General features: G+C 39.4%; 3 protein-coding genes across 3 annotated transcripts; all 3 read left to right on the top strand.

Moving 5' to 3' along the window:
* The first annotated feature begins 25,222 nt into the window (after positions 1-25,222).
* Positions 25,223-37,280, top strand: LOC134045112 (serpin A3-4-like). The gene is made up of 4 exons (XM_062494716.1): positions 25,223-25,856; positions 32,033-32,303; positions 34,931-35,078; positions 36,261-37,280. Exons 1-4 carry the CDS (start codon positions 25,223-25,225, stop codon positions 36,447-36,449), a joined length of 1,242 nt encoding a protein of 413 aa, XP_062350700.1. The 3' UTR covers positions 36,450-37,280.
* A 13,855-nt stretch (positions 37,281-51,135) lies between these two features.
* LOC134045242 (serine protease inhibitor 2.1-like) lies at positions 51,136-54,659 on the top strand. The gene is made up of 4 exons (XM_062494916.1): positions 51,136-51,781; positions 52,594-52,864; positions 53,508-53,655; positions 54,465-54,659. The coding sequence occupies exons 1-4, from the start codon at positions 51,136-51,138 to the stop codon at positions 54,657-54,659; spliced, it is 1,260 nt and encodes a 419-aa protein (XP_062350900.1).
* A 12,051-nt stretch (positions 54,660-66,710) lies between these two features.
* Positions 66,711-69,927, top strand: LOC134044969 (alpha-1-antitrypsin-like). The gene is made up of 4 exons (XM_062494509.1): positions 66,711-67,422; positions 67,865-68,135; positions 68,848-68,995; positions 69,721-69,927. Exons 1-4 carry the CDS (start codon positions 66,714-66,716, stop codon positions 69,925-69,927), a joined length of 1,335 nt encoding a protein of 444 aa, XP_062350493.1. The 5' UTR covers positions 66,711-66,713.
* Positions 69,928-71,943: the final 2,016 nt, after the last annotated feature.

Here is a 71,943-nt window from a genome sequence, read left to right as displayed (position 1 = left end):
TCTTACTGCTTGCTTATTTATCTTTCTGCCCTCCTATTTCCCAAAGTCTTGTTTCTAAGCTTTTTCACCTCATCACAGAGTAGTTAGGATTGGAAAGGACCTCTGGAGATCACCTAGTCCAACAGTACCCCGTATCAACCTTTGGTACAGGTTACTGCTTTTTCATTGCCTGTATTTGGCACAAGGACGGTCCCAGGTGCTATTGCAGTGCTAGTACAGTAGTAATTGGATTGTACAATTATTTGGAGCTAGTATCTATATTTCCTTTCAACACTGATTAGAAATCAGACAGACACTATTAATTCTAGCCATATTTTATGGAAGTGGATGCCTGTAATGTATCCATGTAAGTTACTGCTCTGGAGAGCATTAGTAAAGACATGCCTGTTCTCATGCTGACCTCTGTATTTTTGAGAAAAAAATACAATGTTTGTTAAGGGGGTAGATTACACCATTATTGTTACCTATCTTTTTGTTTGGTAAAGCCAATGAAGAATTTCTAACACAGAAAAGGGGGAAAAGTTGTTAATGAGTAAAAAGGCAGTATGATGTTCTTCTGATTAGTTTTATTAAGGGTTGTGATGGAGGTTCATAGTAAACATTTTGTTACCTTTTTACTGCCTAGCATCAAGAGAAGTTGGTAATTTGAGGTCAGATCACTATTTGCATATGAAATTCTCATGGTTTGTGAAGAATTCACAGTACTTCAAAAAGGTGATAATTTGACAGCATCCTAGTTCACCAAATTTCTTTAAGAAGGATTTAGATAGACACAAAGATAGGGAGAAAGATGGATGATATAAGAGGGAACAAGAAAGGACAGAGAGAGAGAGAGAGAAGGAGCAGGTCAAGAGAGGTTACCCTTCCCTTCTACTCAGCACTGGTGATGTCACACCTGGAGAAAAGCTGTGGGTTCCCTAGAACATGGGAGACCTAGAGCTATTGAGCAGTGTCCAGCAAAGGGCCAGGAAGATGACTGAGGGAGAAGACAATCTCTCCTGTAAGGAAAGGCTAAGGGGGATGGGATTGCTCAGCCTACAGAAGAAATGACTCAGAGAGGGATCTCATCAAGTGTATAAATAGCTGAAGGGTACTTGTAAGGAAGATATTGGAGATAATTTGTACAAAAGCCATCAGGACATCATCCCAGTCAAGCTTCTCTAGATGACCCTACTTGAGAAGGAGTTTGGACATGATGACTTCAAAAAGGTCCTTTCCAACCTCAACCATTCTGATGAGTAGAGAAAAAGTGCAGGAGGGTGGAAAAAGGGTTTGTTGAACTAGTCTGAGTCAAGGAGGACATTATACATAGAGCAAGCTAACAGGCAGTCCTGGAGGGGAGGAATATGCCAAGTCAGAAGTGCAGGAAGTTGTCATGATATTTTTTGATTGTCTTAGCCTCTCAGTACCACCAACCTCCATGCCTGTGGTGCCTATCAGGTGGACAGTTTCGCTATCTCACGAGCTGGTCCCTCCCCAGAAACATCCTTCCCCCAATGAATATAGCCAGGGAGCAATGCATTGGTTCCAAGTGCTCCTAATGCGGTGAAGTAAGGTCACACAGTGCTTGACTTTCTGGTTGGAATGGTTGAGCAGCGGGACACCAAGGAGCCAGCACTTGCAGGTATGTAAGTCACCTGCAGATGAGCAATGCCAGAGTTTAGGAACCACAGTGATAAAGTCTTGTAGATAATCAGAGATGAGACTACGCCTAAAGGAGGAGAGAAAACAGGACGTACTGCTGGCAGCAGTGGTGCTCCACCCGAAGGTTCTTGTTGAACAGGAAATCCTCAAGTCCCATCTGTGCTGCATGCAACCAGAGTTTGAAAAAGGGAGTAAGAAGGGGAACATCACAAAATTTCTCAGCAAAACTCATAGGAAATGCAGTAGGAAGTATATACGTGTGTGTGTGTATACAGATATGCACACATACCTCCATTCTGCACAGCAAATTCCCAGAGATCTTAAGCAAAACTGATCAACAGTGGGCAATATGGGTTTGCATGTATGTAATCATTTGTTGTAAGATGCAGGAAAACGGAGTTTCCAAAACACAATTTTAACAGTGAGCACTATATGGGAAGATAATGCATTGATAAGAGTGCATAGATGCTCTGTGTGTACCCTCTCTTCTGGACGTCAAAACAGTAGAAGTGCAGCAATCTGACAATGATACCACATATTACTAATCACCAGTAGGTTGTTAGCAGAAAACTGAGGGATATATTGGTGACAACAGGATTCCACATGTACAGTCCAGCTTTTATTAGTTCATTCATACTGTGGTTACCCGAATGGCAGTCAAACTACATGTGTGTGATCAGCATCTTCACTATTGTCTCTGCATTTGTGTTGTGGTCTAATCTCTCTTGCCAGATCAGATACTGGTTTCACAAAAGGCTGTGTATCACATATAGAATGAGTGGTGAGAGACGAGTGAACTTCTTATCCTCCAGCATATTTTTAAAAGCCTACTTTCTGCTGGGAATGCTGGTGATTTTCTTTGTTCAGACCAGCTCATTCACTAAGCCACTGCTGTACTTCTTTACCACTTGTAATTTCACGTTCTTGAACCAAATGCCTATAGAAAATCTCTTTTTAGCTAATGAAGACTGTGGTAGTTCTGTTCTGGAGCCAAGTATTGTCCTTTCACCTGATAGTGGCAGAATGTAGTTGCATCTCCTTTCGTCCTCTGGGAAGCAAAAGGGACCTTCAGAAATGCTAAGATGTTGGGAAAGTGGCCAAACACCTTCTCCTTCTGAAGGAAAGGACTGAGTACAAGGAAAAAAGGAAATTGCCTTACAGATCATCTTTCTTCCTGCTGTTTCCCAGTGAAGCTCTCCACACAGGCAGCAATATAAGTTTCTGCTATCCTTACATCTAGAGAAGATGTGAAACATTATGATAAATAGGATAAAGTAGCACACAAAGAATACTTTACAAACTGCAAATTTATTAATTTTTAATTTTTCTCATGCAAAAATGAACCTCTTGTGAATAGAGTTTATATTCAATCAGTTCATTTTCTTTGGTAGACAAGGGATATTCAGTAGATTATTTATTTTTCAGTAGGCGCATGCAAAATATACAGCTTTATTTTGTGCATGGTGGTTAGCTCTGAAGGTCCATTTGCTTAAATGATTTTGGTGTGTCCAAGAGAAACATCATTTGATGATGACAGTGATTTGGTGCTTTGATAACTGCAGCGCTTCACTAGTGACAGGCATAGCTCTTATCACCAGACTTGATTTGTTTCATGGCTTTTGATGATAGTATCAGCAATGGAGATGCTGAGAATTGCAAGCTTTTCAAGAGGTGCTGCTGGATGCATTTTATGCAAGATTTCAACCTATGTTAAAATAAGACTCTTTAACAACATTTATTGGCGTTTTTACCCCATATCATGACACGCTCTGCAGTCAATTGTTGCAGCACTAATTAGAAAAGGTTAAAATTTTGGAAGCTAGTCACAGCAAGACTTTGATTTTTTTCTTAAATCTCTGAATGCTTACATTATTTGAAAGACGAGAACAAAAGATCAAATTACAGAGCTACAGGTAATATGTATGGATCATGAAAAATGGCACCCCTGGGGATAATTCTTATTATTAAGAGCAGCCTGGACAAGGTGCGCATTGCTTTCTTGAAGCTTCCAGTTTGCTGTTCTCTGATAGGGCAGAGGCAGGTGAGACATGTGGTAGGCAAATTTTCTGAGGTTGTGGCAGATGAGAAAACCCTCCTAGTCATCCTAGAGGATCACTCTGGCTGCATGAGATAATCAGAATTTATTTCAATGGCTTTAGGTAATTTTTTACCTTAAACTTCAACAAGCTCCTGATGTGTGCCACGTCAAGGTTTTTGAGCAAAGTCATTCAAAATGGGAGTCTTGCATATAGCAGACAGTCCCAAGTCAGTTTGTTTGTGACACTGAGAAAAGCTCCCTGTGGAGGAAACCTTTCTTTTGTCAGTAGCATAGTAGCCTGACCTTCTTTGTCACCTGTGTAATCATACATGCATCAAACAAGAGGAGGGTGTGCATGAAGTGATGACAGCACAAGTGGCAGTATTACTCCCTAATGCAGACCATATAATTTGTATTGGTGAGAAATTCAGAACTGAATAATTCCCATTCTCTCTAAACTTTTGCAGTATTCCTTATTTGTAGTTGCTACATCCTACATAAGATTGGCATAGACCCACTTCAGGGGGCAGCACAGTGACAATACAACACTGTTGCAGTGGAGCATAGTGCTTACAGAGCAGAGTGAAGCTCCAAGTAGATTAATTTGATTTGAATTAGCTATAGAGCAATTAGCTATATATAGATGATTTGATGCAATCAGCTCCACAAGTAAAGAGCCTGGTTTCTTAAAAGTGATAAGACTCATTAGCTTGTTGGTTGTTTGGTGTCTTATCTGCCTAAGAGAAAAAGTATTTGAAAAATAAAGGACTTCTCTGGCATAGATGGTCAGTGGTAGGTTATGGTTAACAAAACAGGAATGTGAATCTGTTCTCTGCAAGTTTCGAAGCACATGATAGGATCAATGTGCATCCTTAACAATTGCAACTCTGTACCTATATGATGTGCACAGCACACAATAGTTAGTCTGTAGACCTTTGTGTGTTGTCCCTCTGTTTATGAAAGGCTAAAACAACTGAACCTTGCCCTGTTGTTCAGACACAGTTTCTATACCTCACATGTACTGGTTGCCAGCTGCTAAGTGAAGATGCAAGCTCCCTCTGTTAATTTCCTGTGTTCCTTTCAATTCTGGATGGAGTCAGTGCTGTGATAAGACCAATCATTTTGTGCATAAACAACATTTTCTTTCTGTCCAGTGAAGCAGAAATGGGTGCTTTCTTCAAACCATAAATGCCTTCACTTTCTGGGTAGCCCCATCACCATTAAGAGCATCCCGGGCTTGGCTAATAATGGCATTGTCATTCAGCCACAAGTAATTAACAAATGTGTTTGCAGTCTGGGGTGGGGGGAAAGTACTGCATGAATTTAACTGTTACTATTCTGAGGGATGAGCTCCTGAGCACCATTTAATTTGCATTTATTAGTATTATAGTGGTAATTGCTGCTTATCATTTACCTAGAATATGCACAAAGTACTTGTCAAAAGAGGTGTAAAATATCCTACCTAGCAAATTTGTAACCTAATTTTAGGCAGGTTGTCAAATGAGTTAGAAAAACAAGAATTGAAAGGAATATAAACATGAAGCTCATTATAATAAGACCGTGTATTGAACAAGCTTTGTCTTAAGTAGACAGAAAGTGTAGGAAAGTTCTGAGAAAATAGTGCAGTGTAGGACAAGGATGCCATAACATCCCATCTGCGTGCACATGGAAAACAGTAGAAACACATTATACCAAAGAAAAAAAGTATTTAGTAAACCACAGAGGAGGAAAAAGTGCACAGAAGTCAGGGTTCATTTGGAGGTCCATTGCAGCAGTGCAAGAACTTCTCACATTCATGTTTTCTTTGATTGTCCTTCACTCTCTCTCAAGCCTTAGTGAGGACGGAATTCTTACTGGTGTGTGGCAGAGGTGATAATCACAATAGTGGCCTGTAATATTCTTTATCAACAAGCAGGTAGGAATGAATCACAAAGACACTTGCTCATCTGGATGTTGTTACTGCTTTCGAGTGCTTAAGGATGCCATCTTGCAATATTGGTATCAGCAGTTTCCCTTTCTATCTTCAGTGAAATCAGGCATGGTTCTTGTGCCATATGTATTTAACATACTAGCTCAAAATAGCTGCTCTCTGGGCCTTGCATCTTCTACTGGGTAGTGGTATCTCATCACTATTTGGTTTTGACATCACTAATCACCAATACAAACAAAGACCTATGCCTAGGAACTCTTGGTTTATTAAGAGAAAAGAAGAAAGATTAATGTAGGCAGGTTGATGAGCAGCAGTGGCAGCAATGAGACTCTGCTGGCCAGGGTGAGTGGCACTGTTCTCATGGAGTGAGCATCACAAACATATGAACAGCATAATCTCTCTTCTCCACCATGGAAGCATCATAACAAAGGAAAATATGAGGAAGATTTTAAAAAGAATAATTAAATAATAGAATTATTTAGGTTGAGAAACATCCTCAGGATCATGTCCAACCATTAAACTAACACTTCCAAGTCTACACTAACCCATATCTCCAGGAGCCACATCCGCATGTCTTTTAAATACCTCCAGGGATGGTGACTCTCACTTGCATGGGCTGCATTTTCCAATGCTTGAAAACCCTTCCAGTGAATTTTTTCTAATATCCAATGTAACCCTCCTCTAGTGCAACTTGAGGCCATTTCCTTTTGACATATCTCTTGTTATCTGGGAGAAAAGGATGACCCCCACCTGGCTACAGCCCCTTTCTGGTGACTGTAGAGAGTGATAAACTCCTCTCTGAGCCTCCTTTTCCCCAGGATAAACATCCCCAGCTCCCTCAGCCCCTACTTACAGGACCTGTGCTGCAGATCCTTCACCTGCTTCACTGCCCTTCTCTGGAGTTGCTCCAGCATCTCAAGGTCTGTCTAGTCATGAGGGGCCCAACACTGAACACAGGATTTGATGTATGGCCACACCAGCGCCGTGTATTGCTACCACTTCTCTGGGATTTGTTTAGTGAAAGACCAAGCATTTGTGACCTCAGCTATCAGTTTGGTGAGTAGCCCAAGAGGAGTTGTTCAACTAGACCTAGTTACAAGATGCTGTGTTTGAGGAATGTATTGAAGGAAAAATTAAGGAGATTAGAAAAAAAAGAGATCAAGTCCTAGAAATCCAAGGAGAACAAAACTGTCCTTTTCCTTCAAGCCCTGAGATGCCCTGTCCCTTATGTTTTGCTTAGCTTGTAATTATTTAGGGCTAAGTTCCTGCAGCTATGCAGAACACATCACTCTTGCCCAAGCTTCCTGTTCATTACTAATGTCAATCTATCCAGCCTCTGAATATGATTTCCTTCCTTGAAGGCCTGGTTTCCTTTGTCCTGCTCTGCATTTCATGCAGAGTTGTTATTCACATGGTTTCTTTTGACTTCATCCAACTAATTGTGCCAGAGGTCTTTGAAAAGGTTATCATTAAAGTTGTAACAACTCATTGTTGTGCTTTGTCTGGGAGAGATTTGATGCAGCCTTTGTAAACAAATGGTGAATTCCCCATATAATAAGGTCTTCCATGATTCAAGAGTTTTTTAACAACTATACAACATCAACCTGAATGTATATCTTGTACACAGACCTCCTCCCTTCTTTCCCATATATCACAGGTTATGATGTGCCTCTTGGCTACAGAAGAATTATAAGATATTCTGGTAAAAACATCTCCATCTGTAAAGAGAAAGAATCACACGAGCAGAGAAGCCCCAGGTAGAAACCATAAAGGTTGTGTTCAAAGAGCTGCAAGTTGGAGTGAAGATGGAGTGATACTGATGGAACAAGTTGGCTCAAGTGAGATGTTTTTATAATGGGAGTGGTCAAAGCAAGCTCTAGTGAGGGGATAATCCAAGGGAGAGTGTGAAGTTACGCATGGGAAAAAGCAAGTGATGAGGAAGTACATGATGGAGATCTGGACAGACTGGGCTATAAAAGTAGCTAGAGTTTGGAGCGCACAAGAAGAGGAAACACTGCTTTCCAGGCTGTCCAGGTAGGAATCAGTCTCCACCTGAGTCCAATAGGTCTGGAGTTATCCCTGGAATTATCAGGGAGAATCGTGCAGTGCTGTGTTCCTTTGTAGGCACATGACATACTTCTGAGGTTGCCATAATGCCAACAAGCAAGTTTGGGGCATTTGCTACATCAGATGATATCTTTGGGCCTGGTGTTGTTTGTGCCTTACATTGCTTTAACTCCTTTGAAGTCGGCATTGGCACATATTTTAGCCATTTGTTTCTGTTGTAGACTTTATCTTGTGGCTTGACCTCTTTTCATGCTCTCTGGGCTGTGCCTTCCCCCATGACAAGGGTGTGGGCAGGCCTGTTAACTTGTGCTATAAACACATTCCTTCAGGGTGGTACTGAGGATGAAGCAAGAGGTTAATAGGAACTTCTTCAAATAGTTACAGAGTTTTGTATGGCGGGATGTACACTGTGCTCTTGTATCCTATCCTGCCATACTGGCCCTGCACGTCTCACTTAAGTAAATCTCTCTCCAGTCATTGATGTGGGTGTGTCTGTCACCCCAGCGCTGGGAGGGAGTTAAAGCCAAGCCCTATATGTAGGGATTGTCTAACTGTAGACCTAGAACTGGCTCTGTGCTTGTTGCTCTATGTCCTTGTATTGACACAGAGCAGATGATTGTAGCTTTGTTAAGGTCATGGAAGGTGTTGTTCTCTTTGGCCTTCCATACTATAGATCTCTGTGTAGTTCAAAGGGGTTATTTTGCATTGCATTGCTGCATCATGGTGTTTCCTGAATGACTAGATATTTGTTTGCTTTTCAAGCCACAAAATTCCAAAACAAAATGAGAAAGTTCTTGGAGTGTAACAAACTAATCTGCACAGGAAAAAATTCAAGTTAACAAGTGAAGGTAGAGGTAGCGATGTAGTTAGTCAGCCAGTTAAAGACTGTGTGGGCTGGAAGATTCAGGCATTCAAATAAACACTCTTTTACTTTTCTGCTAATCCCTCTCTGCTCCCTCTTACTGTTCAATTTTTTTTTCCCTGATTTCCTCCTCCTGTGAGCTACTAATTTGTATCATACTCGACAGGGCATGTCTTTGATCTGAGATATATATCTTAAGTAAGAAGAAAGCTAAAAACGTGGCGACACACCAATCCAAAAGCATTTTGAGTGGTTTCTTTCTGTGATTCCACTCTATTTTCTACCTAACAATATCCTTTAAAATTTAAGATGATTCCTGCAACACTTACTCAGATTAGGTAATTGCTGTTCCAAGGGTAAAAGCTGTCTAAAGAATCATACTGCCAAAAGGCTGGCCACTGGCTTTTGATCTTTAAATTCTGATGTGCTCTTGTAACCAAATATCAACTAAATGTAACCTGAGCTGCATCTATCAAAAAAACTTACCTGCATGGCTGCAGGTAAGTGCAACTGAAACTGAGTTTAGCCCACGGATGTAATGACACCTATGCTGATAAACATGCTAATTTTGTTCATGGCAATATTAATTTGGTAATATTTCATTTACAAATACAACTATGTTTAGAAAACAGAGCCTTTTTCAGAGCCATGAGATTTAATACAAAAACATAACCCTCAAAACCCAAGCAAACAAAAAGTACTCTCTCTAACTTATTTATACTGACTCATTTGTATGATAAATATATGTACAAGTCATAAGAAAAATAAAATATAGTTTGCCTAGGTAACAGAGTTACAATATTATAAACTTGGTTTACTACAGAAGGTAGTGCTTGGTCATTCAGGATATAACTTTGTGTCATTTTAAGGGAGGGAGCATCATTGGCCTCATACGTATCAGTTCCCTTTTATGCTAGGGACTCCTGAGTCCACAACCGTTTCAAAATCTAACATTTACTTTTGAAAATCAGAATATGGATTTCTATTAGAAGATATTAAAATCGGTTTTCAATTTTACAAGAATGGAAGATAGTAGATTGTTATAGGTTAGTTATAAGTAGTTGTCTGCCTAAAGCTAAATTTTCACTTATGGCTTCTAACTTTTCACTTATTAGTAAGTGAAGTGTCTTGCACTTTCTATAAACATTTCATTTTGCCATTCATCAGGTACGATTTCCTTGTTTTCTTTGAAGAGGGAAAGAGCATCCATCTCCAGGCAACCCAAAGGATACCTTAATGGACAAATTACCATGAGGCAAGCGAGGGTGTGGATTTACAGCATGTTACCTACTCCACCCCATGGCTTCTCTTTATGGTACATGTAAGGTCTGTGCCTCCCATCCACTGAGGTGCAAACTGCAGAATCCTCAGTGGGGCTGGGATTACATGGGCATCCAAGAGGAGTTGCTGCTGTGTACTGTAATTTCACAATCTGTGTTATCTCTTAGCAACTTGTTTGTGTGGTACACACTTGCCATAGCAAAAGGTTGCACTCAAAGAGAAAGGGAGCTTAAAGGATATTACTTGCAACCCAGCATTCAGTGTCGTCTTAGTAAGAGGCAGAGCATATTTGCATTTGCATGTAGTGTGGCATATTTGTTATTGTGAAACTCCCTTGTGTGGTGAAATGTCCACAAGGAGAATTTTAGGAAGAGATTTTAGCCAAATAGCATTTTATATTGACTTTTCACTGAAATATTTTTCTGTATGGATTAGAGACATTGAGCTATTCAGTCATTGTAAGTAGATGATAAATGTATTTAATATTATACTTCATTAATTAATGAGAGATTTGGAGGAACTTCTGCACCTTAAACCGAGATTGATTTTTTTTATCTCCTTCTACAAAATTCTTCATTAGATTTTAAGAAAGCAAATAACAGTACTATGAACAGTTTTAATTTATTTTGTATAAATATAAAACTGACTGTATGTAGTGGCTTACATGTTTAGCTTAATTTTCAAAAGACCCTTGTTTTCTCTGTTTCTCCCTTACTTATTTTATTTTATCTTTTTTGTTATTCACTCTAACTCATTGTCACACAGCTTTTCAATGGTTTCACTTTGTTTCCCCTTTACATATGTTTATAACACTTGCCCAATATTTTTTAGTTTGTCAAAGAGAAAAGCAGAAATTAAATAATATAATAATAGAAATGAAATCAAATCTGTATCTATAGTTGCTAGTGCTGAAATATCTGTAGCTATGGTTTAATTATTAAACCCTATGATCAGTGGGTATCTAATTACATAACTGTATGTGTAACTTCAGATTTCCTTTCTCTTTTTTCTCCTTTACTTCTGAAAAATAAAAATCTCAAAATATTTTCATATTTGTGGCCCCATTTTTTTAAGCATTGAAACTGCAGTTTTCAGGGAATGGGGTTTTGAAAATGTTTATGCATATAAAAATAACTGTCCTTTGCTTCTAATGGGCTCAAATTTTTTACAAGCCTGCATATATCCTATTGAAAACTTAAATTTCTTTTTATACTAAATACCTTTGAAAATCTGGCATTTAAAATTTCATTCACATTTGAAAATGGGACATAGGCTCTGAAAACATTATTACAGTTTTGCAGGATTCCTTCCCATCAACATTTATCATGTTGAGCCAAACTGCAGAGACTCCTGACAATGGTTGCTTTATCCAGAGAATGTGTACTTTGGCAAGCCCAGGTTCTTTACGAAAAATGCAATAATTGGAAGAGTATTTTTAGAAGTGTATTTTTAGAGGAAGTACAAAAGGAATCCACTTAAACTTCCAAATCCATTGGATTAAAACTGGCAGAGGACAAGAACAAAATGTGTTTTTTAGTATTTGGAGTTATTTAGCAATATATGTTAATCATGACATGATGTGAAGAATAGCACTGCCATACCCTTTTATATGTAATATACAGCCCATTTTCTCAAGGAGCCTGTAAAAACTACTTCGGTAATCTTGGAACAGATCTCACCACGAAAAGAGGAGCTGCTGTCTGCTTTTTTTTTCTGTGTCGCAGTGTTTGCACTGGGGTATGAGAACCTCTTCACAGGACTCTGCCCTATTTATATTTGCATGAGTGGTCATTGTTACCCTGCAATGAATGAAAGGTAACCTGCACCAAAATTCAAGAAAGGGAGATTTAGTGCATTTTTACTGCTGGACTTGAACACATATACAGGAGCTTAGTGGAAAGTATTGGGTGCCTACAAACTTCCTGCCTTGCTGATCTTGCAGTAACATGTTCTAAGTTCCATAGGCTCAGGAAACTATTATAATGAGTAAAACCGTAGGTAAAGCTTATGTTACATGATGGAAACTCTTAGAGATTTCAACTTGATTCCCTTGAAAATCCCAGAAAGGCTGTAACAATTGGTGTTCTCACTGCTGACTCCAACTTGATTTTGTCTTTCAGTAACAAAAATTGGCTGATGCAGCCTTGCAGATTTTCAGGCTGTGAACTGTTCAGGTAAATTTTAAAATCTCAGTATGATTTTGGCATCTCAAAAACCAATCCTGCAGTTTGCCCTGCAGACAGCTGGGCAGCCAGGGGGAGTGCAGGAGGAGCTGCAGCAGGAACCTTGTCCAGACCCTGCTGAAATCAGGGCTGTGGGAGGGCACTTACTCTCATTATGTTGCTTGGGTGACAACCTCTCCGGGAAGTAGCAGCCACCACCAGATGAGTCCAAAATGCAATTCTCTTTATTTCTTTTTCTGTTCTGCAGTTGCCAGAGTTCCTTGTGTTTTAGTAGCTGTTGAAGTGACTCTTCACTTCACAGCTCCTGAGAACTGTTGTATTTTTCCTTTCCTTTCAGTGGGCTACAGCCCATTATTAAGCAACTTTTAAAACACATAAAACATAGATATATAATATAATATATACATACTTCAATGACTGGCTTATACACTGGTTTAAAGGAAAGAAGAGGCATGTGTCTGTGGGAGGTTTTGGTCTTATTATGGCTTGAGGAAAACAAATATACTAGATTTTCGTCTTGTTTTCTTCTCCAGAAGTTATGCCTCTCCCCTTTTTACACTTCAGAATTTTCCTAGCCTATTCACATTTCTGGTATTCCCACATATTCTCCTGTGCTCAGGAGCACACTTGGCATACAGGGGAGGTGACAGAGGAAGGTGCCCAGCAAGACAAGGTGGTGCCTATGCATATAAGATCTGAAATACTGATTTTGGACCAATGGAAATGTCCAGTGGAAGGATATTGAATCCTCCTCCCAGCAGTGCAGTGGGAAATATGGCAGCTGTGCTGTGCTGCTGATCCTGTCTCTGCCAAGAATCCTAAATCACCCAGATTTCCTGTGCCCAGTGTCAATGCAGGTATAATCTCTCTGCTTCCAAACAGGTTTAAATGCATATTTAGCTTCTGAAGATTTTCATAGATTACTGTTAAAAAAAAAAAAACAAAACAAAAAAAACATTTGTGAAATAATTGAGCTGAATCATTTGGGACATACATCATCTAGTGTGTGTTACATGGCAATTATGATGAATGCAATTCCCTTTCCATATAGTACCACAGTTATAACTCACATTACTTGTTTTGTGTTACACCCCACATTTTCTCTGTCCACCAAGTTAAACTATTATAAGTACAATTTTCATCACTAGACCTATTCTTTCCTCCTCTGACATGTTGACATACTGCAAAACAGATCCAGTCAGCCAGAAAGAGTTTACCAACTACCTGACTAACCAAGTGCAGTGCACCCCTGAGGACCTTTTTCTTCTGGGCATGTAGCTCTCCCTTCCAATAGAATTACTATTTATTCACATCAATTTTTGTCCTAGAGCTCATTTCCTTTGGTATTGTCAAAATTACCTAACATAAAACTTTTAAGATAGAGCAACAAATCCTTTCCCTTCTCTTTCTTTCAGAATTTGGAGATGTTTTTTAAACCTCAGCATATCTGTCTGTCCTTGGATGATGATCTCCATGTACCATTTAACATGTGCTCATTATGTTCGTTAATTTCTAAGTGTGATTTTCATCATGATCATGAAGTGAGGGATGCACTCAACATCCCAAATAAACAATTCAATTTCTTTAGAGATTTCTTTAGGTCTAATGTTTCCTTGGTTATGTCTTAAAGACATCAAAAGTATTCAGATTATTTTCTTTCTGCTGAATTAAATATCTGCACCTGAAAAATCAAATTTCGCTCATTTGCTTGCTGATTGCAAAGTGCAAAGTCCAGATAATAATTAAATTTTTCAGTCTGTCAGAGCTGATATAATGGAGTTCAGTCTTCTGACTACAATGGCAAACAGTTACAACAGCATAGCTGGAAACAGCATAACTCCTCATGCAGTTGGTGTAATGGACCAGTAGCACAATCACATGTGTAGCTGTAATATTTCACCCTAAGGCTACTTCTCAGGAGTGAAAATAACATTTTGGGAAAAAATCCTACATTATTTTTTCAACCAGTGTGAATAAATCTTCAACTGCAACTTTCAAAAAGGGAAGAAGTTACTTCTTTTGAAGTAAAAAGTGTGCTTTGCTAAGAAGTCCTTTCAAGTCCAAAGTATGTCTTGTTGAGAGGTCAGCTCTCAGATATAATCTTCTTTCCATGGAGTGTTTTGCTCAGGGACACATGCTCAAGTCTTTGCTCAGTTGTTTTGTTTGATTTCCCTTCCCAATGAGTTCATTGCCCTGAGACTGGAGATCAACGGTATAACATATTTTTACAGACCCCACTTTCAGGAAGAGGTACACTCTTTTCCCTCAATTTATTCATCCATACATGTAATTCACATATTTCATCCCTGCACATCAGTTTGCTGGATTTCACCTGTATGATTTCCACTTTCAAAGTTTTTCAGTTGCAATTTCAGAGTTTTAATCATGAAATAGGTCTGTGCAACAGGATCCAATTTGCAAAGAGCAATGACTTCTCTGTTTTCTAATTATCAGTAATTTGTCTCCTGGTGCAACATTGCCAATGTGCCTAGTGCTTCTACGAAAAAAAAAAATTGCATTAGAAGTCAGCAAGGACAAGGACCTTACTAGGCTAATACAGCTTCTGTGGCTTGTAAACTCTTCCAAAGTTATATAATCAATTACATTATTGCTTCTTTCTTCATATTGTATCATCTGAATTGCCCTGGGCTGGTTGTCACAGGACACATCATGAGCTGGATCTTCTTACTTCCCAGAGTATGCTTACCCTGTGCAAAATAGCTGTGTGCAGGGATTTCTAAGGGAGCAAGCATCATGCTGTGTGGAGATCAATTGTCACATTTGAGCAGTAGTGCAGCCACATTAGCATAATTAGCCTGGAGTCGAGGCCTGCACCTCTCATCATTTCACTGCCTCAGTTGACTTGCTTTCAGTTCTGGCATTACCAAGTGTTCTGCTGCACAGCATGGCAATCTTGAGGGTAAATTCCTCAAGTGGGAAAATTTACATCACAGCTGTGCTCTTAGTTTTCATTTCCCTTTGATCCCACAGTAAAAAGTCTCCTTTTCTTGTTTCAGTCCTATATGGAAAGCAGTATTTGGTTTGTGAGACACAGCTTCTTAATTGCCCTCATCAACCAATAATCTCTAAGCTGTCACTGCATGTCTGGTAGAAATAGTTCTAGAAAGTATGATGCTGAAATCCAGATTAATCTCTGATAGTTCCCTTTTGCCCTCATTTCAAGTGCTATTGGATCAAACAACTTCAAATACACTACATGAGCAGTAGCTCATAACTAAATTCTTACACCTGTTTCCAACGTAATTAGATAATTGACATTCATTGGCATTCAGATAACTCAACATTTAACCAAACTCTTCAGAACTTGATCTTGTCCCTCACAAAATAAAGGAACCCTTATGATGACTGTCATCCTGTTCCTTGGTTTCTGTTAATGCTGACAGAGTAATGCTGTAAAGAACATGTCACCTTCATGTTCTTTAAAAAGCCTCTATTGATGTTTCTTTGATACGAAACGCCTTGTGATTTATTGCTAGTGTCTGTTACCTGAGTAGGCACTTTGTTTTCCCAAGTGCATGTTTATAATGTAATTGAAGACTTTGGAATTACCACGAGTCTGATTATCAGTGCAGGACACAAGACTCTTTAGTTTTGTTTATTTTGAGAAAGCCATTCAGAATGGAAGTCAAAGATAGAGAGACGAAGTAAGAAAATGGAATCAAGATATTCTTGGTATGATTGTCTGTCTATGGTTTATTAATTTAATATTGGGACTTTTCCCTTGGTGGTCAGCTCACTTTGAATATAGGGGATTTTCTCTGTACTGTTTTTGCCTCCATATTTACTTAAAATTTCAAGAGCTGATGGTAAGGACTGACACTAGAAAGCCAACAGCCTTAGTGTCTTATATCAAGGTGTTATGGGACAGTGAGATTGTTAAAACTAACAGGAAAAAATATACTAGTTTTCTAAGCAGATAGAAACTTAAAAGCTGTAAATTTCACCAAAGTTAAATCAAAGAAAATTTTCAAGAACAACCCATTTAAATGGCCAAGGATATGAATTGTGGGTCATTGTTTCACAGACCTCTTATGGAGAGAAAAATGAAAGGATATTTAAGTTTATTTTGGGTTTTGGGTTTTGCTTTTTTGGTGGTTTTTTTTTGTTTTGTTTTGGTTTTGGTTTTTTGGGTTTTTTTTGTTTGTTTTTTTTTGTTTGCCTTGGTTTGGTTTGTTTGTTTTATTTGTAGCAGGACAGTCATATTTAACTGATGGACTTGTTGAGGAGAAAGGCAGATAATTTCATGGGAGAAATAAATCCCGGGGCTTCAAGGGGAAGCAAAAAGTAAATCAATACCAGTTCTTCAATGTGATGGTACTTTAGCTTTCTTGAGGCAAACTGCTACCTACATCTTGTCCTGACCTTTTGCTCTTCCCTTTGTGCAACATTGATTCTAAAGGAGATGCTGAAGCTGAGGATGAAAGGTGCCAGTGGAGTCAAAGGGAACTGGTAGTGAGTCTTTTAAGGAGGCAGCAGCTGGAGTGGGGTTGGTGCTTGGAGGGCTTCTGGTAGTGTGGGTGGGGGATTTAAAAGGGTGTGAGAAGAGAGGACTGGAAAGACTAACTTTTAGGGGATGACTCTGTGTGAGGCAGTGTGAGGTTTGCTCTCTTACTAAGTAGAAGAGGTATTACAGAGAGGAGGCCTACTGCGCCTAGAACTTCTTCCTTATTCTTACTTCCTCCTCCCCTGGCACCCTTACTTCTGGCTAGGAAAGCAAGAACAGCTGAAAGAGGATAGAGGAGTCAGGGATTCCTGAGGGAATTGGTTGATGTAGTTGTCAAGCCACTCTCGGTGTTAGTCATGCCAGTCAGGTGAAGATCCAGGTGACTGGAAAAACAGAAACTTTGTACCCATCTTTTAAAGGGATAGAAAGGCAGACTCTGTGTGCTACCCACCCGTTAGTATCACTTCTGTGCCTGGGGAAGATCACAGAACAGATCCTCCTAGACACTCTGCTAAGGCACATCAAGGACAGGGAGGTGATTTGGGAAAGCCAGCCGAGCTTTACCAGGGCAAGTCCTGCCTCATCAGCCTATGGCCTTCTATGATGGAGTGACTGCATCAGTGGATAAGGGAAGGGTCACAAATGTCATTTATCTGGACTTCTGTAGAGCTTTTGACAAGGTCCCCCTCAACATCTTTCTATCTAAGTTGGAGAGAGCTGGATTGGATGAATTTGCTGTTAGATGGATAAGAAATCAGCTGGAGAGTCTGATCCAGAGGGTCATGGTCAATGGCTCTGAGTCCCAATGGACCTCAGTGACAAGTGCTGTCCCTCAGGGATCTGAACTGGGACCAGTTTTATTTAGTATCTTCATTAATTACATTGATGGAGGGATCAAGGACATCCTCTACAGATTTGCAGATGACATCAAACAGAGTGGTGTGGTTGAACCTGAAGAACAGGGTGTCGTCCATGGGGACCTGTACAAGCTTGAACAGTGGGCCCATGGCAACCTCATGAGGTTTGACAAGTGCAAGGTGCTGCACTTGGGTCAGGGAAGCCCCCGGTATCGACACAAACTGTGGGATGAAGAGATCAGAGCAGTCCTGTTGAGAAGGACTTGAGGGTGCTAGTGGATGAGAGGCTGGACATGACCCAGCCATGGGCACTCAGCCCAGAGAGCCAAACATGTCCTGGGCTTCATCCAAAGCACTGTGGGCAGGAGGGCCACAGAGGGGATTCTGCTCCTCTATTCTGCCCTCATGTGACCCTACCTGCAGTCCTGCATCCAGCTCTGGGGTCCTCAGCACTGGAAGGACATGTACCTGTTGGAGTGAGTCCAGAGCAGGGGTACCAAGATTACCAGAGGGGTGGAGATCCTCTCGTAAAATATTCTCTCACTCAGAGAATTGTGATTATTCAGCCTAGAAAAGAGAAGTCTCGGGAGTAACTGGTAATTGCAGGCTTACAGTAGATGAAGAGATCCTTCAGGAAAGACAGAGAGGGACATTTTGCAAATGCTTGTAGTGACAGGACAAGGAGGAATGCACTCAAACTAAGATACAGTAGGTTTAGATTAGATATTAGGAAGAAATTCTTTACTGTGAGGATGGTGAGGCACTGAAACTGGTTGCTCAGAGAAATTATGAATGCCCCATACCTGAAAGTATTTGAGGCCAGGTTGGATGGGGTTTGAGCATCTAGTATAGTGAACGGTGTCCCTGTCCAGGGCAGGAGAGTTGGAGCTAGATGCTCTTTGAGATTTCTTCCAACCAAAACCATTCTATGATTCCATGATTCTATGATTCTATGAGTCTATGATTCTATGATTCTATGATCCTATGATTCTATGATTCCATGATTCTATACTGTATGGCTTTGTTGAATCCTCTGCAGAAGAAGAGATGACAAGAGAAGTCAGATGACAGAAGACAGGAGTGGGATGCTTCCCTACATCTTCTCTGAGGTAAGAAAGTTGGGGAGCTGGGCAGCAGGGAGAACAGCTGCCATGCCACTCCTGATCTGTTCCTGAAATAGTGTTCAGTTTTCTGACAAATGACTGCTGGGTCTGCAAACTGTGACCTAATTCAAGCAAAGCTTGTAGTGGTGTTCCAAGAGGGTTGCATGTATTTGCATACAGCCAAGCATTTCCAGTAATAGGTATCACTAAGTATATTCAGGAAATACTGAAGAGTAAAATGTATATATTTGTTAGTGTATAGCACAGGTCCTTGAAGAGAGAATGTAGGCAAAATGTGACTTTTAATCAGCTGCATAAGGAAAAGGAAAAGACTGGAAATTAAGGGAAGCATTAACCAAAGTTCTGGGGACAAAATATTCTCTCTTTCATTGAGTGATGAGAGGATTGAGAGATTGAGAAAGGTCTTGGGAAAGAAAAAAAAATTCTTTGAAGGAAAAGAACACTTCAGCCTTTGGGGGATTGGGGGTAGTGTTTGTCAATTATTTGGATTTATGTTTCTCTATAATTTCTTTTTAAAGGAGCTTAAAATAAGAAAATTCATTCTATTGAGCTCAAGCAGTGTGGGCCTGTGAGAATCTTGCCCAAACAAATGCTGTTAGGGTGAGGCTCTCAGGTGGAAGAATGCTTCAGATGGTTGTGGGAACAGAAATTTTGGACATGCCAGCCAATTCCAAGCTATTCCAAACTTTGATGTTTTGGTGAATTCTTCAACCTATTTGTTGTGTAGTGTAATAGATTTACTCGTAGGGAATCCTACAACTAAAAGAATTTTGAAAAGTCCCATAACTAAATGGAGATGCCTTGCAGCGCTTGCTATCTCTGTAGGTCATCTCTAACAGTGCTCTACTTAATAAACAATAATTTTTGAGAGATTCCTCAAGTCCTGAGCTGTTTATAAAAGATCATATTTACATTATTGAAAGGAAACAGATGCCCTAATTCAGACTGATCACACCTCACAGTTTAAAAAGGCTGCACACTCTCCCCTGTTATGTTTTCAGGAGAAAGTATTACTAGGTTCAGAAAAGAACAACTTAATATACATTTGTTTTCCAGTCCACGTTGCCTCCCTTTTTTAATTATGGTTATGAAGAAGTGCTTTAGTTTCAATGAGACAACAAATTAAGAAATTCCTCCAACTCTTTGAAGTTATACACACACCTGGTATCTGTGGTTTAGCACAGGCTAAGGAGAGTCTCTGAGGCCTTTTTTTGCAGTAGAACACCTTGATCGTGCCATCAATGCTTACTATATATAGCAGAGAGAGAAACCTTGCATAAACAATCCTCTTTCCACCTCTTGGCTCAAAGCACATATATTTACATTAAATTTTGCCAGCTGTGGTTTAACTACCCATGAACAGTTCAGTGCTAGCAGTGTAAGAGCTGTGTAACCTTTAGAAAAGTCCCCAGTGTAAGTGAGGAAATTCCCTGTTCACTATGTGTATCATATCATCAACACAGGCAACACTGCTTTGAAATAGCCCAATCTTCAAAACTCAGCAAAATGGCTAAACTATTTGTAAATCAATATTCTGCTCATAATTACGATAAAAATCCTTGTTGAAGATTTTTCATCAAATACAGATATAATACAGTTGGGTCTAGATCTGTTACCCTTTTAGCTTCCTTCCTGTCATGGCTTGCCACTAGAAACATATGAAAGAAAAATTTGGACTTTTAAAAATATTAATATCCAGAGAATCACATTATTCATTGAAACTGTATTTGTTTTTTCTGCTTTCTTTCCAATCATAGGGCAGCTTTCCCATGTTCAGCAGCAGCCTTTCTCCTGCAAGTGTTGTGAGGTGTGGCCTAGGTGTGTTCAAATCTCTCTTAGTCATTTGTCCTTCACCTTGTCATTAGCATGGCGTCTGTATTTAATTGGGCTTCCTTCCTTCATCAGAAATCAGTTTTTATATACCATGAAAACTGTAGCCCATTATTAAAAGCCAGCTCTAAGCAAGATTCTTGGCTCCTATTTATACAAGAAGCAGTGAAAATAGTATCTCAAGTGCTCCTTCAGGTGAGTGGTGTGTGTGAAGAGCACACTGTGTGTGAGTCCGGTATCCTGACTCAAAGCTGCCTATTTCTCAAGTTTTACCTCATAAGCAACTTCTTTAAGGGGTTTTCTGCAAACTGTTGAGCCTCTTGATAGGTTGTAATCATCAACAACTTTCACTGGTTGTGTCCCTCACAGAAAATATTACTGAATTATTGTTGTGGTTAGTATTTCAACTCTCCTTAGAAATAGCATGGAGATGAGCACTCTATTTGTGTGTAGCAAAGGCTGGTCCCTCCCTGGAAATGGTTGCATTTTGAAGGGAAAATGAGAGAAAATATTACCTTAGTTTTAGAAAGAGAGATGCTGCACATGGGGATTCGAGGCTCCTGGTAGACCAGGAGCCAGCAGTAAGTTCTTGCAGGAAATGCAAACACCACCGAGCTGAGTGGTGTGGTTGCCATGCCTGAAGGATGGATGTCATCCAAAAGGACCAGGACAAGCTTGAGCAGTGGGCCCATGGCAACCTCATGAGGTTTGACAAGACCCAGTGCAAGGGGCTACACCTGGGTCAGGCAACCCCCAGTATGAATACAGGCTGGGGATGAGCAGATCAGAGCAGCCCTGCTGAACAGGACTTGGGGGTGCTGGTGGATGAGAGGCTGGACATAACCCAGCAATGGGAACTCCCAACCCAGGAAGTCAAATGTGCCCTGGGTTGCATCCAAAGCACTGTGGGCAGGAGGGCCAGGGAGGGAAGTCTGCCCCTCTATTCTGCCCCCATGAGACCCCACCTGCAGTGCTGCATCCAGCTCTGGGGTCCCCAACATAAGAAGGATGTGAATATGTCCAGAAGAGAACCTGTCCACAATGATGATCAGAGGACTTGGACATGTCTCCTGCAAAGACAGGCTGGAAGAGCTGGGATTGTTCAGCCTAAAGAAGGCTCCATGGTGACCTTATTGTGGCCTTCTAATACCTAAAAGGTTTCTTACAGGAGAGCTGCAGAGGGGCTTTTTACAAAGACCTGTAGTGATAGGACAAGGCTTTAAACAGAAAGACAGTAGATTTAGATTAGATATTAGCAAGAAATTCTTCACTTTGAGGCTGGTCAAACATTGAAACAGGTTGCCCAAAAAAGCTGTGGCTGCCCCATCCCTGGAAGTGTTCAAGGTGGGGTTGGATGGGGCTTTGACTGACCTGGCCTAGTGGAAGATGTCCTTCCCCATGGCAGGGGGCTTGGAACTAGATGATCTTTGAGGTCCTTTCCAACTCAAACCATTCCATTATTCTATGAGTGTGTAATTCCATATACTTGAGCTGCATTAAGAAGAGTATTGCCAGCAGGTCACCACAAGGAATCCTTTCTCTCTACTCATCCCTACCATACACATCTGGAGAGTTGCAACCATTGCTGGGGCTCCACAGTGCAAGGAGGACACGGACACACAGGAATGACTCCATTAAAGTGCTTGAATCATCACTGAAGAATTTCAGCATCTGACATGCGAAGAGAGGCTGAAAGAGTAAAGACTAGTAATGTTTAGCCCAGAGAAAAAAAAGACCTATGTAGGTCTCAAGAATGTATAATCACCCAGTTTTTGATGAGACAAATAAAGACAGAGATAGGCTCTGCTCAGTGGCATCTAGTAACAAGACAAGAGGCAATGAGCACAAGATGAGTGCAAGAAGTTCCACTTAAATTTAGAGAAAACATGTTAACCTGTTTTCGAGTCAGTGTCGTCAAACACTGAAGTTGAGAGATTTCCCAGAGAAGTTGTGAACTCTCCATTGTTGGGGCAGTCAAAACTCAGCAGGATACCATCCTGAGCAACTCAGTGTCCAGGACTTGGTTTGAGCAAGGGCTTGAACTGTGTGGTCCCCAGAGTTCCCTTCCTTGATGCTTTGGTCATTCTGCACTCTGGAGTAAAGCTGAGTCCAGGATACCAGGCTGTCTGATCTGACCCAGCTGAACTTGGCACACGATCAGAGGGGATTGCTCCCCACATCCCAGATCATGAGATAGTAAGCTGATCTAAAGCCTTGCTCTATTTAACACCCATGTTCCTCGCTTCCACCCCCTGTCCCCAGGCCATGCTTGTAACCGCGATCACCTGCGTTCAGTGGCATCCCAGCCGCATTCTTCTCTGGGCACAGGGCCATTCAAGTGGCCCAGGAGTCAGTATCACAGCTCTTGCTGCCAGTGGATTCCCCGTCTGGGAGTATCCAGGTACATATCTGACAGCATTTGCTAGTGTGGCACAAGAGTGTTTTAAGCCCTGCACCTACTAGAATCATCACCAGCTTCACCTGGAGACAATCAACCTCAGCCATGGATATACAGGAAGGAGACAAAGCAGGGTAGATCACAAAAATTCAGATTGTCCTGGTGCATCAAACCTTGTCCTCCTGCCTTAGTGTCAGCAATGCTATCGGAAATTCTGAAAATTATGCAAATTATGTTCAAAATATTTCTCTGTAATTACTACTTCTGGTGACTTGTTCATAAAATAGTAGATGCAGGCAACTGAGATGTGTATGAATGTTTGAGATTAAGAAACAGTAGGCTCAGTTTGAGGAAAATGGGTTTGAATCTAACCAGAGTGATCAGATAGTCATGAATAATAAGAAGTCACATGTGAAACATATTCAGTAAAGTTAAGTGTCCAGTAAAACTAGTTTCGACATCATACTAATCTCTAAAATTATAATGTGTGAGTCACAGCCCTTAGATGATCTTAACCTTTACTAGAGGATACCCTGCTTTGTGTTCAGCAGCATAAACAACTGAGCAAGGACCCGTGCAGACCTGGTGTATACAAGAGGACCCTTTTGAATTCACTGTAAGTAATGTTTTGGGTTGTTTTTTTAATGTGGAAAAATTGTAAAAAAATTATATTTAGGAAAAAAATTGAATAGTAATTGAGAAATTGTTATGTTCAAATTTTGGCTTAAAGCTTCTTGTATTGTTTAATTATGATTTTGGGGGTTTTTAAAATAGAAAAGTCTTCTATGAGACTGGAACATTCATACAGCATGACTCTCCTTAGGAAACCTGAATTTCTAAGTGTTTTAAATTAAGTAAATTGATGATAATAACAAATGTAGGGCATGAAATGAAATGGAAATGAAGACTTAAGGATTTCTCTCTAAAGCATCTAGAGAGCATAAAATAAAAGAAACTCTGGCTAAAAGAATTAGAGTGATGGTGAGACAAATCACAAACAAACCAGAGCTTAAATTTAAACCTGTTCTAGATATGAAAGTGCACTGTCTGAAAGTGGTTTGTCATGGGATTCAGGCACTTCCCAGCAATTGTAGTATTTCTATGACTATGATATTCAGAGTGTGAATTAAGGAATATTTAGAGCATCTATTACTAAAGCTGAGGTCAGCATTCTGTGTTCACGGGCTTTTGGAGAAACAAAATGATGGAAGGTGGAGAACACAAATGTGGGGTCATGGTGGGAGCTCATAAGGATTTGGAGCTTTTACAAGGCAGGGGCTGCATTTCTCAGTGCAAGTCAAAATTCCTTAGTTATTTTTCCCCTAGAGAGAAGTTTGTTTTATTAAAGGTTCTGTAGGTCAAATGATCACATACCATAGGAGGATGTTTTGTATTACCAGATGTTCCACATCTTTACTTCTCTTTACTGACAGAAGTTATTGTACCAGTTGTGATAAAGTATTAATTTCTAGAGGTAAAAGTATTGCCATAGATGTGGAATGAATGGATTTCATGCTGCTCTGGAAAAGGCTTTCCTGTTCAGTCTGTATTTATTAGTGTCTTCACTCCTCCAGAATTCACTCACTCATCTTCACTTCCAACTATTGCAGGCTTGTCTGCCAAATCACCCTTTTTGATCTTTCTGATGATAAAGACAGTGATTGCTCTAGAGATTATCTGTTTTGTTTTGTTTTGTGGGGGGTTGTTTGTTTGTTTTTGTTTTTGTTTGGTTTTGTTTTGTTTTTTTGGTTTTGTTTTTAGGTGATTTGATTTGGCCACTGGGCTGGGCATGCCTTTGCATGCAGCAGGCACACTTATTTCTTTTTGTTGCTCTATGTACATACTCATTTCCCCTTTCTCTGTAAGCAGTACTGTATTCCCAGGGTGTTGATAACTTCCTAATTGCTATTTCTTTCTTTTTATTTTTGTGGAAGTTGTTTTATTTTTCTTTTAGTTGTGCTCAACTGTTCAAACTTTATGAAATCAACATAAATGTTCATCACTTCCTCATGAACAAGTGCATTTGCTTTCTCTTAGGTGCCTGCCATATGGGTTTACATTCAGCCCATTCAAAAATGCATGTTTTAATTTGCACAAAGGAGGTATATTGTGCCTTTCTTCTGCTTTGATTTTTCATCTGTTAAATTTCCAGATTTAACTGATTATTTTTGACCATCTCCCTTGCTTTCTGCTCTGTAAAACTGTACTTTCGACTCTTTCATCACTTAAAGTGACATTGAAAACAGAATATTGGAAAAAAACCCAGTTTAAAATGAATTGTAGTTTAATTTTAATGAGGGCGTCTTTGGAATTACCTCATCCCTCTTTGACTTTAATTTTTATTATTTCATAACCTCTTCAGTAGGTTGAGTAATTTTCCAGAGTCTGCTTCCTTGAAATAGAAAGCTCGTTTCCCTCAAACATCTCAGTCTCTGGTGCTACGCTAACTCCGTATAGTGAAGGGATTGATATATTGCTGAACACAAGGTGAAAAGATTTGTAAGCCAAATGTAACTTTTCTTCTATTACAGAATCACAGAAATATGAAGATGTTGCTTTTCCTGTGTCTTTTACTTGTTGGAATCCATTCCAACAGTTACTGCTATGAGCCTTATCAACAAGGGGTAAGAAACCAGAATCAAAGAGCACAAGGAAACCAAAACATGCCATGGCAGGGTGTAAGGAACAGCGTTTGTCGATTTGCATGTTGTTTCTACAAAGAGATTTCTTCTCGTGAAAACAATGGGAATGTTTTCTTCTCTCCTCTGAGCATCTCTACTGCCTTTGCAATGCTGACTCTGGGTGCCAGATCAGACACCCTGACACAGATTCTTAGGGTCCTTTGCTTTAACCCTCGTCAGATTTCTGAAAATGACATACATGAAGGCTATCGTCAACTCATGCAAATGGTAAACAGAAGGAATGGGGGGTTACAGCTGAATATGGGAAATGTTCTGTTTGTGCTTGATCAACTGAAGCCACAAGAAAAATTTTTAAGTAATCTCAGAAACTTCTATGAAGGAGAAGCTTATCCTATGAACTTCAAGAAGGCTGATCAAGCCCAGCTAAAGATCAACGAATATGTAGCAAGAAGAACGAATGGAAAAATCAAGGACCTTGTAAATAACCTAGATCCACTTACTGAAATTCTCCTTATTAGCTATATTTATTTTAACGGTAAGATTTGCATACCATGTTCTTCTACCCCATAAATTATTTCCTCAGGTCAGTCTTGAACTTCATATTTTTTTTGCAATAGGATTTTGCAGATGGACTCATATCTCGTTTTCCTTTTGGTCCTCCTTTATATTTAATTAGAAACAAAGGTATTGGAAATTATGTTCTACTTGACACTGATAACTCCTAGCAAATGGCAAATTTTCCCATATCTTTTAATATATAACTTTCTTTCCTTCAGAAAATGAAGTGGAATATATACATGTATATATATATCTAGAGAGAGAGAGAGAGGAAGGCATCTCTAGACAGTAAAGCATCTAATCCTAGACAATCTAGTGGGATTCAAGCACTTTCTTAAATGCTTGGCTGAAATCCATTTCTGGGAATTTCAATACACCTGCTTTTTTGTACAGCAAGTTCAGAGTTAAATGCAAAGAATGCTATTAAAGGAAAACTAAGCATCTTATCAAACAGAATATATGTTTAGACAACAGCTTTGCTGTTACTGTGTATGTTTATGTATTCAAAACGCAACATGCTACAATAGCTTTAGTTTCATACTCATTCTCCTTATTTTTTTGCTAACTATGCCTTTGCCAATAGCATATCTGTAGTCCTGGTGTGTCTAGAGGCATAGGTTTCAACCTTTTTTTTTTGATTTGCAGATTATAATATTTTCCAGTGAAGAGATGGACCCACCAGTATCAAATACAAGCCTATTGACAATAAGCTTGTTTTTCTTAATTAACTTGTGCAGTCTGCTTAGATACAGTCTTCAGATCTTCCCAGAGCTTTTCAGACTTCTGATATAATGAGAAGAAGAGGATCAAGGCTGTAAGGCTCAATCAGTGGTCTAATAACAGATGTTGCACCTTATTTCATACTTTCTCTCTCTTACTGATTATATGGTGAAAGCAAAGTATTTGTTGTCAGAAAAATAATATTCTGTAATTTAGCTGATAAAAAATAGCAAGCATTTTAATGGAAATGGAGATGGCATATTAGATAATTATTTTTTAAAAAGCTATCCTTTCAGAACAGTTAACCTGGATGCTTGCACTTTCCAACATGAGGCTTCCCCTGAAAATAATTAAGAATTATATTTCTGTTTTTTTTGCTTTCCATCTGCATCTCTGATCCTTGTATTAATATCTGAAGATTGGCCACAACTAAATGGAGCTAATTGAAATACAGATGGTTGATTTTTCTTAGTTATCTTGAAAACCTACTTGTTTATCTCAAATAATGTTCGTCTAGACTTTTATTAAGCATCAGGTACATTTTTCAAAAGAGGCAAAATACCTTTTGATTTTTCTTCTACTGAAAGGTTTTTGAAGAATGAGCAATGAATTTAGTAGCACAATGGGGACAAATGCCCAAAAAACCTTGTATTAAATATAATTTTGTATTAGTTAACTTTTACATGTCCTAAGAGTAAAGGTTGTTGGGGGTTTTTAATGAGATATTTGGTTTACTACTACAAACATTTCCTGGCTCTTCTGAACGTGGTGGAGTTTCAGTTTTAGTTCTCCAATTTTAAAGCAAATGGATTAAAGAATAGCATTAATTACAATAACAAAATAACTTTTTTTAAAATGTTGAAATCAAAAGTAGGTTAATTATCTAGAGCTGGGATTAATCTGGAGAGGATTTCTAAACTTCACTCAGCTGTATAACCAGTCCATGCTTTTAGGTGCTTATCCTCTTTTTGTGCATTACAAACTTACTTGCACATTACTGGTGACAATTTTTTTTTCATGGTGTAGAATAGTAGAGAATTCCTTCTTCAAGGACAAAAGTCTGGCAATATTTTCCTGACTCTGACCTACAAGGCGTGTTATTCCACTATATTGCACCAATCCCTCTTCATGCCTTAGTCAAGCTGGTAACAACAAATACTTCAAATTTCGTTCTGCCACTTGAACACTGTGAAGCACTTGAGGAAGGTGCCTAAAGGTATCCCCCTAAGACAGAAGTGAGAACAGGAATAAGAACGCCTTTGAAATAGGAGGAAAGTATTACTGAATATCATCTCTGTCTAATCAGTGTGTTAACTGATAGTCATGGTTTGGGACCTTAATGATCATCTAGTTCCAACCCCTCTGTGAGGGGCAGGGACATCTTCCACTACACCAGAGTGCTCAAAGAACTGTCCAACCTGGCCTTGATCACTGCCAGGGATGGGGCATCTACAATTTCTCTATTCTAACCTCCCCACCCTCATAGTTCAGGATTTCTTCCTTATATCTCATCTAAATTTAAATCTGCCCTCTTTCAGTTTAAAATCATTCCCCTTTATCCTACCACCATGTGCCTGTATAAAAAGTCTTTCCCCTCTGTGGGCCCCCTTTAGGTACTGGAAGGGACTCCAAGGTGTCCCTGGATCCTCTTCCCAGGCTGAACAACCCCAGCTCTCTCAGCCTGTCTTCACAGGAGAGGAGCTCCAACCCTCAAATTCTTTTCATGGCCCTCAACTGGAGTTACTCCAACATGTCCACATCCTTCTTTAATTGGAGACTCCAGAGCTGAATGCAATTCTCCAGGTGGGATCTTGCCAGAGTGAAGCCAAAGTGGAACTGGCCACACTTTTTTTGTTGCAGCTCAGCATGTGTTTGGCTTTCTGGGCTGCAGGCACACATTGCTGAGCCATGTTGAGATTCTCATCAACCAACAGGACCAAGTTCTTCTCCTCAGGTCTGCTTTCAAGTCCATTATTTTCCAGTTGTATTTGTGCTTGGGATTGCCCCAACTCACATGCAGGACCTTAGCCTTGCAGAAATTAATGATATTCTAATGGGGCCACCTCTCAAGCCTGTCTCACTCTCCCTGAATGGCGCCCTCTCTATCCCTTCCCTCTGGAGGGCATCCTTCCCTTACAGCATGTCAAGAGAACAACACCATCTTGGTGTCACTGGCAAACTTGTTGAGGGTGCGCTCAATTCCACTGTTCACTTCCCCAACAAAGATATTGAACAGCACTGGTCCGTAACACAAACCTCCAAAGAGCACTGGTCATCCCTGATCTCCTCTTGGACAGCAAGTTTTGACTGCAAGCCTTCAAATGCAAACACCCAGATGATTCTTTATCCACTGAGTGGGACGTCTGTCACACCCATCCCTCCAGTTTAGAGTCAAGGATGTCATGTGGGACAGTGTGAAATGCGTTGCACAGCTCCAGGTAGATGATATCAATTGCTCCTCCTTACCACAGTTTTTCCTCAGTGAAATCATGTTGTCTGTCACCAATCACTTCCTAACTTTCCATGTATCTTAGCATAGTTTCCATGAGGATCTGTTCCATATCCTGCCACTCAAAGAGGTGAGAAAACTGGTAGTTTCCTTGGTCTTCCTTTTCTTCATTTTTCCAAAATGAGAGCTCTCATTTCTCTTTTTCAGTCAGTGGGAATTTCACTGGACTGCCATAACTTCTTAAATATGATGTATAGTGGTTTAGCTGTCCCATCTATTTCCCTCAGGATCTGCAGATGCATTTCATCAGGTCCAATGGACACATTCATCTTCAGGTTCTTCACATGGTCTTGAACCTGATCTTCTTCTACAGTGGACAGTTTTTCATTCTCCCAGTCCCTGCATTTGCCAGTATAGATTGAGGCAAAAAATGTGATTGAGTACCTCAGCCTTGTCTACATTCTGGGTAACCAGGCTTCCCATTTCCTTCTGGAGGGAGTTCACATTTTCCCTAGTCTTCCTTTCATCATTGTCATACCTATAGAAGCTTTTCTTGTTGTCCTTGATGTCACTGGCCAGATTTAATTCTATCACACCTTTAACCTTCCTAACCTAATCCCTGGAGGCTCAGAAAATCTCTTTTTATACCTCTGAGGTTACCTGTCCTTGCTTCCACTCTCTGTAGGCTACCTGTTTATTCTTGAGTTCACCAAAGAGCTCCTTGTTCATTCACACAGATGTCCTGGCATTTTAACTGACTTGTTAGGATGGATCACTCCTGTGGGTGGTGGAGGTTATCCTTAAATATTAATAGAATAATAGAGCCATTAAGGTTGGAAAAGAGCTCCAGTAAATTTGAGTCCAACCTTTGATTGAACACTATCATGTCAAATAAACTATTTGCAGTAAGTTCCAAATCCAGTAATTTCTTGGACATTTCCAGTGATCATGAATCTACCATATCCCGGGGCAACCTGTTAAAATGTTTGGCAACTCCTCCAGTGAAAAAAATCTTCCTGATGTCCAGCCTGAACCTCCCTTGAAACAGCTTGAGGTCATTTCCTCTTGTCCTATCACTTATTTTCTGGGAGAAGAGACTGACCCTGACCTGGCTACAGCCTCCTTTCTGCAGCTGTAGAAAGAAATGAGGTTCCTTGCCACAGCCTCCTCTTCTCCAGCCTAAAACAGCCCAGCTCCCTCAGCTGCTCCTCGTATGACTGTCTGTCTGAACTCTTCCCCAGCTCTGTTCCGCTCAGTGCTCCAGCACTTCAATGTCTTTCTCACTGTGAGGGGCCCAAAACTGGACACAGAACTCAAGGTGTGGTCTCATCAGTGCTGAGTCCTGCGTCCAGGGGGACAGTCCCTGTCCTGGTCCTGGTGGCCACACTGTTGCTGATCAGGCCAGGATATCACTGGCTTTCTTGGCCACCTGGGCACACACTGGCTCATGTTCAGCTGCTCTTTGCAGTCACTCTGTCCCCAGCCTCTGGTGCTCCATGAGATTGTTGTGACAAACCAGCTTTCTTGGGGCGCTCTTCCCTCCATGACTTTGTCCCAAGCACATCTCTTGAGGGGCCAAAGTTTACTCTCCTGAGGCCCAGAGTAGTGGTTCTAACATCCTACTCAGTTTTCAAGCAAAATTCTCCTTGAAATCAGTTGGCTCTCCCTGAGTTGAGCACTAGATAAATGTTGTCAAAGTTTTTCACGACTTTCACTTTTTCAGTGATTCATTCTGCTTTTTATATTTTTCTCTTAAGCATAATAATGTTAAAGTCCTGTACGTTATATATCTGATGATAGATGTCAGTATTAATGACTATTAATGACATACAAAATCATATGAAATATACAAAAGTATCAACTTTTTCCTGTTCAGATTATTGTAGTTGTCAATCTATGCTTTCATAGACAAGACACGCACTGAAGAAATTCCATTTCACTTTTTCAAAAACTATTTAGTAGTGCAGGCTATGTCAGATGGTGGAAACAACAGACAATAGTTATTTCATTTGCAACAAGTTGCCTAGTAATCAGTGCTCAAACAGAAATCAGAAGTTAAAAGGGGATGCATTTCATTTCATGGTTTTCTTTGATGCCACTTATTTTGCTTAGTGTCACAGCTCTACTTTTGATCATTACATTTGATAAATTATTAGTTTTGCTCTAGAAAGCAAAATTTATTACAGAACAGCAAGATTTCTTAAAAATTAAAATAAAACCAACAAAAGAAACGCTTTCCAAAACACCACAATTTTCCCCTTTTTAAAAAATTTGCTCAACCTCTGAAAGGTATGATGTGGATACGTGAAATTTGGCTTTGAAATTCCTCTTCACTGAGGATAAGAATCTTTTCGAGTTTCAATGCAGACAGTTTGTTTCACCACAGCTAAGTGAGGAACCTTTGAAAATGTAATATGGTGAGGATGACAGTGGAAAAGGTTTCTGCTCTTGCTCTTTTGTTTCTAAACTCAGCAGCCTGGTAGAATTAAGTTCTTTATGACTCTATACATCATCAACTAATGTGAGGTATTAACATCCCCCTTCAAGTAACCCAAATCCCTTATTTTCTCTGGAGAATTCATCCCTCATGTCACCCTTTACAAGCCTATTTTGGTCTGGGAATAAGAAAATGAGAGAATCTTAGACAAAGGCTGCATTATATGAGGAATTTTACAGGCTCCTCAAAACTGTTATCATGGAGGAAAAGTGCAAGTTACCACCCTTGATAACTCATCTAAATGAAGGATTTTGCAGCTTGCTGTAAGATCTGAGGGAGTGTCTTCACATCACATTCTACCAACTGTGTGTTGCTATTGAATTATTCTGAGTATTTAGTTAGATCAAGTAATCATTGCAAATTGGTTTGTCTTTCAAGCTGATCCAACTATGCCAATATCTGTCATCTAAGAATGTGTCCTATGTTAATACGTCATATGCTTTCATGTCCTCAAAATATCCTGTAACTCTGTCTCTTATATTTCAAGCTGAATGGGAAAAACCTTTTGATCCAAAATACACTAAAATGAGCAAATTTTTTGTGGATGGGAACAAGGCTGTTGAAGTCCCAATGATGTTTGGAATGGGCCTGTTCAAGCATGGTTATGATGAGCAGCTGTCTTCCACCGTGGTGCAAATGGATTACAAAGGAGGTGCTTCAGCATTTTTTATTCTGCCTGATAGAGGAAGAATGAGGAAGCTGGAGAAAAGATTGTCTTGTGAACGTTTGTCAAGGTGGAGGACATTAGTCACAAAAAGGTAAAATTCTGTAGTTCTTGTTTCAGATGGTAGCCAAGGAAACAAATGTGCTGGGGTATAACACAGAATCAGTATGCCATTTTTAGTTCTGCTTTAATCAGCAGAAGAAATCCAAAGTTGACCAAAGTTGAATGTGGCTCTTTACTGTCCACGTGTTTTCACACTTAATACTGCATGCACTGAAAACCTTCACAGATTAGGACTTTTGCTATTTCTGCATTTTTGTTTCCCATCTTCAGCTCTCAATAGGCCCAGGTTTTTTTGACTTAGACCTCTTCTCACTTTATTTTTTTTTTTTGCGGGGGGGGTGGGAGGCGTGGGGGGGGGGGGTTCTGCCTTCTATTTACAAGTAAATTCCTACCACTTCAGCCTTTTTTCTTGTCTCTTTCTTAATTTCTGCTTAATTAAAATTAACAGTAATTGTACAGTTAATGCTGAAATAACAACTTCCATCCAGCAACTGTGAGGGCACAGCTCAATGATATAGAGCAGAGCCACTTATCCAGGCTCTCTGAGGACTAAGGCAAAATAGGAGTAAGCTATACTCATTTCAAGGTAGCTTTGAGTCAGAAGGCAGAAAGTTTATACTTTTTCAAAAATTATGGAATCCTTTCATTTAGTGTCATGTATGGCAATAGCCTTTCACAAAATATGTGTACAAGCATAGGTTTACATTATCATGCTTACATGTTTACATTATCATGCCCTTGTATTGATTCATAAATTTGATGTGTCACATTAGTGACCTTCACACAGATATTTGAAAATCATGCTTTTAGATGGTCCATCTCAAGACAAAAATTATATCCAAAATGCAGGAATCCAAAATTGGTTTCCTGCTCTTAACTCTGATTCACTGTTAAATATTAGCAAAAGAATCTAACTTCTTTGTCATATGGAGAAAAAAAAAATCTAAAAACCCTAAAAAAGCAACTATAGGAAAAACTATGTAATTCTTTGTGTACCTTTACAGTTTTGAAACTTCTGGGAGCAGCTATGTGGCTTGTGGCTACAGGAAATATACAATGGTGAATCAAGATATTTATGTATAATTTTTGCCAAGGAAACCATTTTCTTCACAATTATCAAGACAAATGCTAAATACAATTGGAGGGATTTGTATTTCCCCTCTCCATCTTATAATATGAAAAAGAACCACAGTCAACAACAAGTTTCTTTAATTCTGCTCCCCATTTTTCATCATAACCATTCTCTCCTATTGACACAAATTCCTCCTTTTCCTTTTAATCTTTAAAACTATTGCATCTGCTATCATTTTGAATCTCAGGGAGATCTTAATAAATGAAAGTATTATATAGAATCATTTAAAGGCTGTGGATACCTGTGTTTGTTCCTTCTCTGAAAACTGATGTTGATATAAGTGGCAGAAGTGTTGTGCAGGACATTTTTCATTTCTGGTGGCTGACAAAGAGGATATTGCTGAAGAGTCACCAGACCAGTACAGACAGCTGAAATCTTTTAAATGGCTGAACTATAGAGAAAACGACACTTTCACTTCTGGGAAGTGTATCCCACTGATCCTTTCCTGGTCGCACTGCTACGGTGTGTCGGTGGCTTTCCCTTTCCTCTGTATTGGAAGCGACTGGGGGCTTGTGAAGGAGTGTAAACACAGGTAACAGCAAGGCAGATGATTCAGCAATAGCTGCATCCTCATTCGGGACAGCAATCAGCACAGTCTGAAATCAGGAAGATCTAAGAGATCAGCAGCCTGTTATCAATCCATCAGCACTCTTGTTTTTGGATACAGCCAGAGCTGGCATTAGATGCTGCGCAGTGCTGGAGGTTTGGGCTTTTTCTTTCCCACCTGCCCACTGGATTAATTTCTCCCTGGCTAGTTTCATTAAGGGCTCCACATCTACCTGACCTAAAGCCATGGAGAGCTGTCCTGGTTTCTCAACAGAAAGCAGTACCTTATGTCAGTGCTAGCACTAACCTGTGTCTCATTATGTTGCTTCTAGCTGTAAATGTTTGGCTTAACCTTTGAAAGCTAATTGCAAGACACTTAGGGGAAAAAACAGGAAGAAATGAGTCAGAAACACAGAGCTTTAGTTAATTTATGGAAAGCAGCAACCTAGCCACTTAAAATAGAGTAAGTCAGACACTGGGCTTAGCACAGAAAAATAATGATCTACTGACTAACTATATTCTGTAAATTTGCTTTTGTCTTTTATTTTGCCATGCCTTCTATCACTACTTACTATTGTCCTGCTTCTTCAGTGGATATAGTTCTGTTTTGTCTGTCCTGATTTATATGATAAATACTCAAGGTCAGGTTTTTTTACCCCAAAACTAACCAGTGAAATTGAATGTGCTGGATCTTTTTTTTTTTTTTTTTTGTGCTTGGCTTGAGACACTTAAAGAATTTCTTTTTCACAAGGCAAATCCTCTGCATCCTCAGTAATGGCTCATGATTAAGGTTCTTCCAGAAAATTGCACGAGAGATTACTAATTTCAGAAAATTTACATCTCCTATGTAGGCTAAAGAGATGCTGCAGGCAAAATGTCTTTAGGGAGAAAGCAAAATCAGTTTGCCTCTTATGAGTCTATGTTATTCTGTGATAACTCATCAAATGTTTCACCATATTCTTGCACTTCTTTTCTGGCAGTTCAGTAAATTTGTATCTTCCAAAATTCACGCTTTATGGGACATATAACCTAAAAGATATCTTATATAAAATGGGCATCATGGATCTATTCACTGATAAGGCTGACCTCTCTGGGATCACCGGGCAGCCCCAGCACAGAATTTCCCAGGTAAGTCATACTGCTTTTTGTTTTATGGGCCCATGGTTACTGATGCTTGATTTGCTTTCTGTACAACTTTCCATGGTGCAAAAACTCATGTAAAGAGGCTTTGCTTCACATGAAAAGGCAGCTGATGGCGTACAGAGTATTTTGTCCATGTTAGCTGCACTGTATGAGCAATTGGGTTGGAGCAAGTTACAAGTCTGTAATTTTTTAATCTAGAAGGCTACTTTGACCTGCATGGGGCAACTTTATAAAGTAGACATGACCAAATCATCATCTATGCCCACCTTGGTACCCTCTTGCAGCATGCTGTTGCAGTCACTACTGACTACTTCTGTTTGTGTCTGCCTTCTTTAGCCTGTTTGTGGGCAAGCAGGGAGCTGTAGGATGTTTCACTGCTTGTGTTTTATGGAGGTGAGGGAAGAGAAAAAGCACTGCTTGCTTTTAAGCTGTTTGGGGGAAATGAAAATTCAGTTATTACAAAAATTTGTCTTCAAGAATATGAACAATGACTGCCAGGCTCAGACAGAAGTTACAGATAGGTCACGCTTCAATAAACCTGGAGTTTAAAGCTGACAATCAGGGCAAACTTAATTGTCTAATGAAGAAAACAACTACCCTCATGACCTCAGGTGGACATTAGTGAATCAGGATCTGTCAGTGTCTTGATTTTGCAAGGTCAAACTTTTGTGTTTCTGTGCTTTAACCCTCTATTTCTGGCCCTTCACCTTTGTTCCCATTTTTCCCAAAACATGAAGGAACATAGAAAACATAATTTCAGATTTCTATTCATTGTGCTAATCTGCATGTTATTTCTTCAACTATAAGAACTTCTAATACACAGTTAAATATGCTCTTACTCTCTTAACTTTTGGTGTAGCTGTAGAGATATTCATGAGTGGATGCAAGGAATAAGAAAAGAAATAAAGCAAAGGTTTTCAGTAGCAGGGACATGCCACTCCAATGAAGAGTAACTTTTCCTCTCTGGGGCCAGAAAGCTGTACTGCATATAGCTTGCTGATTTTAAATTTATTTCTAACTTTGGTGTCTTCAAGCAGTGGACTCACACCTGTCCATCTGACACTTGTTTCTTACCAGGTAACTTCTTCAGGCACTTTTAACTCTCATTCTTGTCTAGGTGGCTAGTTGTGTACCCTCTTGACTTGTAAAATGTCTGTTTCTTCACAGGCTATCCATAAGGCTGTGGTAAAGGTGGATGAGACTGGCACGGAAGCAGCAGCTGCCACAGGCATGGAAATGGTGCCCATGTCCGTTCCAGTTACCATTACCTTCAACAGGCCCTTCCTAATGGTCATAACTATGGAGAACACTATCCTCTTCATGGGAAAAGTTGTGAATCCTCTGAAAAAAGAATAAGTTAATGTACAAATTAGATATGAGGTGATGACCACTCTTAAATCAAGTATTAGACCTGATGAGTATGACATGGCTACAGAGGGGCTCTCCACTTCTTAACTGATGTTATTCACTGTTTTTTTGTAGATGAGACTCTTCATCAATTTAAGTTGTCATAGTTGCATGTTTGTTTGGGCCTTGCTTCTTTTTTTTTTTTTTTTTTAAAGAAGGTTGCATTCATGCAGAACTGTCATTAGCTCTGGGACAAAACAGGCCTGTGTGATACTGACAGCATAGATACATCTTCTAGCAGGGAAGGTGAGGAGCATGTGAGTGGAGAGGGTTGTGTATGTCTGCTTCTTCCCTCATGGCTGCCTTCTCTCCTATTTGTTTTATGTTGACTGACAAATAGTTACAAGTTATGTTACTTTACTATTTGTGTCCATTCTCCTACCAACATGAAGTTCATAACTAGTATAGACCTTATCATGCATAATGCTTATTACCTTGCATAGTACCATTGTTATCCAGTGAGTCTATTACACCCTTGCCTGTCAGCTGCTGTCCCAGTTTGGCTGCTGCAAAGGGGTCTCAAAGAAGGGGTGTTTTTCCCCTGCAGATATATATTGGCCTGCCCTACTGTTTCTGTGAAATCTATAATCCAGACTCAAACCGGCAAACTTCAGATGTTGTAAGAATTTGATCTAAGAAAAGAAGAGATAGATCTGATCTCTGCACTTTGGCACCCTGGAGCCAGCCATTGTGAAATAAATATACAGCTCAGAGCAGCCAGAAGACTACTTCTAGTTTATGCCTGCATCTAAAGTAGCTCCTAGAAGTCCCCAGGCAGCAGGAAGCACAAGTCATCTCCCCCTGGTGCCAGTGTCTGTACCATTACTCTCTGCACCTGGGAGATCACCCACGGCAGCAAGCACCATGCCAGTGGTGTTTATAGGAACAGGCAGCCTACCAATGACACCCACACCCCAGCAGTGGTACTTGCTATGTCTCTTGATATAACCCCTTCTGTTCCCAGACTGTCTGGTAATACAACATTGGTACTCGTTTCCTCATCTGCTTCATGGTTAGTATAGCCATAATATTATAAAGAGCTGTTTTCACTATTAAGAGAAACAATAATCAGTCACATTCATAATGAACTTGCTTATTTTATTTCTTTGCTCACTTTCCTATCTATTTTTTTTTCTGGTTTTTACGTCTATTATTTTATTTCTTTGCTCATGTTCCTGGTACATACCCAATCTCTGGTTGCAGGAGGGGTAAATTATTGACTAAAGTGGGTTAGTCTGTTAATAGGTATTAAGCACTTACACCAGTCTTTGTACAGCCTTGAAATATGCAGACAAATGTACTATGGTAGAACAACAACAATTAATAAACCTGACATAAAAGAAGTTTCTAATTTTGCTATTTTAATTCTATAATTCAGAGTTAAGAATTAAGTACGGCTCAAGCAGGTTTTTTTTTATGAGTGTCAACAAATAATTATTAATTTACTGCTCATATACATTAGATCAGCACAGTAATGCCACTAATGAGTTTCAGAAGGCCCTCTGCCTTTTGCCTGAAGAACAAATAGTAGGCTATCTCTGCTAGGCAGAGAACCTTTTGGGAAGGCTGGACATTCATTTCATGCAAAGATGTTTATTCATAAAGTGTGCTGCTCCTACCTTAGCAAATGCATAGCTTCTGAGTGTCTCTCATCTCTCTTCTAAAAAGCTCTCTCTTGACTCCCTCTAATAGCTGTGCTATCAGTCCTGGCACATTTTTGAGCTGCAGTTCCTGTTAGTCCTTAAATGAAATACAGGCCATCACTATCTTATGCACCTTTTTGGATTTTAATAAATTAGGACAGGGAAACAAGAACATTGCTTAGAAGCTTTCTGTACAGAAATTTAAATTAAATTAAAACCACAGTGAAGAAAAACTCATCTCTGTGGCATTCAAATAAAGCCATAAGAAAAAATAAATTTAGTGTTTCCCAAACTGAAAATTAGGTGTACTAAACTTGCTTACATCACTGGATCTATGGCAAACCTTGACAGGGTACTTTCTACAGATTCTTATAGGTATTTGTAATCTACGTCAGTCTAAAGGCACTGCAGATTTTCCTATGTCACTGATAGTTTTCTGACATAACCAGATCTTGCAGCTTGTGTTTCTGTAAAAGTGTACAGTGACACATATGGAAGTAAATCCAAGAAACCCAAATTTGAAAAGGGGAAAATGAAAGCATATTCACACAGAAAACTAAACTAGAATTAAGAAGAAAAATTTCAGAAATGGAAGTCATTATCAGCTCAGGGAATGCCCCCTTGCCAAAAAGAACAATACCAGAATATTAAAACTGTAATAAAAAAGGACAACTTTGAGGGAAAGAAACTTGCAGAAGTCATGCCACAAAATAATATATTCTTTTTAAAAGAGATCATGTCAAAGAACTTGAGGGACCAGTAGATGTTAAAAGTGTAAAAGAAATGTTCAAGGGGGGCACTGGCAAAACAGAAAAGCTCAATCCATTGCACATGGGCTTCCTTTGCAGTGGCTGTGCTTAAACCACTATTCCAAGTTGACCTAACAATAGAATAGTATGTGTGGAGGGGGAAGTAGTCAAATAGCAAGTAGCAACAAATTACCCTGATTGTTTAGTATGCATGCAAGACCTTTTATCTGTCTCAAGAAGAAAAATGTTAAGCTTTCCACTCTCATGCAACTGTTAAACTGTCCCCATACCACACTAATAGGAAGTGAAACATGCAATGTTCAATTTTTTCAAAAATATGCAGTCGAGCATTTGAAGAACAGAATAGTTAGTTCAGCTTCAGGTTTTTTGAAACTGCAGAATTTGTAGTTCTAAGAATAAGTGTGACAAACTATTGAATAATAAACATGACTGTCATAGAAACATAGAATCTTCTAGGCTGGAAAATCAACCCTTAAGATGAACTCTTAATCCAGAGCATTCAAGTCCAACCCTGTACCTAAGTGTCACATCCACACATCCTCAAAATACCACCAGGGGTGATGACTCAACCACTTCTCTGGGTGGCCTGTTCCCATGTTTGACAGCCCTCTCCATGAAGAATTATTTCTTAATACTCAATTTAACCCCCGCAACCCTGCTTGAGGCCATATTTCTTCTTCTATCACTTGTAATTCGGGGTAAGAAACTGACCCCCAGCTGACTACACCTCTCCTTTAAGAGAGTTGTAGAGAGTGATAAGGTCCCCCCTCAGCCTTCTTTTCTCCAGGCTAAACACCCTCAGCTCCTTCAGCTGCTGTTCACATGACTGACTGTCTAGACCCTTCCCCAGCTCTGTTGCCCTTCTGTGGACATGCTCCAGCACCTCAGTATATTTCTTGTCATGAGTGGCCCAGAACTGAGCACAGGATTCCAGAGCTGGGTTCAGGGGGACAATCCCTGCCCTGCTCCTGCTGGCTGCACTGTTGCTGACACAGTCCAGGATGCCACTGGCCTTCTTGGCCACCTGGGCACAGCTGGCTCATGTTCAGCTGCTGTCAAATGGCACCCCCAGGTCCTTCTCCACCAGGCAGCTTTTCAGCCACTCTGTAGTGTTGCAGGTGGTTGTTTTGACTTGATACTTTGGGAGACAGCGACAAAGGCTTTACTAAAGTCCAGGTACACAACATCCACAGCCATTCCTCATTCACTCAGCTGGTCACCTTCTCAGAGAAGGAGGTCAGGTTGGTACAAGTAGCACCTGCCTTTCATAAACCTGTGCTGGCTGTGACTGATCACCCAGTTGTCCTCTGCATGCCATGTCATGGCACTCATGAGGATCTGCTCCATAACCTTCCCTGGCACTGAGTGTCCTGTAATGCCCCAGATCTTCCCTCTGGCCCTTCCTATAGATGGACAGCCCATTTGCCAGCTCCATTTGTCTGGGACTTCCCTGGTGTGCCAGAACTGCTGATAAATGATTGAAAGTGGATTGGTGAGCTCTTCCACCAGCTTCCTCAGTACCCTTGTGTGCGTCTAAGTGGTGCAAGTGGTTGCTGACCGTTTTCCTTGGTTTATGGGGTTTTCATTCTTCCCCATGTGCTGTCTTGCAGCTCAGGTGTCTGGGTACCCTGCGAACAACCAGTTTTATTATTAACAACTGAACCAAAGAAGGCACAGAGAATCTCAGTGTTTTCCTCATCCATTGTCACAATCCTCCTTCTTGCATCCAATTAAGGATGGAGATTCTATTTAGCTTCTTATTGGTAATGTATTTATAGAAACATTTTATTGTCTTTTACAGCAGTAGCCAGAATCCTTTGCCAAAGAATTCTTTGAAAAGTTGATATGTACATATATTTTAATAGTTTGGTTGGTGTATGCCACATTCTTCTGAAAACTTATAAAATTCCTCAGGGCAGGACCTAAACCAATCATACACTAGTAGGGAGGGAATACCGTTTATAAGCACTGAGTTCAGGTGTTTGTTGTTAAGAGAAGTCAGAGATGATGTGGGACCTTTTTAAATTGTGATATGACACATTTTGCTGGTGTTTTCACTTTGTTCATTGTGAAGCATCTCACAGTACTCAGTTGCCAGCTGATCAGAGGAGAATCACTGCCACTAAATACAAGGCAAAGAACACAAGGGGAAAAGCCCTTGGTTTATACTTGGCATGATGGTCTCAGGTTAGTCACTGCCATTTAGGATAGATTTTGCAGTGATGCTGTATAGGCCACTGAATAGGTCATCTCTATGCTCAGTGACCAGGAAAAAGGAAACCAAACAGTGGGAGATGTGAAGAAAGGGGAAGAGCGAAAGCTTGTGTATGTGTGTATTCATACAGTATACATGTATTCTACTGTGTATGTATAGCTTCTACTTACTGCCAAAGCCAAAGTGTTTGTTTCCTCTTGTTGTGCCCAAGGGTGTCCAAGACCTCTTAGGACATTTTTATTTCCTCAGTTAACAGCAACATTTAGATCAGCTCAGTGGTTCAGTAGGAAATTGCTAAAAAATTGAAACAATTTTAAATGAGTCGTAAGTTTAGGAGCTTTCAATATCAAAAGAAATAAAATAAGTGTGGGTTTTTCTGAGAGTTTAAAAGGGTCTTTCTATCACCGTGAATGGTTGAAGTGGGTGAATTTATGTTTGCCTTCATATTTGCAGTTTTGTTCTTTTTGCAACCATTAATTATAGTTCTTACAATCACATGAATTCCTTGCTATTTACCAGTGAACTTTCACAAAGTGTCTAACCAGATCTCTTATCTCTCTTATTTAATATTTCTGTGTTTTGTTCTTTTATTTCTCTATCAAATGTATATATTTTTTTTTAATGGGAATATCTCACTAGTAATCAGTTTTGCCCATCAGATTCATAGGAAACTTGAATAAAATTTATTTTTTAATGTGAATTACTTCTCAGTATACCAGTTTTAAGCTGTTTTTTTCTTGACACCTATTATCATATATGATAAATCTGGTTTTAGTTCACAAAAAAAGGCAAATGAGAATAAAACTGTCAGTGGCAAAATAATGACAACTTCATTCCTCAGGTCCTCTACAATTGATGCAGAGGATTTTCCATTCTGACTTGAAGAATTGTGTGCATGATCAAAACTTTCTTGTAAACAATTGTTTTCTTTCCAGTTAGACTTTTCTACAATTGCCTTTAAATTATGTTCATAGTCCCTTATTTGTATTAGCTTCACATAAAATAAATTACCTTTCTCTCCCAAGAGAAATTTCAATACAACGAGTTTTAGACAAGTTGTGGTAAAAAATTTAAATATTCAACAAATTGCCTAAAAATTGTTTTGAATTTTGTTTTCCATTTTATTGTTAAATAGTAGAAAAATTATCACTTCTTCTCTTATAAAATAAAAATTAACATGGAACATTTTCATAATTTCTCTTTCAAAGTATTGACAAAGTCAAATAGTCATGAAAATGTTAAAGTTTCTCAGACTCTGCTTTCTTACATGGAAATTTCTCTCTCAGACAACTTCCAATAAGTTTTTCTGAGAAAAGATTTTTGAGTGGAACATTAAGAGCTACAGGAAGAATCTGGATACTTGTGCAATCTAGGAAAGTTTCTCAGGTGTGGGAAAAATGTTGAGCATTTGTGAAGAAGGTTGTGAGTAATAGAACACTGAAGTTATAGCTTGAGTATAACCCTACTTCCATCAAAGATAAGCAGAGGCCTCCAGCTCAAAGGATCTAGGAACTTCTTAGCTTTGGCTGGCCACTGAATGCCTATAGAGAAGAAGTAAAAATAATTACTTTTACACTAAACTGTGAACAGAAATATGCTTAGAATATGCTGGTAAAAAATATCCTCCTTTGTAGAGAGTGAATTCTCTTAGACATAGTCTTGGGTTCCAGGATTCTGTTTCTGATGAGGAGACCTTATTCACTGTGCTTCAGAAATTACTTCAGGAAGGACCCCAATAGTTCAGAGATTTCTGGAGATCAGGGAAGACTAAGTGCCCTCTCTGCTGTAATATTTGGGTGTTGGGTTTGGAGCTATAGTAATTAAGTGTGTGGAGGCGAATTAGAAAAACAAACGTGTTTGTTAGGAGATTAATTCAATCATCATTAGTATGAGAGTCGGAGCATTCACAAAGGCCAGAGACCAGTTCAAACTGGTTTTCATAATCCCCACCCACCTAAGTTCTACCAAAGGCATTCATTTAAAAACATTGCATCATCAAGAAAAATAAAATACTCTCACTGGCTGATCAATGAACCTAAGAGCAGGACATCATCACCTAGAAGCTCTTGTGACCTGATTAACCTTTTTGCTCTCTACGGCTGACCCCATTCTTGCTGACCCCAGCCCTAGAAGTGCCATAATGCTGTGCTGCTCTATGCAAGAAGACACCTGGGTATTCTGTGAAAATCAGTCTGGGCTTTTCCTCATCCCCAGAGGTTAAGTTTCAAGGAAGGGTCTTGCTGTGACTCCTTTGGGAATGCCTTCCTCTATAATTCTTCAATAGGCTCTGTTTGCCGTTGCTCACCAAGATAATGGAGCAAGCAGGGGTAGAGGAATGATGTGCCAAGATGAGAGTGACTGGCTGCAAGTGACTGTGTGTGATGTGAGGAAAGGCAGGAAAAGAATGTCAGAGGAGATATCAGTATGTAGGAGACAGCACTAGACAGGGTATTGTCAGGTTTGGATTAGGGAGGTTTTGTCACAGTTCCAACAGTTTTGCTGTTTAAAGTAACAGGTGTGAGATGCTTGTGTAATGGTTCATTACATAGAAAAATGGCTTTGTTTAATTTGTCTGCATATTGATGTAGAGTAGGATTTTTAAAAAGCTGTGTGGTGTTGGTCTAAATCTTCTCCCAACATGGTTAAAAACAGCTTCCACAGCAAAATTTAATCTACTCTATATCTATTCAAAATAACATTGAAATCTGCCTCCTGCACTTGTTCCCTGGTGCATTCCTGTGTTTGTACCCTCATTTTCAACATAGCTGTTCTGTATGAGTCTGAGGGAGACTGACAAGGTGTAATAAACATGGTAAATTGACTCTGTGGCTTGCAAGACCACTTTCTGTGTCCTTTCTTTGTGCATTAGCCAAAATCCATATGGTGTGCTTGGGCAGCTGAGCTTCTGAGTCACAGAATAATGTCATTACTGTTTATTTCAATCTACTTTGACCAACTTTACTCGATCAGCTGTGTGATCTAAGGTAGGCATTTGATTCAGTATCACTCAGGAGTACATAGGAGGTAAAGAAAGCAATTCAGATGAGATGGTCCCAGATAGCAGGGACCGAACAGGAAGAAGAACTTTTTAATGAAGGCTTTCAGAATAATGTAAGTTGCTTAAGTCTTGAATTACTCATTGGGATGGTTCTTGTTAACTATATTTTCATATTGTATAGGTACATATTTATTAAAATTTTAAGTACTATATTGCTGTTGGAAACCCATAATTAATTGATTAATTCCTTTCTTTCTTTAATGCAACAACATTATTAGGAAAGAAGGACAGACCAGTAGTTACAAAGCATTGGGTTGGGACTTGGGAGTTTCTGCTTCCCTTCCCAGCCCAGTCACAGGTTTGTGTTGCAGAAACTTAGCTTCTTGGCTGCTCATAGCTACCCACTAAGACTGACCATCCGTCCTCTCTTAGCTTACACAGTCAGGAGTTAGGTGTCTTACCATAGGTAAATAATATGATTTTAAAAGCCCAATACTCGATGGGCAATAGATTAAGAAGCTCAGGTGAAGCAATCCCTGCTGGCACATACTTGGGTCAAACTGAAAGACAAATGAAAAAATTCAGTGAGCACAATGGTCTTATCATTTTCTATTTTTCTGTGTAATATTTGTATGCTGTAGGTGCTGGCAATGGATATTTGAATTTTCTAGACATGAAAGAAAAATGTCTTGTAAAAGGATTGGCTTGTGCAGTGTCATGTGGTGCATACAGGTTATTAATACTTGGAGTACTTGGGTGTGCTTAATCACCCATGCCCATGCTGTAATGTTCCTCATAACTACTACCCCTTGAATAAAAGTGCAAAGCATACCAGGAAAGAAGACACTTTCTGTAAAGTCCAGAGTACTTTTTATGGAAGCTTGCAATTGAGGAAACTCAAATTTCACTTTGAAGCTGTATAAAGCTGCATCCTTCAGACCACAGATTTTCAAATTTTGTATCACTGTTACCAAGTGAGGTGTCATGGATTAAATTGATAAAAATGATCCTGTCTTCATTAAACTCAATAAAGAACTAAGTAATGCTCAAGACCTTTGAAAGTAATTTTTTATTTTCACATCGTCTAATCTCAGTGAGAAAGTTAGATGAGTCATTTTTATTTTACAGATGAGAAAACTGAAGCCTATTAGGGTTAGTGATGTTCCCAAGGCCAAAACTGAGCTGCTCAACAAAGTTACCATCTATCCTGAATTTTCAGCAGTTCTCTCATCAGGTGGTCCATCCCAATATGAAATCATTCCAGTATCCCAAACAGTGCTTGGCCAATCAATTATATTATTGGAGATCTTTATGTTCAATATTATTATTTTGTCATCTATTGTGTCAGTTAGAAAGAAAACAGAGCCCATACTATTCTTTCACAATATCCCCGATGGACATCACACAGATATTAAAATCTTGGTAGCTCTTTCATTACTAATATTACTGCTACAGAAATATTCAGGTCTGAAAAGAAAATCCATGGTAAAGCTGTTACATGTAGAAATAATGAAAAAATCAGCCTTCTTTTTGGGCCTAAATAAAGATTTCTAACCCACCTGCCTACTCTCCTGCCCCTTTCACAGGAGACTATGTTTCCTGTGTCATACCTGCCAACCTGCACACACCAAAGCAGCAATAGAGGGTTCCGTTTTTAAGTTGTTATCAGTGCACCACACATTTAACTCACATGCTACATCTAGTGCATAATTTGCAACAGGAATTGGTTTTCCAACTGAAAAATTATGATGAGTGTTCACTATTGGTCATTGCCATTGGTAATTTTTTTAAACTCTCATCCCTGTTCTCTACTTTGTTCAAATGAATGATGCTAATTCAGATGAAAAAATAGTTCTGTGAGCGGAATTTACCCCTCCTTGTGCAAGTTTTCTTCACTATATACAGATTATATTTCATCCTAATTTCACAGTCCCTTTCTAAACTACTGAATGTTCTTTTTCTGGTAGGACAATAGAGGAGATTCTCCAAGTAGTGTTGAAAGCATGGCATGACCATTATGAGCAGATTGTGCCTTTATTCTTCATTGTATACCCCATCCAGACTAGAAAAAACATAGTTCATCAGACATGCATACATTTCCAATCTTAGCAGTTTTCCTGCACTTTGAGTGCCCAATCCTTCCCAAAGACTATCACATAACTCAAGGCTATCAGCAAGGAAATGGAGGGGAAGGAAATGTCCATTTTCTTCCTAATTCCATACTCCATTTCCTTCATATTGCTGCTCTGTCCATAGGCTTTTGGTCTATATTCTTTGCACTAAAAAGTCTTTATGTAAGTTATGACAATAGACTTATAGGTATAAAATTTCTTGGTATTTGAAGTAACTTGTGTATTTGTGAGCCATAATCCCAGAAGAGTTTTATTGTTGTTAAATTGACACAAAAACTCTAATTTCCTTACCTAAGGTATAGAAGCATACCAAGAACACTGGCCAAATTGAGTACTTCTCTCGCCATTGAATATACGAGTCACTGGTTAATTAAGAACTTTCTAAACCTGCTTTAGAATGTTCTGTTAAAAACAAAATAAACTGCCATGAAGATGTTTGCAAGGTATTAGTAAATGCATGAAGTGACTATATGGCTCTATTTCTTCTAAAGACATCAAAATGTGAGCTGGGGTGTGGTATAGAAACTGACATACATGAACTATACAGCAGTAATATGGACTCAGGCAATGTAGACTTTATTGTGGTTTTAATTGTCAGAAGGAATAAAACACATCTGTTTAGTTATTTCTGTGTTCTGTACTTTTATTCCTATAAAAAATAAATAGTAGAGCAGAAGACCTAGTTCATTAGAAAAATGATCAGTATGAAGCTGGTTAACATGGTTTCATGACTTAGAGTTGAAACTGTGGTCAGCAGGGAGGTGGGACTGTAAAGGCTCGTGGCAGTGCATGCTACATCTGGCATGTGTGCATCCATCTGCTCATCACTTTAGTTTCAAGCTGCTGTCCCACCTTATTTCTGCTGCTATAATGAAATGGTAAGGAAATGCCTTGTTAAAGTTTAGCTTAACATTATTAAAAACAAAACAGTAATTACAAGGCATTACAAATGAAAGAGAAAACAAGAGGCTTATAACCATTTTGTAACACACTTCGCCCTTGACCACCATGACCTGTTATTCACCTGGGCTTTGATGAGTAAAATAATCTCTGTGTTTGTGACCTTTACAGCCAGAGTCAGAAGGAATAAGTAAAAAGGGAAGAGAGGAGGGGGGAAGAGGGGAAGAAATATAGAGGAAAACAAAGAAGGGGATTGTCCAGTCAGTGTTTATCTATGTTCTGTCCCCATGTTTATCTATGTTTGTAACAACAAAATTACACATGTGAGCAAACAAGTACAAAGAAAAGAGTCACCACAAATGGGGAAATGTATTTTATGCCACCATGCAATAATGGTCTTTGTTGTTAACTGGAAAAATTCAGTCATCTTGATTCATCAGCATTTCATTCCTATTGGGAAAAGTTAATAGAAACAAATGCCACTTGTTTTCATTTGAACAATTTAAAAGTGTGTGAGAGGGCAAGAAGAATGAGAAGTGGGTGCATGCATGCAGTATGCCAACATGTGGGAGTAAACAGCCTGCTACTGGTATTCCCACACCTGCCCAAGGCAGTAATGGGATGCACACAGAACTGAGATAGATGAAGGGACCACATCAGCCAGGGTGGGAAACCTATCACAGAAACGTGTCTGCCACATACCCCCTCAGTGATGTTAAGCTACAGAGTGAAAAGTGCAGGCAATCCCTTTGTCATCTATATAAAGGCTGAAGATCGTGCAGAAGATTTGTCTCTGGATAGATTTTGGAAGAGCACTGAGTTGATGTGATACATGGCTGTCAGCTCCATGTGTGCTTCATCACAACAAAGAAAGTCTGACTGCTGGCACCAAGAGCTAGCAGCTGTTTCTAGTGATTCCAGGCACAACCTCCTGGTCTCCAGTAGGGTCCTAATCACACAATATTTGTACGAAAGCTCCTCCACATGGTCAGAGGCAACAGAGAGGATGTCACAGCTACTATCAGATGGCTGAAGATTGTCTGCTTCTCTGGCTGAATAACAGAGATGATCCTTGCAAACCCTGTTTCATCAATATTTGCTTTGTTTCCTCCTTTATTTTGGTTGGCTCTAATTTTTATCGGGTCTGTGTAATGTTTAACATCTCTAAGCAGAAGATGATGAAGCAATATAAGTAACCGTGTGGGAAACAGCATGGTCAGCTGAATGCAACAGGGCTCCTGATTTTGTAAGTACTAAACATGCATTTTTTTAGAGAGTTGGAAATAATGCTTTCTGCAGTCTGTGGAATTTTAATATTAGGTTAATTTCATTTGTCTGTTTGTGATTTGGCTCTGTGTGGATGTTGCAATGAAATATTAACCAAGCAGACATGAAGGGACCAGTGGGACCTGCTGTTCTGGGGGAATATGTTTAGACTGAAATCAGACTAAAAAACCCTTTGAAGTCATGGGGACTTATTAAGTACTTGTTAAAAGAGAATACTGATGTAATCACCTTTCAGGTTGGAAACAGCCTTCACAGTGACTCAAAATTAGTATAATCCCACAAGTGACTGAACACTACGTCCAATTTAAAAACTCTTTTGGTGACTTAATTTATAAAGCAACAATTGAATTGCTAAGGCCAGGCTCTCTAATTAGGACTGAGTTGAATGTAGGGGGTGGGTGGAAGGCCACAATTTAAATTTAATTGACCCTTTTACTCCCATAGACAAACTAATATGTGGTCTTGAAGAGAATTATTTTTTGAATTTCCAATTTGCATAAAAAAGTACCTCCAGATTTAACAAAGCCTTTACAATTTCTTCAGCTTTGAAATGTTAACAAAAATATCTGTGTAAAAAAAAATAAATTCTAATCTCAAAATTTTGAAAGTAATGTGATTTTCACCTCTAAAAGGAAAAGTACCTGAGGAAAACTTGATGATGATGTTCAGTGTGTTCCAGCTTTTGATAAAAGTACTTATTTTTGATTTCTGTAGAGAGTTATGATACTGCGAGAAGTTTTTTGACCGATCTCTTACAGCAGAGGTTATAAACAGAGCCATGCCTAATATAAGTTTGCTGCAGAAAAAAAAAAAACAAAACAACAAACCATACTCTTTGCTTCAGAAATTCTTTAAAATTTGGGCTAAGCTCTGCATGGACACAGAAAGCAAAATAATTTTTTCTTTCTCAATTAAGTGTCCAATATCTCAAATAACTACAGAAAAACAGACTATAACATGCTAAACAGCAAATACTTTTGAAACACCTTTTTACTGTATTATTTATTCTTTTTTCCACAGTACATAAAGGTTGTTTGGATTTTGCCATTTTTCTTTTCTTTTTTTTTTTTTTTCTGTGTAAAAGACACAGAGTTCTGCCTAAAAGAGTAGCAAATAGTTTAATCATATTCCCCTCTAGGGCCATACTCCATCTTTTGTTTTAAGGAAATTCAAATTTAGTGTTGCCACTTGTTACGGGGGTCCCTGCAGTGGGCCCTGGCTGATCTCGGGCAGGCAGTACTCCCAGATCCTAGCAAATATGAGAACAAACAGCTATCTGTTTGCTATGGAAACAAGAAAGACCAAAAATGCAAAAATTAAAATAACTGGTTAATCACCCAGAATCCTTGAACTTGGGCTGCCATCAGAAACTCAAAATCTTTAGATAATATATACTGTCTTCTTTCACATCTAGGAATTACTGTAGGACCAAGAGAACTTTACTGTGGACATGGGAATATACATTCCTGAAAGAAAAAGATAAAAACAGGCTGTATTGGCAGGAAACCAGAAGAGGATCCATGACAGTTGAGAAGTTCTAGAAATGTTTTCGCACTCAACATGTGAGGGCAAAAAGCTGTTTTTCATCAATAGCTTGATACAGTTCTGAAGAGGGTTTGTATGAGATGCCTTCCCAGAGCTGCAGGGAACTGATCTCAGTAAACCAGCCTTGTTCCAGTTTGTGGGGAGAGCACGCAGCTCATGGGAAGTATATCATGTCAGCTTTAGGAGAACAAGCATAATGAGGAAACTTGTAATCACCGAGGGAATTAACCTGTGTCCTTTGATGTCCAAATGGGATGAGTGCTCCTCTTCCTCTTTGACCCAGGTCCTTCCCACATTCCATGCAGGTTAACCCATGGTGAGGGGCAAACCACCATTTAAGAAGTTACAAACACTTGTTGCAGCTCCCCCAAAAGGAGGATTCCTTCATTCCAAACATTCATCTCTTTATCTGATGCAAACCTGCTGCTTGCCACATTGTGCCCACCTCTCTGTGCACTGCTGTCATGGCACAGGATGCTCCAGGCTTTTGCCTTGAAGTTCACGTAGCTGAACTTCTTCCATCATTTATCAGTTGTGGCCAGTAACTGGCCATGTGAGTCAGTAACCATGAAGTAAACAGGGGTATGAATTTTAAAAGCAGAGGATAGTCCATGTACCACTGTCCTGAGGAAAGTGAGAGAATTTACTCAGTCCTAATGAGTAGTGAGCTGCACCACATTTCCTTACATTTATCAAACTGCTTATGGGCAGATGCTGTGGAGTATTTGATGTCTGTGAAACCCACACCATACCTTACCATGTAATAACTTGTTTGTTTAGATGTAACCTATAGGAGACAGTGTTTTGGGAAGATAATGTCATTGTTAACAAAGATTATTATGGACTGCAGCTTTATATTTTCATTGCCAATGGAAAAAAGTATTGCTTTTTCAGAGTAGTTACCATGGAATATTATGACTTTATTATGCCTGACATTTTAATCCATAACCTATTTGAATTTGTTAAATAAATTTGACATTGTGCCCATGAGAATTTTAAACATGCTATGTAGGTTAGATATTTACAGTTGAACTATGCAACATTTATGCTAGCAAACTATTCATTATTTCTTACAACCAAGCACATCATTACCATATGCTCATTTAATGACTGTTTATTTTGTAGCAGAACAATTTGAAAAGAAGATGAAGTGTCTCCTGTGCCTATGTTTGCTCCTTGCTGTTTTTTGTGCTGTAACTCATTGCTGTCCTGAAGACATTTGCCATGAAGTCAACAATACTAACCTGCAGGATGGAAGAGAAAATTTATTAACATATAGTTGTGACAAGAAAGGATCTAACTATGCAGATTTTGTATTTAGATTTTACAAGCAGGCTTCATCAAAAGAAGCTGATAAAAATGTTTTCTTTTCTCCCATGAGCATCTCCACTGCCTTTGCTATGTTGGCTGTTGGTGCTAAATCAACCACTCTGTCTCAGATTTTTGAAGGACTGGGCTTTGGCAACCTGAATGAGACTCGCATACATGATGTACATGAAAGTTTTCACAAAATTTTGTCAGTACTGAACTGTGCAGATGTTAATATCACATTAAATATAGGGAATGCCCTTTTTACTGCTACGGGGTATGAACCACAGGAGTCATTTTTAAAAAATACCAAAGAATATTATGATGCAGATTTTTTCTCCAGTGAATTTCATAAACCAGAAGAAGCTACAAAGCAAATCAATAAATATGTAGAGGAGAAAACCAAGGGGAAGATTCCTGAATTAATTGGACATCTTGATCCGACTACCGTACTGGTTCTTGTAAACTATATTTACTTTAAAGGTAAGATACTTAAAATAATATTTCAGTAGATAGTTTTGATGCAAAATAAAACTTTTAGAGAACTTCTGATGATTTATTACCAGAGTGATGATTTAGGAAAGAGCTAAATTGTGCAGAACCTTTCAAGTAAAGATTAGATCTGGCCCAAAGCAGAGCATGTGATAGTTGAGAAATACTGATTTCTTGGTCTTGACTCAATTTCTTGAAAGCTGTGGACAGAAAAGTTCCACTCTAGTAGATCCTCATAGACGTGGATCCACACAGTCTCACCAGTCAGACTTGGTGGACTGATATCCTCGCACAGAAACCCCAGTTTTATGGTAGACCTACTAGGTGCTCTTCATGAAAACCTGGGACATAGCATCTTGATGGCCTGTGCTTTTGGAGCCTTGCTAAGATGTTAGGACTCTTTAATTGGTGATGAATTCCATACAGGACTGAGTGCCGTCAGCTTGCATGGGATATGGCCTAACAGAAAAGGCATAATGTCCTGTGACTGAATGCTTAAATGATTGCTTTTAAATGTCATGAAAGGCATTACACAGGCTTACAGTAGAAGAAGGACTCTCAACTGGTCATCAGCCTTTGGTTGCTCTTCAGCAAGACATGATGTGCCCACACGAAATATGATGAGCTTACTGCACAGCTAGAATGCTTTATTGTGTGTTATGGAGGAGGTTGAAGTGATTTAGTGAGCCTCTTCCCCCACCAATATACCTCCAGTGTCCTACATCAAAGCTGATGTAATTTAGATGAGCCATTTTTTGTGATCTTCACATTTGAGTGCAACAACATCTCTTTTTCCCCTTTAGCTGCCTGGGAAAAGTCTTTTGATCCTTTGCATACATATGAGGATGATTTTTTTGTGAACACAAATGCATCTGTTAGAGTCAACATGATGCAGCGTGATGGTATCTCAAACATTTACTATGACCAGGATCTCTCCTGTCTGGTGGTAGAGCTGCCTTACCAGGGCACTGCACGAGCATTGCTTATTCTGCCTGATGATGGGAAGATGAAGCAAGTGGAAGATGCTCTCTCCAAGGAAACTGTTTGTAAATGGGATAGCAGACTTGTGACCAGGTATCTCTAAGTGTATGCATTGATGTATTTGAGGATACATCATTGTTTTTAAGAGAAAATGCCAGTTTCAGATCATCTCCTAGTACACATAATGCCCTGATTTCATAAAGGAAAGTTTTAAGCAATTCCCCTAATGAGTCAAAGCAGAGCATAATCACTAAGAAACTGCAGGCTCTGTGACCTGACAGAAGGGGTCACAGCATTGTAACAGCTGCCTCAAAACTTGCTTGGCTACTTTTTGACTCCTTACCTCTTCTTTCACGGTGTTAGCATGATTCATTTCTTTCACTATATCTTAGATTTTATCCTCTTTTCCACTTACTTTAGGCTTTCCACTAGTGGTCTGCTAGCTCTCTGTGACCCTTTAGCCAAAAACCTCTACTAGCTGCACATATGGCACTAAGACGAAAGAGCAACAAGGAAGAAATTTGTTTCTTTTCCCAAAATCGAATACAGATTGTAGATACAAGAAGATGGTGCATCTTTCAGGATGCCAAAATTGCTCAACGAATACAGACTACCATCAAACAAATTTGCAATCAAAAGAATGCTTTCAAGTATTGCTGAGTTACGTGCTATCCACCCTGCTGGCTGAAACAAGGCTGCAAAGGCTCACTGCTCTTTTGTTTTCTTTGATCAACAGGAGATTAAATCTGCAGTTACCAAAGTTTTCTGTTAGTGGGTCTTATGATGTTAAAACCCTGCTTGAGCAAATGGGCATTACTGAAGTGTTCTCAGGTAATGCTGATCTGTCTGGAATTAGTGGCAATCACCATCTCCAGGTTTCACAAGTAAGTAGACAGAGCAGGTGATGGGATGGTGGTTGGTTGTTTTTAACAGTTGTGTCTGGGATTTTCAAAGACTTTATTTCCTTCTTTATATTACTGAAGTTGTAAGTAAAACTCAACATGGCATGTAGGGGCTGGCTCAGTAGTCATGCTTTTTTACAGAAAGAATCTGCCAGCTCACTTTTTATTACTTTATTACTGTCATTAAAAAACTGGATATTAAATATATAGAAAATTTGGGCAACATTTTAAATAACTTCTTGGCACTGGTATATAATAGTTTACATGAAGTTGTGTCAAGTAAACTACAAATGAGAAGTTCATTATTATATTTGTGTTGATTAATATCTCGATTTTTAATACTCCCAAAGTTTTCAGGAAATCTCCAGTTTGTAGTAGCACAATTTGACTATGTCAGTTTGAGTTATGATTTAATGTTAAAGATGCCAAATACTGCCCCATATTAGCATTTAAGTAGCAGTTTTTAACTAACATTGAAATAAGAGAAAGTGCTGCTAGTAGAAGTCCAAACCAACTAAGAAAATATCTTCTAATAGGGTATTTTCCCCCCACTCTATTTAGCACTGGCGATAATGCATTTCAGTGTGTCCATGCTAATTTTTGGCCCTCTTTGCCCAGTCCTGGCATAGAAAATACCCTAGTTTCAAAGTGTTGGAGATTTATCATACAATACAATTTCATTGATTTATTACTCCTTTCTTCTCTTAAATGTTCCACAAGAAGGGAATTTATTTTACTCCTGCTACCTGTCCCATATATAAACCACAGTGGTTTTTTCCTATTCTGTGCAGGCAATTCACAAGGCCTTGCTGGAAGTTGATGAGGCTGGAACTGAAGCTGCAGGATCCACTGCCATAATTTTCAACAGAGTTTCCTATGCTCCTCGTACCATCAAATTCAACAGGCCCTTCCTTATTTTGATATCTGACAAGCAAACTGGCACCACACTTTTCATGGGGAAAATTGTTGATCCTACTCAGGAGTAATCACTGGGTAATTTGGCATAGTAGTATTGAGTATGGTTTATAATGGCTACAGCATTTGCAGTTTTGGGCTAGATAGTGCTGCTAACCAGTCTTTGATTGATGGATATTCAGAAGTAAGTGAGAAATTTCCTTACCAAATTAATAATAAAAAAAGAAATGGTAAAAAATCACCATCAATTGACACTTTTTAAATGTAACATTTTCCCCAGCTGAATAATTGTATTGGGTTTGCATGGCAAGGTTTTGGTAGTGGGGGCCTGTGGGGGGCCTATAGGGGTGATTTCACCAAGAAGATGCAAGAAGCTTCCCACATATCTGACAGAGTCACTGCCACGCTCCAAGATGGATCTGCTGCTGCTGAAGGCTGAGCCAATCGGGAATGATAGTAACAATGCTGTGGTAACATATCTGAGAAGGGAATAAAGTTATTTCACAGAAGTAATTGAGGCCAGAAGAGTGCAGAGTGAGAAAAACATGACAGAAACCACCCTCCAGACATCCAGGCCAGTGAAGAATGAAGGGGAGGAAGTGCTTCAGGTGCCAAAGCAAAGATCCACCTGCAGGCTGTGGTGCAGACCATGGTGAGCAGGCTGTCACCATGCAGCCCCTGGAGGTCCAGGGGAGAGCTGACATCACCTACAGCCCATGGAGGTGGCCCGCTCTGGAGTAGGTGGTTGTCCAAAAGAAGGTTGTGACCCCATGGGAACCCCACACTGGAACAGTTTCCTGGCAGGACCTGCAGACCCCTGAAGAGAGGATAAACCCACTCTAGAGCAGGTTTGCTGCCTGGGCTTGTGACCACGTGGGGGAACCATGCTGGAGCAGGCTGTGCCTGAAGGAAGGACTGCATCCTATGGAAGGGACCCATCCTGGAGCAGGCTGTGCCTGAAGGAAGGACTGCATCCTATGGAAGGGACCCATCCTGGAGCAGGTTGTGCCTGAAGGAAGGACTGCATCCTATGGAAGGGACCCATCCTGGAGCAGGCTGTGTCTGAAGGAAGGACTGCATCCAATGGAAGGGACCCATCCTGGAGCAGGCTGTGTCTGAAGGAAGGACTGCATCCTATGGAAGGGACCCGTGTTGGAGCAGGCTGTGCCTGAAGGAAGGACTGCATCCTATGGAAGGGACCCGTGTTGGAGCAGGCTGTGCCTGAAGGAAGGACTGCATCCTATGGAAGGGACCCATCCTGGAGCAGGCTGTGTCTGAAGGAAGGACTGCATCCTATGGAAGGGACCCGTGTTGGAGCAGTTAATAAAACCTGTACTCTATGGGAAAGACTCACACTTGAGAAATTTGTGGAGGACTGTCTCCTGTGTGAGGGACCCCACAGTGGAGCAGGAAAAGACTCCTCTCCCTGAGGAGGAAGCAACAGCAGAAAGAAACAACATGTGATGAACTGACCATGAGCCTTATTGCCCTTCTCCCTGAGCTGCGGCAAAGGTGTTTTTAAGATCTGTTTTACTTCTCATTATCCTTCTCTGGCTTTGATTGGTAATAAATTCAATTAATTTCTCCAAGTTGAGTCTATTTTGCCTGTGACAGTAATCAGTTTGTGATCTCTTCCTATACTAATCTCAACTCACAAACCTTTCATTTTATTTTCTCTGCATTTTCCAGTTGAGGAAAGGAGTGATAGAATGAATTTAGTAGGGATTTTTCATCCAACCAGGCTTAAACCACCACAACAGTTCAACTTATTAATGTATTTTCCAAATTTTCCATGGAAGATAACTTTTTCTAAAGAATGTTGTTATATTTAAAAGTGAATTCTCTCTGCTAAGGAGTTTTGTCCTGCTTTCAGTTCTAGATTACTTCTCAAAAGCTTTATCCCAATAGGTAACAACTCTTGTCATTCTACTATGTCTTCTCCAGTATTTATCTGAACTGGTCCCTACAGAGTCATTTCCTCCTTATATCACTCTTTGCTGCCTAGGCTGCTGTTTATCCTCAATCAAGCTGTTATTTCTCATATGTTCCAACTCTTTGCCTAGGACATCTTAATAAATGATTGACAAAAAAGAAAAGAGAGATAATAATCACAGAAAAAATAGATTTATTCTAATGTAGCTCTTATTGTATGTGCCTCTTTGCACTCCACAAAGTCAGCAAAAAAACTGTAAGAGACAGTGACATTAGGAATAGCATAAACTGTCAAACAATTGCCTGTGAAAAAAATGTCATTCATGAATAATTTATCAGCTGTGGGTGATAAACAAAATACACAATGTAATTTAAGTATATCACTTAAGGAATTACTCCAGTCTCTTGTATCATTCTATAAATATATTAAGAACAAAAACAGTTTCAGTCACTCTTACTAACATAGCAGATATTAGTAAAATATGTCTTAAAGCTGTTAAGTAAGTGCAACTTTTCTCATATGGAAAATGCAGTTCTTCACATCCTCACTTTTTGGTGTCTATTTGAGTAAAACCAGTTTTCAAGAAATACCTGAACACTTCCTTGCTGTTGTGGGTCTGTAGATCACCCACTCTTATTGCAGTGGAGCACTGGGGCTAAACTCTACAGAAGACCATTTATTGCACAGCTGCTGCCTCAAGGAGAGGCTAACTTTGACAGCTTCTATCTCACTACACTCCTTTCATGCCATTTCATATTGATCCTGGATACATTTTTTGCAAGTGGAGTTGAGTCCCCATCCCTAGGAAGATGAGGCTTCTGAATGTTCACTGCTCATTTCTACAGGGAACCTGGCAGTCTGTTTTGAGCACTGCAAAGGTAATGCAAGCCCCAAATCAGCCAACGAACTCCCCACCCCTGACATGTCTCTGGCCCTCAGACCTGTTCTCCCAAGCCTGGCCCAGCTTACACAGAGGTGCTCTACGGGGGCCCACTGGTGTTGGTAGGATTGGGGTATGGGGAGCTGTGCTTCTGACTCAGGGGGACATGGAGATTGCTGCCTTGTATGAGTCCCTATGATCCAAATGGCAAGAACTTGGTGGAAGCCCTGAGCTATTGTTCCTCATGAGGCAAGATGGCATCACTGAGGGGACTGGGAGAGACCACACCTCTGTGCAAAGCAGCGGCTTTTACAGAGCTAAGATCAATGATAATTTGCTGTGGTGTGAGGCAGCCTGCTCTGGGGTGCCTATACAAACTCAAAAGGAGCTGGGAGTAGTTCCCATGAGATCTCATCCTGATAAATTTGTGCACCAGGACTGATTAAAAGGTAGGATGGTGAAATTTTTATCAGAGCTACGTGATTTTTATCAGTGTGGTGGCAGAAAAACAGGTTCTTGGCCTTTTGCTAAAGGGAAAGAAGTTGGGAAAAATCCTATAGTTGCTAGGACAGAGCAAAAGCTTTGGGAAATCACACAGAGAGTAATTTCCTTCCCCATCTACCTCCCAGCCCTTTGGGTTTGACATGGCAGGACAACAGCTGCATTGGTAGCTCCCCTACTGGACTTGAAGAATGACTGCTACTAGCAAAAGTATAAAATGGGATACCTCTGAATGCTGGTTTGGGAGTTATCTACCAAGCTGTGGAGCATCTATACAGTTTTCCTCCAGCTGAGCAATTTCATGCTGCAGACCAGTAGATTGACCTGAATTATGGCAGGGACTGGGGTAGGAAGAGGAATCATCCTAAATCTCTGGAAGAAAGGGGATGTGTAGGGGACAGGAAACTAATAAATCTTGTACCAAACATACACCAAAAGCTGAAAAATGCCTACAGTTCACAGTATGAAGATCTATAGAGCCTGGGCACTGAACATACCTTGCTGATATTACTCTCAGCACAGTTCTGATAATATTTTTTATGAACTGGACAATTCTGCGAAGCTTTTGTAGGGAGATGGAGTATTTTTTCCCAATTCCAAGAAAATCCGTCTTGGTCTTCTTTGCAAAGTTTGTTCTTATAGCTTTCTTTTGTCTTAATGTGTGATGGGGAACCCTCTTCATTCTATTAGGGTTATTAAAGGTAAAAAAAAAGAGAAGGATTCTGATAGACATAAATAACTATAATTTTTATTTAGGGACTGTATATTTTATCTGTGATAAACATGTGTTTTATGGTGCCTCTCATTCACCTGGAGACGTTTTTATTCCTCTACAATTCCCACTCATGCATTCTCTCAGCCTATAGGTCAGGTGGATCCAAACTAAGCCCTGAAAGAAAACTAGACCTTCTTTATAAGGTAAAAGTTGTAATCTTTATAATCTAATCCAGATGACTTCCTGCAGCAACAGTCAGAGAAGGGGATAATACAGTTTACTGTGAAGCATGTGACCACCTGTCATAAACATCCAACATAAATGGTCTGCTCTGGGTCTGTGAGCCATGATCTGACACACTTAAGGGAAGTTATGAGAAAAAGGACTTACCTAGAGAGAGTCTAACTCAGCTGAGAAGCCCTGTGAGGGACGAGAGATCCACAGGGCTGGGTCCCTGGAAGGCAGCCCAGCTGTGCCCCAGCCAAGGGCCAAACTTCTCCTGGCAGCCTATGAGCCATGTGGGAGACTGTAAGTTTGTTCTGTCTGACCTTGTTTATGGTCCAGTGGGACTCTGCTTGATGACAGGCTATCTTCTGTCAGTACCTCTCTGTTTGCTTTGCCACACGGCAGAGTCCATGTAGAATGTTACAAAACATGAAGCAGTGGAATTGCAGGGCTACTGCAGTGTGTGCTCCTTTCAGCAGCAAGGAGAGGAGCTGACAATGCCAAAAGGCACAGAGCATTTGGATAGTTACAGAAGCACCAGTTGTTCACAATAACTCTGCTGTTCAGATGCTACCAGTACTTTGGACTTTCTTGTTCCCAGCTATGTAATTTGAGCCTCAGCCCTGATACCTGGAATGTCTTGAATGGGCACATCCACCCTGTCCCCACAGCCATGTCATCTGCACAGCCTGTGATCACTGCTCTTATTACAAGGAAATGGGAGTTTGAACAGGGTGTAAAACCAACCCTGTTCTGTAGAAACCCCACTGTTTCAGTAGATACAGTGCAACAAAACTGCAGGCATTTTCCTTGTACTCACACTAATTTCAAGCAGAGAATCACTAAACTCTTAAAAAACAGGTGATTGTGAAAGTTCCCCAGGCAGGGTAGGTTTTGAATGGGGATTCTGAGAACCCAGGCACTCATCTTTGACATGAGTCTTGGTAGTTTTAGAGGTAGGAAAAATCCTCAAACAGTGTTAATCCCTAATCCAACATACAAATCATGTCTCCAAAGCACAGAGGCACTAGGATTTCCAATCACAGAAAAAGTACAAGAGAAACACAAACTTTCTTAAATGTGAGTTTCAGTTGAAAACTCTAAACATGCACTGCATTGAGAGTTAGAACAAGTGCAAATTATCAAGAGCAAAAAAAGCATGAAGAACACCATGGGCTATGTGTCTCTGAGTCCTGTAACACACCCTTCAAATCTTACCCATCCATACTACATCCCCAGCTGGGTACTGCACATCTGCCCTTACCCACATGGGACAGCATTCATTAGATGTAAACACAGCATATATATGATATCATTTATTCCCTTCAAACTGTTAGCCACCAAAGGCCAATCTGGAAATATCCTTCATTAGGTTTCTGGTCCAGGGTATAACAGTGAATCCATTTAAAATAATTTGGTAATTGTGCTTTCTTCAGACTAAGAATATTAAAGAAAGCTGTTATTCATCCATTTCATGTAAATATCCTTGATATGACTAACACCCTAGTTACACAAACTCAGTTGATTTTGCTTCAGATTACTTTGGTAGTTTCTTGCAAAAAAGAATTTCACTGATGAAAGTACCTTTTCAGCTCCATTCTGGTTCTGGAGGTGAATTTATTACAAGTGAATAAACTTTACTTATACAGTCTTTATTTATCTTATATTTTGTTGCATTCAGTTTCTTTTCCATAAGCCAGTCGGAAAAAATTCTTACAATTTATTATTTTACCAAACAAGAATGTATTCTTTATCAATTGAAAACTGTTAACAGCAATGTGATTCTCATATGGAAGGTCTGAAAAAGACTTTGTCTGACTTGAGCAAATATCTTATTAAGGGAAAGTTGTTATATTGTTTACTATGTTTCATGTGGAAAAAAACAAGACCACGTGGAAGATGCTCTGATAAAGGAAGAAGTTTGAAATGAAAAATCAGTATAAAACAAGATCACAGAATCATAGAATTATTAATGTTGGAAAAGACCTCAGAGATTATCAAGTCCAACCTATATGCTGTAGCCACTATGGGCTGGTTTCAGCCAGGAAAGAACCTCATAGCAGGAGAAAACATCTGTGCACAGAGGAGACAAAAGATGTAATAGGTCCTAAAATGTGTCTGAATGCTGTTTGGTTTGCTGCTCTTGCAGCAAATCTTGCAGACGCAAATTCTCTAGCCCTCAAAAAAGTCATACCATAACTTACATATTCAAAGGATGGTTATTATTTTCTGTTCGTGTAAGTGAGAGCTGTGTCTCTTGGTAAATCTTATAGGTAAAATTTGAAGATATTTTGTATGTCAGTAGTCCAGCCAAAGATTACCACCTCATGTCCATGTCTGTGATTGTGCTGTGTGACATATTCACAAAGGTACTAGAAGTGACTGAGAAGAAGCATCTAACAGAAGCAGATATGCTCCAGCACTTCTGTACACTCTTAGATTGGCAGGTTGGGAAAAATAGTGCAAAAACCAAGACAGAAGGCTCATGTAGGTACATCCTAGATCCCAAAGTGTCCTGTGGAGGCATGGTAAGTCATTGATGGAAATGGAATGCTGCCATGCTGTGATCTGCAGAGGCTAAGGGCAATCACAGAGTCTCTAATTTTGTCTCCATTGAAACTGGAAAGAGAGTTGCTGCATTAAACCATCTCTGATCTCTCAGAATCCTCAAAATCCTAAAATCTTAGAGTCTCAAAGACTTGTTTAAGAAAAGGGATATGATCAATAGAATCATACTATAAATTCAATTTAATTCAATATATTGATTCAGTCAGTTGATCTTCCTTCTGATTCTTCCCTGAGGTCAACAATATTAATCTGTTATACAATAACAAATGATAACAATTTGCAAATTTTAGCCCTAATACTTTCTATCTGGCCTTGGAAGCAATAAACTTTAAGTATAATTCCAAAATATCTACATAAGGGATTTTCTTAGTGCTTGGTTAAGGCCATGTTTCATCACAAAAATATAGAATGAAAGACATCAATTTAAATTTAATTTAACACCAAGTGGTTTCTCTGGGTAGACAACTTCATTTGAAAATAAGAACTTTTCTGGTGAACTTGTTATTCTAAAAGTTGTTTGCATAAGAAGGGCTCTTTTACACCAAGAGAAAAAGGTCTATAGGGAAAATTCTACTTAATTGTACTATGAATAAAGTAACTATTTCAGTATATCAGCTAAGAGTAAGATCCTTGCAAGAAGCCAGCCTTTCAGTGTGATTCTTCACTGTTACCTGCAAGTAGAACTGTGTGCGTGAAGACCCGAGATCTGGGGATTATAGGAAAAGGAGCACTGTGCCACCATCTTCTGGTAAGATAAAGGAATGGACGTGACAAATTCTGACTCTTTTCAAATCAGAAAGAGCAGTAATTTTCTGGTTTGTTATTGTGTTGATAGGCACTTTGATTTTCTTGCTAAGTTTTAGTTGCAGGATTGGCAAACTGCTGCACTTCAGCTGACTGCTGTCACACAGGATTGATGGTTTGGTGTTCTGGCAGGTTGTATATATACAGATCAGATCAGCAGTGGAAGAGAAGGCAAATTAAATATTAGAAATTACTGGGAAAGAAAAGAAAAAATCACATAGCAAATCATCTAAATCTCTGGGCTATCCACACATGGTCCTGTAATAACAGAGGGATACATGAGAACTATTAAATGTTCAGAAAAAATTGTAAGGTTAATCAAAGGTCTGGAACAGCTCCTTTTGGAGGTGAAAGATTTTTAGCCTTGAAAAGAGACAAATTAGAAGGAATAAAGAAAGTAAAATTTATTTATGGCAGAGTTTGGGAAAGGCAGTCTGTGTTCCATTTCCACAACTGATGCCAGAGCTACAGACCATCGCACAAAGCACACAGGAGCCAAGTTCTATGCCAGTAAAAAGAGATGGTTCTACACACACAGGCAATGTATGTGGAGCAGCACATTACGGGGTGATGCTGCAATTCCAAAGGTGTACCAGCACACTACTTGCTCCTTGTATTCCTGACACAAATTCCCAATGATCAGTAGGGCTTTTATTTTTAAACCTGTATCTTTATCCACAATGCAGCTCACAAACTGCAAACTTCCTGGGTAGATATTGCATACACTGCTTTTCCACTTCATGTTGTGTCTGTTATATATTTCACAGAAGTAAGCCCTGCTAAGCAGCCCCTTTTTCAGGGAGCCCAGATCACTGGTGGACCAAGGAAAGGCAGGACCAAGGTGCAAATGTAGGGCACTTGTTTGGAGACTGATGGGGAATGGGGAAGAGTTTGGAATGGGAACTTACAGGAGAAAGTATGGAGGTTTCTCCACAATATGTTCATCTTCCATTGTAAATTATTTTTTTTTTACACAAGGCAGAAGGGATTTGCATTTTAATTGCTGTGAGGATGATGAAGGATGAAGCAACTTGTATTTGTTCCTCATGCATTTCCTCCTGGTGCTCCCCTGAATGACAGACCTGAGTTGAGAGCATTCTCTTTTTGTGGAGAATGTTTAGGCCCAACCCAAAGGGACAAAATAAAAAAAGCCCTTGACCTCTCAACCATCTCTTGCACTGCCACCCTCAGGCTTTTCCTATTGAGGGAAAATTGAGCTAAAATAATAGGAAAGGTTGGAAAATACCTTCGTTTATCCAGGTCAGACGGACAGACTCCCTATTAAGGGCTACAGAAAGCAATGCGTTGTGTCCTTCCACTACATTAGCACTCTCCCCAGAAAGTGCTCTCCATGCATGAAGAACAAGTGTGATTTGAATTTTTTTCCATTCTAATATTTAGTGATATAAAAAATATTTTAAACCTGAGATGTTTCAGATGTAAATGAAACTATAAAATTAATAAAAGTAATACAAGTAAGTTGATTAGACTGTAAATAATCAGGCTGAGAGACATTAACTCTCTCAGACAATCTGTCATCAGAAAAGAAAATGCCCCTTTACAGTACTTCATATCAGGATGGAAAAGAACACCCTCATTTCTACTAGCTTTTAGGAAAAAAAGTTTAAAACAATTGCATATGAAATATACCAAATGTGCAATTCTTCAAAGTTCTTAAGAATGTTTTGAGGTTATTATTTATATAATATTATTTAATGTTGTAATATATCATATCATACCATATCATATCATATCATATCATATCATATCATATCACATCATTTATATTTTATGCAAATACCACAAGTAATTTGAGATAGCATTTCTTCTTTTTTTCAGTTCAAATCATAACATATTAATTATTATTGTCACAGATTCTGTTCAGATTTAACAAATGTAATGATTCTCTTTAGCAGATCTACTCACACACTACTAAGACTAGAATTAATAACAATTCCACATCTTCATCAATCAGCTCCCAGGGCCTTTGTTTCTTCTTCTATTCAAATTCTTTTCAGAGGGCAACCCAAGTTTCCTGTCTGCCAGACTTGTACATGCATTATTACATCAATACATCACACTTTTAAGATGATCTTTTTCCACTACTATGAATACTTAGCAGTGTGCGCATTCACATACACGTCTTTCACAGAGAGATAAAAACACATACAGTTATACACACACAATTATCTACACGTCACATAAGTAGTTTTATATTTTATTTTATTTTTAAGCAGAAGATCCTCAGAAGGAAAGCTGTGAATTGCCTTTCCTCACTTTCTTGTCAGCCTCTTGCAGTCTGCATATGAGTCAAGTAGATGACTTGAGTCTGATGGTCTCAGGTAGAATGGGTTGAGGGTCTTTGAACCAGATCAAGTGATCAGGTGTTCCAGCCCCTAGGTTACTGTGCAAAAAGATTAACACTGCTGAATTCAAAATGAGAAGGGTATGCCCTGTCCTGTTTTGCTGCTGGACTATGCAGCCATATAAAACAACCACAGGACAAGAGCCTTGATTTGAGATTGAGAGGAATAGAGTCTAGCTCCTTTTCCAGCATTGCCTTCAGCTTCCTAAATGCAGCTCCCCACCAGGGTGCTCTCATTCAGAGATGCTGAACACCTCACGTGGGGCATTTCAATATCTGAGGTAGCGTGGGGCTCCTGCCCAGAAACCAAATGCTTGGGAGTTTGCAGAGGGGAACATGTTGGCAACCAGTTCTGCTAAAAAAAGTTCATTTTCTTTCTTATTTTCCCCTTCAGAGATTTGTTCATATATTATATTCAACCCTGATTATCACCCAGTGATGCCAGCATGTCTTCTTTAGTACTGGATGAAAGGTGATTTGGCAACTTGTTTTGTGTCCTCCTGGCATCCATTTCAGCTGCATATGATACCGAAGATTAACCCAAGGAAACAAGATGTCTGTTTCTGACCACATGTTTCTCTTTGCAGTCAGTGCTGCTTCTTAGCAGTGGTGGTTTTGTTGTGTATTTTCTACAAAGCCAGTGAAAACTCTTCCCCAGTTTCCCAAACACTCAGTCAGAGGTGATGGCCAACAGTAATGAGTAAAAACTTTATTGATTGTAAATGTCTCCCTAGAGTGATAATGTAACATGTTATTCTCCTAAGAAACTTAGAGACTGTCCACCAATCATACACAATCTGCTCTGCATAAGAAAATCCCCAAAACCATTAAACAAGGAGGTGAAGGTTGCGACTGAGGTATACAGTAATGCAGAAGGACTTTCTAAACCCAAAACCCGTTTGGAAATCCTGCCAGAGAGAGGTTTTGGCTCCAGCAGTGCCCCAGGATGAACCAAAGAGGACATTCTGGCAGGGATTCCGTGATTGTTGTGAGTGGTGGTGTCAGACAGATCCAAGCAAGGGGTGGCCCTCACTCCAGGCCACAGCTTTCAGCACCAGCCATGAAAGGTATGGCTCTGGTGTGGCTCCCTTGCCAAATGCCCACAGCAGCAGGTTCCTCCTGTCAACCCACAAGCATGGAAACAACAGAGACACAGTCGGTGCTCCACTCTTTCTTGTCTGTAGTCCCATCACCCAGCACTGTTAGCGTGTGTCTGGTTGGACAAACTGTCCAAAATATCCAATGTAATTGCTGCTTGTTGTGCATCCTCACTGGCAACTTTTATTTGAACTAATTAATGATTAATGGAGTGCTCTGGTTAACTCTGTTTAATGGTACTGAAGAGAACGAGCAGACAAGACCAGACCCTAGCTAAGTAAGTACCCTTTTAGTTTTCCCTTGGATCTCTTACACTTCATTTTTTTTTTTGGGGGGGGGGGGGGGGGGGGGGTTTGGTCGCCTGGGAGTGGTGCCTTTGTACATGTAAATAGGGAATATATGTCTTATGAAAAAAAGAAATACACTTCAAAAGCCAGAAAGAACTAATACTAGAGAAGATACTCCACATATAAAGTAAAATATTGGTTTGGAAACGGTAGAAATACCTGTAGAATTTTATACCACAAAGACCAGTGATCTAGTCTTCCACCTTTGAAGAAACTGTGAGAGTACTTTGCAATTTTGATTCTAGATAGTATGATTTGTGCTTATATCACATTCTGGTTTAATACAGATTATATATAGATTAAATACAGATTAAATTCTTTAATTATTTGATGAACTGAGGAAGGCTAACAAAGCTGCAGTAACCTTCCTGAAATATTGAGTACAAAACCAACTTATGCCAGTTACTCTGGGGAAAAGATCATAAGCTTTGAGTTATTTACAAATTCTAAAAGAATATGCTAATATTAAAGTTAATAAAAGTTTTAAATTACCTCTTTTGAAAGAGAATGAGACTACATACATATATAAATAGTGAATCAGGAGGTGTATTCTTTCCAGGGAACACTGGCATGCATCAGAAATGTGAAATGGAAGTGTGGGGGACTTTGGAGAAAGTGTGTTCTGAAAGCATCAATTCACTATACTGGAGGACACAGTATGAATAAATTAGTTTCATGATGTGTTTTGCATGTCTATTTCTTTTCCAGAAACAGTTGAAAGCAAAATGAAGCCCACTTTCTCCTTGTGCTTATTGCTGGTTGGTTTGCATACGATTGCCCTGTGTCATCAGCGTCCTCACTACCATAATAAGCAGGGTGATGCTAAAGGGACATATTTTCCAGAACACAGTTCTCAGTGGGAAGAAGCTTCTCCACTTAAGAACAAAACCTTTGTAAAACTAGTTTTCAGCAATGCTGACTTTGCATTTTCCTTTTACAAGCTGGTCGCATCTGAAGCAATGGACAAAAATATTTTCTTTTCACCCATAAGCATCTCTGCTTCCTTTGCAATGCTGGCACTTGGTGCCAAGGCTGTGACACTGACACAGATTTTGGAAGGGCTTGCCTTTAACCTGAAAAAAACTCAGGAGCAGGAAATACATGAAGGTTTTTGCCAACTCCTCCACATGCTGAACCGTTCAAACAGTGAGTTCCAGCTGAGTCTGGGAAGTGCCCTTTTTATAGAAGAGACACTAAAACCACTACAGAAGTTCTTGGATGATGTCAAAAGCTTTTACGAATCTGAAGTGATTTCTACTGACTTTAACAACTCTGTTGGTGCTGAGAGTCAGATCAACAGTTATATTGAGGAAAAGACAAATGGGAAAATTGTTAAACTATTGGAAAATCTTGATCCTCTGACTGCAATGGTTCTTGTTAATTATGTCTTCTTTAAAGGTAAGATGTAACAAAGGGTACAAAGCTAATGTTTATTACAAAGAATGAAAAGAGATAAAATTTAAATATTTTAATTAGAGGAAATTATGTTCAGTATCTGGAAGGTATTGCTAAAAACCCATGTGTATTTGTTGCCCATAAGAATGTGTCCTCACTTTTTTAAATTATATTTTAAAACTAATATCTTTATTGAGTTTGGTTAATTTTGTCATGTGATCATAGACTCATGCTGTAGTGAAAGATAGTGTTTTCAGTACTATCTGTCTGTAATTGTCTTTAAGCACCTAAAAAAAAAGATACAATGCTGTAACACCTGAGGATGCAGTAACATTAAAAGGATATTTACTCTAATGAAAGGAAGGCTGTGGGACTAGGTCCTGTTTTATTCACTGTGACCATTCCTCTTTGTATTCTACTGAATGAATTTTCTTTTTGTTGTAAGCCCATTGGGAGAAACCCTTCAGTACAGCACAGACAAAACAGGAGGATTTTTTTGTGGATCAGAAAACAACTGTAAAAGTTGACATGATGTATCGAAAGGGTTACTACAGAAATTACTTTGATGAAGAGCTGTCCTGTTGGCTGGTTCAGATACCTTACAATGGAAATGTCGCAGCATTATTTGTTTTGCCTGATGAAGGGAAGATGAAGCAGGTAGAAGAAGCCCTCTTGAAAAAAACTGTAACTAAATGGGAAAAGTCCCTCCAAGACAGGTAAGGTTTTTTTCTAAGGTGAGAGGTTATAGATGTTACAGATTAGTAGTGTCTATCTCACCAAGACAAAACATTAAAAGGTTATTTGACTGAACTCTATACACTTAATTGTTCCTTTGTGATGGACTTCCCTTATCTTAGTTGGAAAATGAAAATGAAAAAGAGCTATGGCTAGTGACATGTAGGTCATTGAACCTGGGATTCATCTTGGGTTAAGTTCCTGGTTCTACCAAAGGTTACTTTGCACCATGAGGCCAACAGTCCCTTGTTTCATACAAGCACTGGGAAACTACAGTGGAGTAGCTGTTGGGTGTTGAGGGCATTGTGTGTAAAAGTGGATTAATTCACCAATGCTGCAGATATTTCTGTGGTGGCCAAGGCCCTGTTGTGTATTTGAACAGCCTTAGGTCAGCTAGCTACAATCTTTTGAAAAAGCACTCCTACCTGGCAGTAGTAGCTCTGTTTACCACTGAGTTGGTATAGCTTTGTCTTCCACCCCACTCCTTAAACCTCACTTCAGAGCCAGGAGCTAGCACAGAATTATTCTGTTCCAACCCTCCACATTAAGTAACTAACCTGATCAGAAGTGCTATCTGAACTCTGACAGAAGGCTCAGGGTTCAGAAAAACAAATGTCAAGTGTCAATATAATGAAGCGTTTGAGGAGTGTCGGCTAGATGATGATTTGTCCCTATTTGTGTTTTTTGTTACAGAAAAATACATCTGCACATTCCAAAATTTTCTATTTCTGGTACCTATGATGTGAAAAATATAGTCGAAAAAATGGGTATGGTCAATCTGTTTACTGAACAAGCTGATCTCTCAGGGATTACTGAGGAGCCCGGACTGGTGGTTTCAAAAGTAAGTCAGCATGTGAAAGCAACCACAGGATTTGCCTGTTCCCAAGAACCTGACATTAATATCCCATGAAAAGCTTATCCTAGTCTCTCTGAAGCATCATTCAATCATCAATAACTGCCAGACTGGAGGCAAAGAAAGCCCTGTCTTTCATAAACCTGAAGCCAAGTATGCTTACAAGGGGTTAGAAAGGCATGGTTGGAGGACAAGGATGAAAACACACATATAATTAAATGTTCTTTTGGCTACTAAATAAAATTATCTAAATGCAGCACATTAGTTTTGGTAAAATTTCATCTAATTCTACTTACAGAGGGCAAAGAGCTGTTATTCCTGCCCTTCTAGTGTTCTCAAAAAGTTATTTTTTTCAGCGAGATGACAGGGTAAATTCACAATAATACATGAAGTTGCCAAAGACAAAATTGAGTCTCAGCTAAATTACCAGGTTTCTTTGCTTCCAGAGTTTCTTGTCATCAGTCATCTTGAGCGCTCTTTGGCTGCCTGCAGTTTGAGGGTTACTCTCTGCACAAGCAGTGAAGGAGGATGGCTTGAGTGGTGTGATGGCTGCTGGTGCTGCGATGGGAATGGGAGCAATGGGTGATGATCTTCCCAGAAGCTGCTGCTGCTTCTGTCTTGCTCCAGGCAGGGCTCCCTTTGGCTGGTGAAGAGGGTGGCAGGCTGCTCTCGCTGGATTGTCAGCTGGAGGCTGTTTGCTGTGTTCTTTTCAGGTGATCCACAGAGCCATGCTGAATGTTCATGAGAATGGCACTGAGGCGGCTGGGGCCACAGTGAAGGAGGTGACCTGGAGATCTGGGGATTTCCCTCGCCCACCTCGAGTCAGATTCAACAGACCATTTCTCCTGATGATTTTGGATAAGTTCACCCACACTGTCCTCTTCATCGGGAAAATTGTAAACCCTCAGAAAAATGACTGATGAAACTTGTGCACATCACTGGCTAATTCCTGTGATCCAGTGAAACACTTCTGTATTAATACCACTCTGTGCTAGTGCTCATATTTCAACCATTATCCTTAGAAACCTTAGTTATCCCTTAAAACACAAAAACTATTTTTCCTTGTCCAAAATCCACTAGGATTTCTCACAGCCTACACCTGAATATAGCGTGTAGTGTTAATGAAATACAAGTCACTTTTCACCAGTTTTGTAAGAAGCCCTTTCTGACATGCTCCTCTAGGGTATTCAGTTGGTTCAAAGTCTCCAATTAAAACAGGTATTGCTGTAAAGTCACAGGCTGTGCATGTGAAAGGAGAAACAGGAAAAAGGAGGTACAAATTGTAAGTCCTGTCTGTTTAATACTTGATGACTACTCTTAGATGCACATTTCTTTAATATTGGAGTGATTTTTCATTAACTTCTTTAGGTTTCACTTCATGAAACTGCAGGATCAGTGACTGACACTTTGGAGGACACACTTATGTAAAGGGCTGATGAGTGCAGCTGTTTTAGCTTGCCTTCCTCTGTCTCCTTCTCAGCAGAAGCCCTCCACATGGAGACAAGAAGGCTGCTTTTGCTGTACGGATAATTTTAATTCTACTAAGGAAGGAATGCATAGCAGAAAAAATACTTCTGTTTTACCCTACTAATATAATGATTGTAGCTAATGCCTTGAGATAAAAGCCTGACGCAATAGTACATGACATAGCACCAGTCTCCTTTTCAAAGATTTGTCACTGTCATTTCTTATTTCTACTGATGCCACCTTCAGAATTCACTTTCCAGCTAGGCTTGACAGATTGTGGTCGAAACAAAGGAGGGATGAAAATTATAACTCTAGAAAGTTTGCATTTTCTCAGTACTAACAGCACAGCTTTCATAGAGACTGTTAACTTGTTTTAAGCTATCATAAACACACACAAAAAATGCAGAAAATATTTCAGAAGTAATTTTTCTAAATTTTAGAAGCGGATTACTGTTATAGAGTAAAAGCAGACTGGGAATTGATATTTTTACCTTTTCTTACCTTAAGATTCCTTGAATCTAACTACCCCAGACAGTTGCATGGTTATGAGAGAAACATAACTTTACTTAAAAAGCAGGAAATATTTTAATTATTTTATTATCTTTTGCTTCAGTTTTTAAATCAACATCTTCAGTACATCTTATTAAAATATGGAAATCCAAAGAAAGCACGTAAATTATAGTTTGATTAAATATTTTTTTACTGAATATCTCAAACTGGTGGAAAAAACAAAAACGACAACACTTTAGACCTTAATTTCTTAAGATGTTTCTGAAAAATGTAAGATAAAAACTGCAGTGAATATTTCTAAAGCACTGGGGGTTTTTTGGGTTTTTGTTTGTTTGTTTGTTTGTTTGTTTGTTTTGGTTGGGGAATCTTTATTTTCTTTCATGTTAAATCAGTGTCATCAATATGAGTGAATTGTAGCACAAGAATGCCCATAATGAATAGAAAAAACATTCCATGTCTATCTGCAGACAGGTTACACTTGATATTAACTTTCAAAGTCCTCCTCAAAATCACATAAATCAATGACAAAAGTTTCTTACTCATAACTGTATTTAGTATGTTCCATATTTAGTAACAAGTATTTGGCTTCATGCCTTCAAACATATAAGACTTGGTCTTGGTGTAATACAGATACATTTATTCTACAGAAGATCATTTAAAACTTCTTGCCAAACCTCAGGGGTAACTCAGGATGAATTGTCAAAGTCCAGCTTTGCAATGACAAATAAATCTGTAGGCAAATATCAAGAGACTATGTTTGTTGTTCCTCATGGACCTCAGATCAATAGTCTCTATTTGGTAGTAGGAAAAAAAATATCTAAATGCTATTTTGCCAACCGTATCTCACTTTGAGAAGTAACCTTGCATCTTAGCTCATTTGTAAGTGGATAGGCAAAAATGAAGCTGATTTAAGAACTGGATGATCAGAAAACATCTTGGTAAGGAATCATCTTCACACA

This window comes from Cinclus cinclus, chromosome 6 (assembly GCF_963662255.1).
Source record: "Cinclus cinclus chromosome 6, bCinCin1.1, whole genome shotgun sequence".
NCBI classification, from domain to species: Eukaryota; Metazoa; Chordata; class Aves; order Passeriformes; family Cinclidae; genus Cinclus; species Cinclus cinclus.
Note: the sequence above shows the minus strand (reverse complement) of the source record. Positions and strands in the feature narration are given on the sequence as shown.

Excerpts from the sequence above, each read along its gene's own strand:
- LOC134045242 (XM_062494916.1), top strand. The coding sequence starts at position 51,136 with ATGAAGTGTCTCCTGTGCCTATGTTTGCTCCTTGCTGTTTTTTGTGCT. Across the intron at positions 51,782-52,593 it reads AAACTATATTTACTTTAAAG|CTGCCTGGGAAAAGTCTTTT; the intron begins GTAAGATACTTA and ends TTTCCCCTTTAG. Across the intron at positions 52,865-53,507 it reads GATAGCAGACTTGTGACCAG|GAGATTAAATCTGCAGTTAC; the intron begins GTATCTCTAAGT and ends TTTGATCAACAG.
- LOC134045112 (XM_062494716.1), top strand. The coding sequence starts at position 25,223 with ATGAAGATGTTGCTTTTCCTGTGTCTTTTACTTGTTGGAATCCATTCC. Across the intron at positions 32,304-34,930 it reads AGGACATTAGTCACAAAAAG|TTCAGTAAATTTGTATCTTC; the intron begins GTAAAATTCTGT and ends CTTTTCTGGCAG. Across the intron at positions 35,079-36,260 it reads CCCAGCACAGAATTTCCCAG|GCTATCCATAAGGCTGTGGT; the intron begins GTAAGTCATACT and ends GTTTCTTCACAG.
- LOC134044969 (XM_062494509.1), top strand. The coding sequence starts at position 66,714 with ATGTCTATTTCTTTTCCAGAAACAGTTGAAAGCAAAATGAAGCCCACT. Across the intron at positions 67,423-67,864 it reads TAATTATGTCTTCTTTAAAG|CCCATTGGGAGAAACCCTTC; the intron begins GTAAGATGTAAC and ends TTTTGTTGTAAG. Across the intron at positions 68,136-68,847 it reads GAAAAGTCCCTCCAAGACAG|AAAAATACATCTGCACATTC; the intron begins GTAAGGTTTTTT and ends TTTTTGTTACAG.